At 31.2% G+C, this 72,089-nt stretch overlaps 4 protein-coding genes across 5 annotated transcripts in view; 3 read left to right on the forward strand and 1 right to left on the reverse strand.

Annotated features, from left to right (window-relative positions):
• The first annotated feature begins 11,893 nt into the window (after positions 1-11,893).
• On the forward strand, positions 11,894-16,560 carry LOC124934846 (transcription factor MYB119-like). The gene is made up of 4 exons (XM_047475344.1): positions 11,894-12,165; positions 12,241-12,367; positions 13,203-13,916; positions 16,336-16,560. The coding sequence occupies exons 1-4, from the start codon at positions 11,894-11,896 to the stop codon at positions 16,558-16,560; spliced, it is 1,338 nt and encodes a 445-aa protein (XP_047331300.1).
• Positions 16,561-35,556: 18,996 nt separating this feature from the next.
• On the forward strand, positions 35,557-41,069 carry LOC124936703. Of its 2 annotated transcripts, none has more exons than XM_047477220.1 (8): positions 35,557-35,779; positions 36,241-36,511; positions 36,610-36,825; positions 36,928-39,496; positions 39,626-40,245; positions 40,398-40,567; positions 40,646-40,774; positions 40,875-41,069. In XM_047477220.1, the coding sequence occupies exons 2-7, from the start codon at positions 36,305-36,307 to the stop codon at positions 40,692-40,694; spliced, it is 3,831 nt and encodes a 1,276-aa protein (XP_047333176.1). In that variant the 5' UTR covers positions 35,557-35,779; positions 36,241-36,304; the 3' UTR covers positions 40,695-40,774; positions 40,875-41,069. The 2 variants fall into 2 exon arrangements, with proteins under 2 accessions (XP_047333176.1, XP_047333177.1); XM_047477221.1 differs by having other exon boundaries at positions 36,943-39,496.
• A 12,813-nt stretch (positions 41,070-53,882) lies between these two features.
• LOC124933882 (casein kinase 1-like protein HD16) lies at positions 53,883-60,499 on the reverse strand. The gene is made up of 17 exons (XM_047474323.1): positions 60,177-60,499; positions 59,164-59,611; positions 58,680-58,805; positions 58,510-58,583; positions 58,344-58,413; positions 58,204-58,259; positions 58,032-58,103; positions 57,792-57,886; positions 57,489-57,555; positions 57,290-57,419; positions 56,407-56,625; positions 56,187-56,317; positions 55,422-55,596; positions 55,246-55,336; positions 54,640-54,797; positions 54,370-54,558; positions 53,883-54,269 (listed from the first exon to the last, which is right to left on the reverse strand). The coding sequence occupies exons 2-17, from the start codon at positions 59,554-59,556 to the stop codon at positions 54,210-54,212; spliced, it is 2,106 nt and encodes a 701-aa protein (XP_047330279.1). The 5' UTR covers positions 59,557-59,611; positions 60,177-60,499; the 3' UTR covers positions 53,883-54,209.
• A 10,472-nt stretch (positions 60,500-70,971) lies between these two features.
• LOC124934163 (YTH domain-containing protein ECT2-like) overlaps positions 70,972-72,089 on the forward strand; it is a 3,894-nt gene continuing 2,776 nt past the window's right edge. Inside the window, exons 1-5 of the mRNA XM_047474645.1 lie at positions 70,972-71,060; positions 71,152-71,217; positions 71,591-71,664; positions 71,737-71,863; positions 71,971-72,023. Coding sequence (XP_047330601.1) covers positions 71,190-71,217; positions 71,591-71,664; positions 71,737-71,863; positions 71,971-72,023 — 282 coding nt within the window. The 5' untranslated portion in view covers positions 70,972-71,060; positions 71,152-71,189. The remainder of the gene's footprint in view (positions 71,061-71,151; positions 71,218-71,590; positions 71,665-71,736; positions 71,864-71,970; positions 72,024-72,089) is intronic.

The raw sequence follows: 72,089 nt of genomic DNA on the forward strand, positions 1-72,089 counted from the left end.
CTCCACGATCAGTTCTCAAGCACTTCATTATATGACCACTTTCCTTTTCAGCTAGAGACTTGAATCGTAAGAAAATAGAAAATGCTTCGGACTTTTGATTAAGAAAATAAATCCACATCATTCTTGTATAGTCATCAACAAAGTGAATGAAATACCTCTTATCTCCAGGAGTAGGAGTTTGCATCGGGCCACATATATCAGAATGGACAAGTTCAAGTGGTGCTTTTGCTCGCCATGTAGTTTTGGGAAATGGGAGCTTGTGCATCTTTCCATAAATACAACCTTCACATATATCATTCATCACTTGAATAGAAGGAAGTCCAACCACCATATTTTTCTCTTTTAGCAGCTGAAGTCCCCGTTGATTTAGATGACCATATCGAAGATGCCAAAGCTTAGACAAATCTTCATTTTCCACTTTTAATGCACAATCATTTTTTAATGGAAACGTGAGAGAAAAAGTCTTATCTTTCATTTCGACAGTTGCCATAACCACATTCTTCTTTTTGTCAAATATTTTGCATCTTCCATCATCAAAATATACCGAGAAGTCCTTCTTAATAAGTTGTCCAATACTAAGAAGATTATATGAAATATTAGGGACATAAAGAACATCTGTGATAAGCTTTTTATTACCTCCCGAAGTTGGAACAGCAATGGTTCCTTTTCCTTTCGCATCTTGATAAGACCATCTCCAAGAACAACGGTTGAAGTAATGTCTGAGTTGAGCTCCACAAACATATCTTTATTGCTGGTCATATGGTTGCTGGCACCGCTATCAAGATACCATCGACTTTTTGACTTCTCTTCACCATTTAGAGAAACAAACATAACGTCATAATCTTCTTTCACAAATTTTGCATCATCTTCTTTCTTCTCTTGATTTTGAAATCGACAATCCCTTTGAGAATGATTAGGAATTTTGCATCTTTTGCATTTGAAATAACAATCTTTTGACTCATGATTTGATTTCTTGCAAATGATACAGGAATAAGAATAACCAGATTGTTGTGGTGCTTTGCCTTTCCAACCGAATGCCTTTTCATTTTTCTTACCAAATTTGTTGTGATGACTTCTTGAAAACGCTTCTGGTACTTGATTGGATTTGAAGGCTTGATCAGTTGATGGAGTACAAGAGCGATTAATTCTTTGCTCATGTGCTAGAAGAGATCCAGTCAACTCATATATTGTCATCTTGGACAAATCTTTTGATTCTTCAATCGCAGCAGCAACATGATCGAACTTTTGAGGAAGGCTTCGAAGAACCTTTTCAACAACCTTTTTGTCTTTGATTTCATCTCCGCTGCTTTTTATTTGATTGACAATAGTAGAAACACGAGAAGAAAAATCTTGTACCTTTTCTCGATCTTCCATCTTTAGATTGTCAAAATCTTTCCATAAGGCTTGGAGTTTTAATGCTATCGTTTTCTCCGTACCTTGAAATTCCTGTTTCAATATCACCCAAGCATCTTGAGCCTTTTTTACTCCAAAAATACGAGGGAATATGGTTTTCCCAACTCCTTGTTGAATATAGCGCAAAGCTAATGCATCTCGTGTTTTGAGATCCTTTTCAAATTTTGCGTATCCTTCGTCGTCTTCATCGGGCACATCGAGTTCTTCTTCATCTATCATATCCCAAAGACCTAGGGATATGAAAAATGTTTCCATTTGGCTGCTCCAGAATTCATAGAATTCGCCTTCAAAGATAGGAACTTGACTTGGAGAGTATGAGAATAGAGTAGATGTCATTTCAAGACTGAAACGTAACCTTGCTCTGATACCAAATTTGTTGGTGCGGAAAATATTATAACTAAGAAAATAGGATTTTATTGATAGAATTCTTTAAGTAGCTACAGCTCATTTAATTTTGAGATATTAAAAAACTAATGAGAAACTCTCAATTTAAAGGATAAAATAGAATAATCTAGAACTCAAAGTAAATGCAATTCATGACATTAAATAATGCATCTCTTGAGCTTCATCTTCCTCTCACGATCGATCTTCAACTCTTGAGATTCATCATCACATTTAATGTTTTCCAAGATTATTAGTTATTTATTATTTTTAACAGAAGAGTCACTTAGATATGTTAGGAATTAAGATTTTACTTTATTGATTGTGGGCCTTAATATGGCTTTGAAGAGAGAGGGAAAAATATATTATTTGAATTTTGAGTTTTAATATTAAATAAATAAATAAAAATATATTACACTATTAGGCTCGAAAAAGCTCGACAAGCTATCGAACAAACATTATAGGAGCTCGACTCGAATATTAAACGAGCCGGTTCGAACTCGGTCAAAGTCAAGCTCAAGCCAAACTTTGACCGAACAGCTCGTGAGTGGCTCACGAGTAACTTGACTCATTTACAGCCATAATCAATACAATTTTGGCCTTGCAATACCTATAATACTAAGGTACTTAGTTCATTTATTATTATGTCTTAGTTTGCAATAAATGATATAGATGAATCTTACCCAATAAATCCTCTAATATAGATACTTAAATTTGTCTAGTACTGTAAAATGCGTGCAGGATCTTGATATCAGAAAACCCACTGCTCTGAAAGAGTTCAGAAGGCCCGAGTTCGAGGTGACTACTAAAGAAGTCTTGAAGAAAGTTGATTTCAGAGTTAGCATACATCTATTCTATCTCTGATCATGTCAATACACCTTAATTTCGTCCATTACAAATTTGATCACAATTTGGATACATTAATGTGCAATGCTTTGAGTAATGTTTATAGAGTTGGAGTTTAGTCATATCTAATATGTCTGACCTTACAAAATGTTAGGTTTCTCGCCAAGTTCTTAACCGAATCTGGCATATAATAAAAAGGGTCCAGGTAAACCAAATAATGCACCATATGATTGAAAGATTGAATGGTATTTGAAGGTTGTCTAGGGAAAATCAAGACAGCCACGGCTTTCGTTTGTTGCCATTCACCACAATTGTGACGAAACAATTTGTTGTCGAAAAACTATGGAAGATCGTGATGAGGATTATGAGTATGATACTTATTATAAGAACAATTTTGTGGAAGAGAGAATCCTATTGATTCTTAGGAGGTAGGAGAAGACATGAGAGATTTTGAAAGTTGAAAATTGAAATTTTCAAACCTCTTTTAGTAGTTTGTCAAATAAATTCAAATGTTTGTTTGTTTGGTTATTGTTTAAAGATTTATTCAAAATGACAAATATGATTCATTTTCAAATGTTTGTGGATAAATTTACTTTATTCAAATGAGTTTTAGCACATTCTTCAATTATATTATAAAAATTACAAATTGCTATAAAATTATATTTTACACTGTATTATAAAATTTAAAATGGTAAGTAAAAAAAATTCATATTTTAATAAATTTCTAAAGGAATAAGAATTTCATATTTTCATAAATTAAATTAATTTTGGTCCAATTGTTGATTGGGTTCTAACTCTTCGTTTTGATTAAATAAATGAAGTTTTAACTTTGAGGTTATGTCATAGGAAACTTTAATTATTACTATTCTAATAATTTTGTTCTTACCAACGAATGAATGTGTCTGTTTCTTTCTTTAACATAATATATTTATTTTTTTAATTAATTTATTACTTTTGTAAAAATAAAATATCAATTATCTTTTTTTCTTTAAAATTTTCGATTATTCCCACACATTACACATTTTGTTAATGTATTCCGTATTCAACAATTTTGAACCAATATATTTAAAAAAAAAAATATTTAATTTAAAACACAAACACGTAGAATTTTATATCGTACAAAAAAATTATGTTTTTATTAAATATTTTGAAAGCAAATACAAAATCTATTTATATTAAAATTTTCTCAAATATTTTATTATATTACAATTTTTTAGCTATTCAAACAAATTCGACAAATTAGTATGCGTAAATATCGAAAATAATATTATAATTTTTTTTTAAATAGGTCATAAACGTTTTTAAATTTTATTATATTTAAAAATGTGACAAACAAATTAGAAAAACGAAAATGAGGTTAAAATAAGATGATGGCATTGAAAAATTCTTAAATGGTTAAAATTTTGATAGTTCGAACATTATATGACACAATTTAAATTTCGAATTCCATCCATCCGGTGTCAACAACTTAAGTTCGAGTCTTAAATAACAATTAATCCAATTTACTTTAGACGATAATCCAATTTACTTTAGACGGCATAGTTAACGAAAAGAATGAGCATTTAATATGAATTAACCCTATAATCCTTGAATCGACTAATTATTTTATTTTTATTTTATTAAATAATATTTATCAAATAATCAAGTTCATCGATCACATTAGATATGACTACTTAAATATATTAAAAGAAATAATTAGGGGAGATAGTTTGGAAAGAATTATAATTGTGCAATCTGATTGGCTGAAAAAACTAAATAAATTCACTTTATTCTCTCATTTCTTAAAATAATAAAAAAAAATTCCAACTAATTAAGCTCATTTCGTCCTTCAAATTCCCTCTTATTTAGTTTAAGTCTACTTTATTTTAAATATTATTTTTTAAATATTATTTTTAATGTGAATAACTAAAACACTACTTTCTTAGGTAACTTTTTTAAACCTTTTTCTAATTATTATTATTATATTCAAATTAATTTATCTATATCCCAATCAATCTATCAATTTGAATATTGGACCTATTAAATTGTGGATATTGAGTTTAATATAACTAAATTATTTTTTTAGATACAAGTTTGCTGGAAAAAAAAACTAAACCGAACACATTATGATAATTTTTTTTGACACAATATAGTACAAATTAACTGAAATTTGTCAAAGAACAGTATAGAATTTTTAAATAATTTTCCACCTTAAATTTATTTCTTAAATCTTTTACTATGTGATATCAAATTGAAGTATAAATTTTTTATTATGATAATTTTTTTGACAAACAATATAGTACAAATTAACTGAAATTTGTCAAAGAACAGTATAGAATTTTAAAACAAATTTCCACCATAAATTTATTTCTTAAATCTTTTACTCTTTGATATCAAAATGAAGTATAAATTTGGTCTTGTTCCAAGTTTCAATTAAGATTTAATTCTCATTATTTCACAAGTTTTGTTCATAGTTGATGAGATCACATGCACCTAAAAATGGCACCCTCTTAATTAAATCAAATTGAACTATTTCTTATTTTAATTTTCTTGCAAAGGTCAATATCTATATATAAAATATTAAGAACAAAATTCATAATGACATGTACAAATAATTGTGATTTGCATTTTTTTTTCAAATTAGATGATTCAGGTACAATTTACATTACCTTCAACTATTATTTCTTTATTATTGTTATTTTCTCTCTTATATCAATTATTAAATTCAATTTTGTTATTAAGAAAGTATAAGATAGTCATATTTTTAAATAAAAATATATTTTACTATTCATATAAGAATCGTAATAAAAAAACACATAGTGCACGCTACTCGTTCATCAGGGTTCATTCTTCAATCAATCACTCAATTCGTGTCTGATCCTCCATTCTTTCTCAATTGATGCAGAAAAAAAAGTAAAAAAAAAGTCACTTAAGAAACTTGTCGAAAAAAAAGTCAAAAAAGTCACTTAAGAAACTTGTCGGTGTGATAGTATGAGTATGAGTAGACGATGCTCTCTTTCCTATTATTTTTTAGTTCAATTATTTCTAACTAGTATTTTTTACCTATAGAGAGGAGATATCAGAATAAAAACATATATGCGTGATAAGCGTGGACAAGTTATGCCAAGCGAAATTTATCCAATAGTAATAAATGGTGCCTCCAGAAGTTGACATTTGATCTGGGTGCGACAAAACTAGCATTTTTATGCATAAACTCCAACATTTCATTAATACTTTAAATATTGTCCTTAATATTTTTTTCTAACAAATTAACACTTTATATTATTTAATTTGGTTATATAATTTCCTTATAACAACGTTTTAATTTCAAGTTTTAATATGCTTTTAATTATTAGTTAATCGTTTCCACTTCAATTTTATTTTAGTTTTTTTTAGTGTAAGAGGTTAGTAAAGTCATAAATCAACTCATATTCAACCCAAATTAAATATGGTCAACTCATTCTCCAACTCATATTAATGAATAACATGAGTTAAATTACTTGAGTATGGGTTGGATAACTCAAACAAAATTTTAGTTTGTAACACATTTATTACGTTTTTTACTCGTTTAATATTTAACACGTTTTTGTCCCAATTAACACATTTTGATCTGTTTAACAATTATTTGATTCATTTACCTAATTTAATACGTTTTTGACTTATTCAACACATTTTTAACTCGTTTAACTAATATTTGATTCGTTTGACATATTTTAACTCGCTTAATACATTTTTAGTTTTAACAAGTATGTAACTCGTTTGGACAAAATGAGACAACGAATTAAGTATGTAGTCCGCAAACACACTTAACCATTTAACTAGGCACATAACTTGCCGCATGACGGGCTCAAACATAGGAATTTAGGGTTACTATTCACCTCTTAAAATGGGACAACAAATTAAGTATGTACCCCGAAAACACACTTAACCATTTAACCAGTTGCAGAACTTGTCGTTTGACGGATTCAAATCCAGAAGCTTAGGGTTAGTATTAGGGATGGCAACGGGTACCCTACCCGCCGGTTAGTGATGTACCCATCACCGTACCCGATTTCCATTTTACTACCCGACCCCGACCCCGAACACGATGGGCATTTCTATATCTTTCTCATCCTCGATTTGTCGGGTATCCGATACCCGACGGGTACCCCATTACCCAAATAAAGTCTAAATTTAATTATATATTTTACTATAAAAAACATTGATGAATAACTAAACAATAAATAACTTTAAAGTAGTAATATCAAAATAGAAAAAATAGAAACATTAGTATAATTGAAGAAGAAATATTAAAAAATATTAAGAGACATGACAAAGAAGGATGAGAGAGAAAGATAATTTTTGATACTTGAGGATGAAGAGAAAAGATAAAAGAGTGATTAAGGAGGAAATAAGTTTTTTATAATAAAAAAAGAAGTACGGGAAATGATAAAATATGAGTAAGAGTGGAGTGTAGACAATATCAAATTAAATGATGTAATTATTATAAAAATAATGATGGAGTGTGAAAGGTCACATTAATATTTAGCAATATATATATATATATATATATATAATATATAATATGTATATATTAATATAGTCGGATATCGGGTATCGGGTTTGGGTTTTGTATACTCCCCATACCCGACCCCGTACCCGATCGGGTACATTCTTCCCTCCCCATACCTGACCCCGACCCCGAACTCAATTTAAAATACCTGAACCCGACCATTGGATACCCATGGGTATCGGGCATACGGGTACCCATTGTCATCCCTAGTTAGTATCCACCTCTTAAAAAAATGAGACAACGAATTAATTATGTAGCCCGCAAACACACTTAACCATTTAACTAGGCGCAGAACTTGCCGCATGACGTGCTCAAACCTAGGAACATAGGGTTAATATCCAACTCTTATTGCCGCTAGGCTAGAAGATGAGATAAAATGGGACAACAGATTAAATATGTAGCCCACAAACTCACTTAATCATTTAACCATGTGCAGAACTTGCCGCCTGACGGGCTCGAACCCAGGAACTTAGCGACATTTTTTTTAAAAAAACTATGTAACTCGTTTTAATTTATTTCACACGTTTTTGGCACATTGAACACATTTTTGACACGTTTAGCACGTTTTTGAAATGTTTAACACGTTTTGGCACGTTTAATATGTTTTTGACATGTTTAATATGTTTAACACAATTTTTACACGTTTAACACATTTTTCGCATTTTTAACACGTTTTTGGCACGTTTAACACATTTTTGAAATGTTTAACACGTTTTGGCACGTTTAACACGTTTTTTAGATGTTTAACACATTTTTGACATGTTTAACATGTTTTTAGCACTTTAACATGTTTTGGCACGTTTAACACGTTTTTGACAAGTTTAACACGTTTTTGGTACGTTTAACAAGTTTTGGGCATGTTTAACATATTTTTGGCAACTTTAACACATTTTTGGCACATTTAACACGTTTTGACATGTTTAACACGTTTTTGGTATGTTTAACACATTTGAGCATGTTGACATATTTTGACACGTTTGACATATTTTGGCACGTTTAACATGTTTAACACATTTTGACATGTTTAACACACTTGTGACATAACTAACATTTTGGTTTGTTTAATTTGTTTATTGCTCCGTCTAATATGTCTTTAACATTATTATACATTTTTTGATCCGTTTAACATAATTTTAATTTGTTTGAAATTATTTTAATCTTTTAATTACTAAATTAGTTGAAGAAATAATAAAAAAATTAATATGAATATTTAAATAATATTTGAATCATTCATACTAAATAAGACTTTGAATATGGTAAACTCTATTAATTTTCAAAAACAAATTAATACATTAAAAAGTTTTAGAATAATAGTGATATGTTAGTTCTGTATGGCTGGACTATAATTAATAAATATATTATTAATGAGTTTTAAAATTTTCAATTATTTTTTATTTGACTGTAACGGAGATCAACGTAGTAAAAATTAAGATAATATATTGGAGTTGGAAGATGATTAGTTTATATTGGATTGATAAAAGAGAATTAAATTAAATTTATTTAATTTGGGTAATTTGGGTAACTCTAACCCAACACATACTCAACTCAACCCAAATTAACTTACCCAAATTAATATTTGAGTTTGGGTTTGGGTCAACCCAAAAATGCTCACCCCTACAGTCATGACACACACTTCAACTTAATGTGTTATAAGTGAAAATCGAATATGAGACATTTGTTCGGTTGGACATCAAAATTAAAGGTAAACATTTATACCAGGAAAGTAGGAACCTTTTGTTTATATGGTTAACTATTTATTTTCTCAATATGGATTAACAAAATTAATGTTGACTACAAGAAAAAATTTCTAAAAAAAATATTGATCTTGTTTTCAAAACAAATTAATTTTCCAATAATATTGTACCTTTTTTGAACAATTTTGGTAAATAATTGTTAGGTCATGATTATAAAAGTGTCAAATTGTACCTTTTATTATATGATTTTGGACTATAAATGGTATTATGATGAAGGCACTTGTGCACAACCATCTTATGTGTAATTGGTACCATAATAATTAACTTAATTCTTTATCTGCTTAAGATTTTACATAATTTTATACAATATCTCCTTTTTCTTTTTAGGAAATACTTTTAATAAATTTATAAATATATCTCTGTTTAAATTATATATATCTTCATGTTCTCCATAAATATCTCTTTTTATCCTCATCTTTGTCAATCATGTACTTAATTGATAAAAACAAACTCAACATAATCTTATTAGAACCCTATCCCATTCTATAATTTCTATTGGAAGTCTCAACTCTATGAAGGAGTTGTATGTAATCGATGAACAATTTGGATGACGGAGAAATCAATTTTGAACTCTTCATTTTTTTTTGTGACTTCAATTAGGGTAATTCATGTTTCAAGAGTTTTAAATAAAAGAGAACAAAGATTTTGGGTTCAACGCGACTATGACTAAAAATAATTTAAGTTGAAGTTGAAGAAAAACTACGGATTGGGCTAGCCTAAAAAAAATACCTTAATTGAAATCAACTTAATAATTTATTTCTTTATTGCTTAAGATTTTATTTACAACATATCTTGTTCTTTTATTATGAAATAGTTTTGATAAAGTGTTAATGAAGTTGAGGCTTATTCATTTCCTTCTTGATTTTTCATTTGTAATGTGACTCTAATTTCTCTTGAATAAGTGGTAAATATGATTTCAATTTTTTTTTTCGTAAAGTTGATTGAATTTCTTTCTAAAGAATAATAAGCCTGGTAAAAATATGATTTAAAGAGATTATTTATAAAAAAAAATGTTCATTAAAGGATTTGACTAGATGGATTTAGTTTGAGATAAACCTTAATTATTTAATATAGTAATCTTTATATGAATGATTAGAAGGCACTGTCCTTTCTAATGTTCTAGACTTGTCATTAAGACTTATGATTTCCACTTGGTCATTGTATTTTTGTTTGGATGTCTTTTTTATCCTTAATATTGTTTTTAATATTTCTTTCAAATAAATGTATAGTGAACAATAACTTTCTTTTTAATAAATAATTTTTTATTCTATTCATATTATTTATTTATTATAATCTTAAGGAAGGAGGCTAACATAAATATGATAATCGAATTCGAGACTAAATATGAACCAACATGGCGACTTGAACTACATTAAGGTTAAAAACGACTCTAATCATGAATATTAGACTCTAATACCACTTTTAAAAGCATTTTTTTACATAAACATAAGAACAAGTAATGTATTTTCCAAAAATATATTATAAGTGTAATACAATTACCAATATTATTTTATTAAAAAGATGCAAATTTTTTATGTGAAAATCACAAAAATACTATAAATAATAACTAATAAAATAACAATAAAAATATTAATAAAATAAACATCTAAACCATAAAAAAAAAATCATATTCAATAAAACTTCAATACAATGCATTGATAGTTAACACTTAACCGTACTCTCCACAAGAAAATATCAATTTATTATTTTTTCTCTTTTAAAATAACATTTTTACGACGAATAAATTTTCATAACTAATTATCATTCTTGTATTTATTTTATCTTATATATAAATTTTTTTCTATATAAGAGACATTTACAATAAAAATATAAATTTGTGGAATATGGAGTTACTATAACACCAAAATGATTATATTTACAACACAAACAAAAAATTATGAGATGAGAACACCATTTTATAATTGAGAAATCACAATCATAGTTTTTTAAAGTTTGGGGAACAACTTTAAACACAATACACATTAAGGAGTAAACGAAGAAAATAATCAAAATTTAAGGAGAAAAATATCAATTATTCCAAAATAAAAGTAATTATATATATATAAATATATATATATATATATATTAAAAAAAGATTATGAAAATCTAGTAGTAAAGACATCTATCATGAAATTAAATGAGTTATCTCTGATAAAATTGGCCAAAGTAAAATATTTTAGACCTGAACCAAACAAGTCCTTAACAATTATAACCTAGAACAACCTATTGTTGACTGGTTTAATAAACTAGAATTGAAAACACCATTTTATTAGTGAGGGAGCAAAATGATATATTTTTAATTTTTCAATGAATCAACTTTCAGACACATCAATTATCTCCAAATAAAAATAATTATACTACATTAAAATGTCATTTATTATAAAATTAAAATAATTTATCGATTCGTACTCAGAACACTCTGAATTAACCGAAAGTCATATTAGACACTACGAGAATAAATTTTGGTTGTAAAATATAAGAAAAAAGATTTATCCATAGAACTGAACCAAACAAGCCTTTAAGAATTAGAACCTCTAATGGCCATTTATTTATAATTTCCTTTTACATTATTTGATAACCAAGACCATTAGACCCAACAATTGCCATAAAGAAAAAAGTTATAAATTAATTAAAATTAAGTAATTAAGGCTTAAGAGCCATTTAATAGGGAAAGGCTTTTAGTACTCCCTAATTACCTCTCTCTCCTTTTATTTTTCCCTCTTAAAATTACAATTATGCCATTAAAAATAATTAAGCCACTAATATCTCTTCTCACTCAATAATAAAGTGTGCCAGGGAGTTACATTCACAGACAAATCTCATCCATTGGATCAAACTCCAAGATCAACGGCTATCAGCCCATACAGCCTAGCCATGTCGATGCCTTAGTCTTAATATATGACCATCTCTCCTCTCTCATTTTTACATCTCTCTCCCAATCTCTCTCTCTCTCTCTCTTTTCTAAGAGATGGAATTTGGTGAAAATTTTAGTTCTCATTTTCATTATCCTAAATCCTCATTGACAGCTATAGAGAGGTTTTTGAAGCAAGAAAATAACCATTCTAATGGCTTCACTCTTTCTTTCTCTACTTCTAATTCATCCCTCGATGATCATTCTAACAACATGGAATTATCAGCTTTGATGCATCATGATAAAAGTAAGGTATCAAGAAAGAAGGCATTGAAAAATAGCTCATTTGTTCCTCTTATCAAAGGCCAGTGGACCGAAGAAGAAGATAGGTTAGTCATTTTTTTAATTTGAATATAGTTTGTGAACTTAATTTGTTGATTTTAGTATTTGATTTATCGTTTTAGGGTACTTTTGAAATTGGTGAGACAATATGGAGATAGGAAATGGGCACAAATTGCAGAGAAGGTGGTCGGAAGGGCTGGGAAACAGTGTCGTGAGAGATGGAATAATCATTTGAGGCCTGATATTAAGGTAATGTTTCATGTTTTTATAGTTTAATTGTTTTTCTACTTTTATATCATTTAATTCAGATTTAAGATTTTTAGAATTTGATTTGGTTAAGGCTTTCATTGTTTTGTTTTTTTTACTTTTATGATGATTTTAAGTTCATTTTTTCACAATTTGATTTGCTTAAGGTTTTCGTTGTTTTTTTCGATTATAATTAAGAAAAACAATATCTTTGATAAAATTGTTTCACCTTTTTTATTGTTAAAAGATTGACAGTTTTTTCACCGCATATCATACTATTTTTTAAGACATGTTTTGCGTGTAAAGACACGTAATGATGATGTATACAAAAAAATGTTTGTCGTGTACGATTGTATAAATCTACCTTGAGATTTTACATAATTATATAAAATAAAGATGAGTTTTTAGTTTTATTATACCTATAAGTAATGAAAAGATTGATTTGTTAAATTATATTTAAAAAACAATTCAAGTTTTATATATTTTAATTTATATCCAATAAGAAATATGCATGATCATTAAATATTAGGTATGTTTATATGATTAATTATTATTTTATTTTTTATTTTCTTTAACTTTTGCATGTTTGTGAATTAGTTGTTAATAGTTTATATGTTTTTTATTTTACTTTTTAGATTTACTAGGAATAGAAGCAATCTCACCTTTTTTTTAATGTTTCTTTTTCAATATTTTCTCTTTAAAATAATATCTCATGAGATCATATTAGGACTTTTTTTTCTCAAAAAGCAATAAATGTTGTTACAAAAATGTGTCCATCATTACATGTGTCTAAAAGTTTAGACTAGATTTAACATTTTTTCTAACTTTTCTTTTTTAGAAAGACGGTTGGAGCAAAGAAGAAGAAGTAATGTTGATTGAGGCTCACATGAAGATTGGCAATAGATGGGCAGAGATTGCCAAACAAATTCCGGGAAGAACCGAGAATTCGATAAAGAATCATTGGAACGCGACAAAGAGAAGACAAAATTCAAGAAGGAATGTGAGAAAATCATCGCAAAAAGTTCAAATCAAAGCCCAAAAGCCAACTATTCTTCAAGATTATATAAAAAGAAGCAATCTTGATAATAGTGTGATCGGTTCACAAATTGGCAATGTAAACTCTGTCGATTCATTGGGTATGACCAATATAATATCGACCCATTCGCCAGTTGACGATGAAAACCTGTCAGGGCTAATAATGAAGGAAACATACAATGATGAACTTAATTTCATGATCAAGTTTTTCAGCGATAAAAATGGTCATGATATGAACCGTACGACCCAAAAAGTTCAAGAACTAGAAAACACCACCAATACTCATATGTCATCGGATCAATATATTTCATATCTCTTGGATGGGTCATTGTCGACTAACAATGAAAATTGTTACTCCAATAATAACATGACGACGATGAATAATTTGGATAATTATCTTACGAGTCAACAACAACATTCTTCAAGTTGGGGAAATAATAGAGACATGGATTTGATGGAGATGATCAATAGTTCTAATCATTCTCAATTTACTTTCGGTGGAAGCAATACTTCAAATGTCTTTTTGTGTTAACTATGTTTGTTCATATGGTCTTTAATTTAGTATCTAAAGAGAGGATTTGAGTTTGATATTAAAGGAATTATTATCTATTGGCATGAATTGAAGTGAAATTGCTAATTGCCTATAGCTTGATATGACTATGTAATCTTTGTTAATTTGTTTAATGTTTATGGGCTGTTAAGTGTTTTTTTTTGTTTAAATTTTTTATTTTTAAAAATAGAAGGATAATTGTTTACATAAATGGATGATATACTTCTATATAAGTAAACTTTTCTTTTTTAAATAAGATTTTAGTTTTTTAGAATTTGATTTGGTAGGTTTTCATTGTTTTTCCTTTCATTACATAAATGCCTTCTTTGGCTAAATTAATTAAATTTGATTATTTTAGTTTTGTTTTGTAATTAAGACTTGCTAATGCATATAAATTAAACTTAGTTTTATCTTTTAACAAAAACTTGGAATATCATTAGATAAAATTTGTTTTACTTTTTTTTTCTCGTTAAAAGATTGACAGTTATTTATTTATTTTTATTTTTTTACCGGCAGATCATACTCATACTTGCATGTTTTGCGTGATAATGATGTGTAAAATAATGTTTGTTGTGTACAATTGTGTAAATCTATATTGGGATTTTTTATAATCATATAAAATAAAGTTGAGTTTTTAATTTTATTATACCGTACACGTAATGAAAAGATTGGTCTTTCAAATTATATTTAAAAAGTAATTCAATTTTTATATATTTGAATTTATATCCAATAAGAAAATATGCATGGTCATTAAATATTATGTTTATTATTTTATTTTTTATTTTCAACTTTTTAGTAATTACATATGGTTGTGAGTTAGTGGTTAATAATTTATAATTTTTTTTTCTTTTTAGATTTACCTTTTTTTAATGTTTCATTTTCAATATTTCTCCTTCAAATTATCTCTCATGTGATCATATTAGTCTTTTTCACAAAAATATCTCAATAAATGTTATAAAAAGTTGTCTATCATTACCATGTGTATAAAAGTTTACACCAAAATTTAACTTTTTTATAACTTTTCTTTTAAAAATTAAGATGGTTGAGTAAGAAGAAGAAAAAATGTTGATCGGGATCACATGAAGATTGACAATTGATGGGTGCAGATTGCCAAACAAATACCGGTAAGAACCGAGAACTCGATAAAGAATCATGGAACACAACAAAGTGAAGACAAAATTCAAGAAGGAATGTCAGAAAATCATTGCAAAAAGTTAAAATTGAAACTCAAAAGACAACTATCTTTTAAGATTATATAAAAGAGAAGCCATCCTGATATAGTATGATCAATTCATAAATTGTCAATGTAAACTCGGTCGATTCTTCATGTATGACCAATATAATATCGACCTATTTGTCAATTGACGATAAAAACATGTTAGGACTAATAATGAAAGAAACGTAAAATGACGAACATAATTTCATGATCAAGTTTTTCAGCGGTAATGTGGTCATTATATAAATCGTGCCACCCAAAAAGTTCAAGAACCAGGAAACACTACCAATACTCATTTGTCATAGGATCAATATATTTCATACCTCTTTGATGGATCATTGTCGACTAACAATGAAAATTGTTACTCCAATAGTAACATGACGACGATGAACAATTTGGATAATGATTTTAGGAGTCAACAGCTACATCCTTCAAGTTGGGGAAATAATAGACATGAATTTGATGGAGATGATCAATAATTCTAATAATTCTCAATTTACTTTGGGTGGAGGCAATACTTCAAATGCCTTCTTCTGTTATCTATGTTTGTTCATATGGTCTTTAATTTAGTATCTAAAGAGAGAATTTGAGTTTGGATATTAAGGAATTATTATCTATTGGCATGGATTGAAGTAAAATTGATAATTGCTTTTAGCTTGGTATGAATATGTAATCTTTTTAAATTTGTTTAATGTTTATGGGCTGTTATTATTATTTTTACTTTTTCTTATTTTATTTTGTTTAAACTTCTTATTTTCATTTTTAAAAATATAAGGATAATTGTTTACATGAATGGATGCTATGCATTGTAAGTTTTAAATTATGTTAATATATATATACTAATTTCAACATTTTCACAATAAATAATAAACTATCTATAAATTGTCACAATAGAATATTGTCAAGAATAAACTTTAAATTTAAAATAAATAAAAAAAATCAAGATTAAACTAGAGATTTTTTTTTGTGAAAGACGACGTAACGTCAATAAAATAAAAGTCATAAAAAGACAAAGGAGTTACATGAGTTCAAAGGAAATCAGAGTAAAAACAAACCGAATGAAATACAAAAAAAAGAGATAAAATATGACAAATGAGAATTGAGAATTAAAGTGCAATGAAATCAGTGGTTATGGTGACTTTCTCATAAGCGATGTTCCAATTTTTACAGATTAACCAATTCTTCTTGTCTGTGGGAATACGTCTCCACGTTCGGATGAGGGAGTTTCCGTCAGTGATAATATTGTTCCAGACTGTATTTGCATTGTTGGCGAAAAACAATGTTGGCGAAAAAACACTTGAACGTATTGGAGCTAAAGTCGTTGCCCTTGGTCTTTATGATGACGAAGTCCTTGACGTTGGTCCATTCGTTTGGGAAATTAAGGAGGCTCATTGATGCGGAGAATCTGCGCCAAAGCAAGGAGGCAAACGAGTAGTTCCCAAAGAGGTGTTCAATGGACTCCTCGTTTCCCAAGCAAAGAAGGCAATTAAGATCTGGGATGCTCATGTACTTCTTGATTCGATCATGTGTATTGAGTCTCTCACAGAAGGTGAGCCATAAAATGAATTGGTGTCTGGGGATTACTTTGGTAGACCACACTAAGTGGGACCATGGGACAACGTCCCCATGATGACGAACACAATCCCATGCAGACCCTGAGCTGAACCTACCATTGTTCTCGACACTCCAAACACGAGATCATCATGGTTATTCAGATGATAGGATGAAAGTGCGTCAAGGATTCTCGCACCTTCTAGAATAGTCCTCATAAGGCTGTTCTAATCGCCGCTTTTGACTTGTTGAATTGTGGCCAATTGACATTCTCGCCTGATTTGAGTGATGGATAAGACACTATTATGAAGGATGAGTCTGTTTTCGAACCAGGGGTAATGCTATAATAGAGTGTCATTACCGTTTCCAATTTGAATGTTGATCATCTTGCCCGCGCTGTCTCTAAGCTTTAGAATTTTTTTAAGGGACCACGCCATATCCATTCTGATCTTGCATGTCTAGATGCTGATGTCTTTTCTGATGAACCTCGAGTATACCCATCTGACCAAAGGCGAATCATGGTTCTTTTCCAATGCCCAGAACTTTCTATAGGTGAGAGTTTTGTTCTAAGAGACATTATCCTTGATGTCGATTCCGTCTTCGATTTTGGGCTTGCATGTGTCCGTCCATTTGATCCTTTTCCCAGCACGCCCTTGAGTCCCCTAAATGAAATTCCTCATAAGCTGATCCAATTCTTTCATGACTTTCTTCGGGAGGACGATCTGTTGCGCCTAGTATCCGATAATAGCCATAACAACTCTAGTGACCAGCTCAATGCGACCAACATAAGAAAGTCTTTTAGTAGCCCATTCCAGAATAACATTTTTTACCTTTTCAATTAGAGGTCGACAGTGAGAGATCTGGAGTTGTTTAGAGGACAGTAGGATGCCCGGGTAATGGACGGGGAGCGATCCTTCTTCAATGCCCATGATCCCGAATATGCTAACTTTAGTTTCCTCCTCGACGCCGCCATAGAAGGCAAGGCTTTTGCCCTGATTAATTATGAGACCTGTAACACTAGAAAAAATGGTGAGAGCCTCCTTGATAGTTCTAACAGAGTCAGCGTCAGTATGCGCCAAGATGAAGAGATCATCTGCAAAACAGATATGGGTGATAGATTCTTGCTTGCAATAAGGATGGTGAGTGAAATGTCAATACTTTAGGAGCATTTTAACAATGCACTCAAAAACCTCCATAATAAGGACGAAAATGTAAGAGGAGAGATGATCCCCTTGTCTAATCCATTTGAAAAACCTATCATGGATACCGTTCACGGTCTCAATGAAGTGGGGAATCGAGACACACTGCATAATCCAGTCAATAAAGATACAAGGGAAACCAGAGACGGTTAAGAAATCGTGAATGGCACTCCTATTGATGGAGTCAAAAGCCTTTAGGATGTCCACCTTAAAAGCCACACACGGTGAGATAGACTTCCTACAAACCTTAAGAAGACCCTCATGAGTAAGATATTATGGGAGATAGACCTGCCAGGGATGAAAGTTGATTGTCCAAGACTAATGAGTTTTGATATAACTACTTTAAAACGTTTGGCAATGATTTTTGAAATAATTTTATAAGTGATATTACAGCAAGAAATGAGAAGGAAATCTTGAATCATTTCAGGGGAGATCTTTTTTGGAATAAGGTTGAGGATGGTTGTATTCCATTGCTTAAACACATTGCGGTTCCAAAAGAACTCAGTGACAGCCTCACAAATACTCTTTCCGACAATGTTCCAACTAGCCATGAAGAAAGTGGCGTTGAATCTATTAGACCCAGGGCTTTTGTCACCTTTCATGCTAAAGAGGGCGTCTCTGATCTCATTCACACTAACCATCTCAATGAGAGATTATTATCAAGGATAATATCATTTTTGTGTTCAATCAATCATTTTTTATTTGAACAATGGGTTGAATATTTAAAAATAAAAAATAAATTACAAACCCGATCAATATTTAAAATTGTTTTTTTTGTGTATCATCCCAAATTATAATATTTTAAAATAATTATTAATTTATTATATATATATATATATTATTAATAATAAAATGATATCATTTAGAAAAAAATAATTAAATAATATTTTTATTATTTATTTAATAAATTAAAAATAAATAAAATTTACCATTTTATTATACAATATTTAAAAAGGTTGATGTACAACAGTCACTTAAAAGTTTTTTCTTTAAAACATATTTAATCAACTATCTATTATTAAAATTAATGTCATATTTTGTTATTTTTAATTAATCGTATTTTTTTATAATGCATTAATTATTAAAAATAATACTAACCAATGTTTATTTTTATTTTTTTTAAAGCTCATATAGACGTATATATACTTGTACAACTAGCTCACTTAAACGTATATACTAATAAAATGTCATTTAAAAATTTAAACATGCTATCAAAAATTGACTCATTTAACCTCTTTTAACTCACCATAGTTAATTTTTAATTTTTAGTTATATATTTATTAATTAAATATTAATATATTTTGTCTCTTTTTTTTTTAATTTATTTTATTCTTAAATTTTTATTAGGTTTATATTAGTTTTTTTTATTTCATCTTCATTTTTATATCAGTTTTTTATTTTTTATAATTTTTAAATTCTTTTTTTTTAAAATTAACAATTTATTTATAAAATTTGTGTTTTACTATAATATTTTTTTTTTTGATAAAAGGATAAGTCAGTGTTATATCCAACTATTGGGACTAAACAATTTTAAAATAACTAATAATCAAAATATATAAAAAATATAAAATTAAGATAATTAATGATGAATACTTTTATATATATATATATATAATTAAAATAATCAATAATAAATACTTACAAATAATAACTTTTTTTTATGAAAAAAATAAAAATAGAATATTCATTTATTAATGAAAAAGAATGAGAGAGAAAAATATTAATATTTAATTAATAGATATATAAATAAAAATTAATTATAATTTACTAAAAGACTAAATGAGTCAATTTTTGATAATAAATATATTTAAATGACATTTTATTAGTAGATACGTTTAAGTGAGCTAATTCTACAAATACGTACGTTTAAGTGAGATTTTTTTTTTTTTGAATGTATAGACTTTAAAATAAAATTTTGTTATCAGTTATTAATTTATTTTATAAATACATATAAATAATAACATTGTATCAAGAAAAATAAATCACATTAATTTATATATATTTGTTTTTCAAAAATAAAAAAGAAACAAATTTAACCTATATTATTCTCATTTTGAAAATTCCTAAGAGACTATTTTAAAAGACTAAAAAATTGCACACTAAATGGGTTGTCAAAGTTGCTTAAATTTGTATTTTTTAAAAAAAAAAAAAAATTAAACAATGATTTATTATTAAGGTTAATTTCATGTTTTTTGTGTACTTAATCAACAATTTATTATTTTCATAATGCATTTAAACAAACAGAACCATATTTATAATTTCTTTGTATTGAGCTCAAATTACAAACTTTTAACCAATTATTAGTATATTATAAATAATAACATATTATCCTTTTAAAAAATAATTACTTGAATTATATATTATACTCAGGTTGAATATTTCGAATAATAGGGTGTAAAAAATGAAAAAATTGTTGAATCAAACATTAAATAAGAGTGGCTTAATGGCTTTTGACTTAAAGTTTTTTTTTAAATATGCTTACACAACCATTTATTATTATAGAACATGATATTATATTGTTTGTTTAATAAATCATATATTTATTTTGATTATAATTGATTATTTTAAAAAATGACTGGACTAATATTTATTTATTTACTTTTTATATTGAACTCAAATTACAATTTTTTTTTTTTTTTTTTTTAGCAATTATTAGTTTATTATATATATATATATATATATATATATATATATATATATATATTATAAATAATAACATCTTTAAAAATAAATAATTACATTAATTTTATATGTATACATTTCTTTTAAAATAAATAAATTTTACAACATTGATGCACACAATTTTAATAATTGCAATACTCTATTAAAGCTTAAAATTCTTTGAATGGAACACTAAATGAGTGTGTAATCACCGAGAATTCTCTTTTCGTAGCTTAGCATGTATTTAGACGACACGTGACAATACGGGGATCACAATACGGGATCACGAGATGACTCGAAGTTCGATGTGATTTAATATTGGTTTGCGTACTAGACGTCTTTTAAAAGAATTTTTTTAAAAAAAAATATGAAAATACCTGAGAGCTTTTGAAATTAATCATGTAAAAATAATAATTTTATTCAAATTTTAATAATCTAGGGTCAAATAATAATCTGGCCAAAACCCGGTTTGATTTAATCAAACATAACTAAGTTAAAAGATTGTTTATTTGAAAATAGAGTCGCCAAATGATTTTAGAACATCAGTAAAAGGTACGTGCATAAACGTATTTTATACTAGAGTCTCTATAAAGGGTTCAACTTTTGGTTACGCTCGGGAAAGGACTTTCACGCTATGTTCTCTACGTCCGTCAAATGACAATTTTATTTTATTCAAACAATGTATGGCTATAATGTGATTTATTTATAGCATTTATTTACTTTTATTTAATAGTTTGGGGTCCTAAACAAAGATAAGTTTACATTACGTAAATAATTGTACAAAATTATTTGAAAGGGCGTAGTTACGATTGCGTTGATATAAAACTGAGTAAACCCCGAAAAATATTAGAAAAGTGTTAATTTTTAAAAAATAAATTCCAAATAAGGCATTAGTCAAAATATTTCCTTAAAAATTATCCCAAAAATATATAAATATCATTTTCTGACCTTTCGAGATTATTTGAAAATGGATTGGGGTTTAAATTATAAAAACAATTTTGTATTTTTGGAAAGTGGAACGAAACAGGCCATAAGATCGGAATCCTAAGGTTTGGGTCTGGTTTTACCGATATGGGCTCGGACGGGCTTGGTCTAGACCGGGAAAGATTAGATTAGGGCTCAAGAGCATTGGTCCCTAGATCTAGAGGGCTCGGTCCTGGACTCGGGAGGCTCGGTCCCTCACTCGAACTGCTCGGTCGAGGGACTGGAAAGCTCGGTCTTGGGGTTCAGGAGACTCGGTCTTGAACTCAGGTGGTTCTCGGTCGTGGACTTGGGAGGTTTGGTTCCAGGTATAGGTTTCTCGGTCGAGGACCTGGGAGGCTCGGTCCCAAATCAGACCTCTCGGTCCGAGGTTAGAAACCTCGGTCAGATTCATCGGTCTTGAGTCTCGATTCTAACTCAAGAACATATGTCTTGAGTTTTTTAGTCCTAACTCAAGAATATTGGTCTTGAGTCTCGGTCCTAACTCAAGAACATCAGTCATTGGTCTCGGTACGGATCGAAGATTCTCGGTCCTAACTCAAGAACATCGGTCATTGGTCTCAATCCGGACCAAAGATTCTCAGTCATATTTCTCGGTCTCGGTCCTATGGGAATCGGTTGTCGAGAACCGAGTGTTCTTGAATTTGTCAAGAATTGCATGTGCTATAACTTTTGATATAGATCATGAAATCATGATCTGTAAGTTACAGTCGACTCATATGATTATATGGAATAAAAGCCCTAACCCTAATCACGATCAATCGATCTATATAAAGATCAATTTTTAAAATTGTTTTTAGGTCAAATTTTGAGATATTTTTAATTAGGCCATTTCAAGTTTGATTTTTGTTCCATTAGCTTTGAAATAATGAACATAGTCGAACACAACCAAAACAAGAACGTCATTCAATCTCTGTAACAACTTTTGAAGATGAAATCCAAACTCATTTTTTAAAAAAATTCAGTTTGATCAAATATGATCGGGATGATGTTACAATGATCAAGAAATCATCCCAACATGTTTACAAACATGTTTAGAAACTATTTGAATCAAGAAGTCAAGATTAAAGCTCAAGAACATGAACTTTAAAAAATCCAAGATTTCAATCCAATTTTTCATTTTTTTTTATTTAAGGTTGATTTGATCATATCTATTTCAACAGAAAGATCATATAACATCTAGCTTCTAAACAAATAAATCATACAATTGAACTATAGAACAACTCAAACTGATCAAACTTAGAAAAATCTACTTTTTAATCACAAATCGAATTACAAAGGTTCTGGATGCTTACAAATAGTTGGAGAACACTCCAATGATGTATTAGAAGTTATTCCAAAGCCTTAATCAAAGCTTTGATCACCGGAGATGGTTTTCACAAAAACCAGTTTGACCGGAATCTTTGAATATTTGATTCATTGTGTAATATGTGTTGATTGTTTAATGGATTGGTAGAGGATCACATAAGGACTATTTATACTAAGTTTAGGTTGGTAGAGGAGGATGAATTCAACTCTAATTTGATCACCAGAGTTCTTATCCCTAAAACTAATTCATTCGTGGCAGCCTAGTTTTAGTGGAAGATGTGGTTAATAGGTTTAGGGATAATGATGGCGAAGATAAGGCGAGCACATAGGTGAAAAAATCAGAGGATAAGATCAATTGTAGGAGGAGATAGAGCTTTTGGAAGGATCGATCACGATTCCGCCGAGCTCCCTACATCGGCGAGAAGACGCCTAAAATAACGTCGTTTTGATTTAATGAACGCACTGTTAGGCGTTCCATTGGATCTCCATCTGCGTTTGGGCGATCGGGCTAACGGGGTTAGTGACCCGTTAGTCGATCATGTGTGAACCGGGCGCACATTTGCTTGGCTACAACTAGCAGGCGTAGTTGATTCTTGAGCGCTGGATAAAAATTCAGCGCTAATCCGTTGACTTTGAACCCTGCTGCAAAGTTTAAACATAAATTTTGTCACACTAGATTATCAGTTTATATTTTTAATAAAATGGTTATTTGAATTCTAATTTTAATCATTTTCTTGCGTTTTCTCACCAAAATTTTCACAAAAATTATTTTAGAAACTTAATAAAAATTATGTTCATTATTTGTATTTTTATGTGTTTTTTTGGGTATTTTAAGTATTTATTTATTTTAAACCATAAATTATACATAACCTATGTTTAAAATCATAATTAAATAATTTCAATTCGTTCTTGGGTTTAATTTGTGTAAAATAAATACAGTATTTTAACCTCAACTAATTTTTGAATTTTTATTTAATTTTTTAATTAGAGTTTAATTATCATAATAATTAATCATAATTTGATATTTAATGTCTTTTGGGGTTATTTTAAATCTAAAAAATCAAAATATTATTTTAATATTATTATGAATAATAATATTATTTGTCAATTAGAGTATGTCAATTTTTTATGCTTATAGAGTGTGAAAGGTTTTACAATATTTTTTTTATATTTGATACCAAATTAACAATTATGTTATTTTATATATTTTATAAATAATAACATAATATATTTTTTATAAGTAATTAAATGATATATATATATATATATTAAAAATAAATAAATTTTTCTATATTATTATACAAATTTAAATGTTACACAATACAATACTATGTCAAAAATATAAAAATGATTGTCAATTGAACAAATCTATTCCTTTCTTACTAACTTTTCTCATTTACTTTCCCACTCTACCCATATAATAAGTTTGATTAGAGTTATTTAAAAAAATGGCTCAGAGTGTAAGACTAGGGAAGCAAGAAACCTCGGGTTTGCTATTGTTGAATCTTTTATGCAAATTTAAAGAACTTGAGAAGTTAGTATGTGGGAAAACGTACAATATATGTGCAAATGTTAATAAATTATATAATAAGATAAATGATATAGTTTTAAAAAGCGACGACTTTACATTAGCATTTTTTTAAAAGGTGTGGTTGTTCCTTAAATAATATATCATGAAAGCATTTGAGCATTTTCACTTATTTTATTCCTTCGATAAAGTTGGAACTCAACGTTAATTTGTCTTATCCATAAGGCTCCCACAACCATAGATATAAAGAATTTTAGACCAATTAGTCTTGTGTCGTCGTTTTATAAGATTATATCCAAATAGTTGGCGAACAGGTTGCGCAAAGTTATTGAATTAGTGATTACGGCTAATCAGATGACTTTCATCAAGGGTCGACAAATGTTTTACGCAGCACTTATCACAAATGAATGCATTGACTCGACAAATTACAAGGGGGATATGTGTGCATTTATTAAGTTAAATATTGAAAAAGCATATGAACACGTGAATTAAGAATTTTTATTTGATATAGTTGGTAGAATGAAAATGGGGAATAAATGGATGAGTTGAATTAGATTTTGTGTTTCGACGATTAAATTCTATGTGATTGTGAATGGAAGTCTTAAAGGGTTTTTTGAAAGTTCAAGGGGTATTAGACAAGGTGATCCATTGTCTTCATTCTTGTTCGTCATTGTGATGGAAGTACTTTCTAGAATGATGAAGTTCGCAGAACAAACTGGTCTAATTAGAGCGGATTGTGGGGCAATAACGTCTTCTTTTATCATTTCTCAATTGCTCTTCGTTGACGATCTCAATTACTCTTCGCCAACTATCTCAATTGCTCTTCGCTGACGATACATTGTGAATGTTACAGGACACACGTAAACATGCAAACATATATGAGATATTTTATGGTTGTTCAAAGCATGCTCTAGACTACGAGTCAATATCGGTAAATCTAATATTTTATTCTCGGACTATGTTTCCACTAGGAAGAAAACATACTTGGCAAGTATTTTAGGTTTTACTATTGGTACATTTTTGTCTACTTATCTTGGTATGCCTCTCGGTGCTAGAGCCCGCTCCTAAACATCTTGGGACCCAATTATCTTAAAATGGAGAGGAAGTTACATATTTGGAGAAGAAAGATGATTTTGAAAGGGGTCGATTGGTCCTTATCAAAAGTGCATTGATCTCTATGCATACTTTTATGATGTCTTTGTTTCTTATTCCTAAGACGGTGGTCGTGAAGATGGAATGAATTATGTGCAAATTTTTTTGGAATCTTCTAAGTCCTCCTTTAGTCATTTGGTGAGTTGAGATAAAATGAAAAAAGTCAAGGATCAAAAGGGCTTGGAAATTATAGATTTTGTTTCATTTAACAAATCTCTCTTGTCAAAATGGTGTATTATATTCTTTTCGGAACCTAACTATTTATAAGTTGATATTATTAGATGTAAGTATGGACATGATTGATCTAGATGGTTCACTAAAACTAGATTTCGACCAGGTGGTTGAAGTGTTTGGAGAGACATCTCTACTATATGGAAGTCTTTCTATGGGCAATGTAGGTTTTCGATTGGCAAAAACTAATCGAAGATTATGGGATGATGTTTGGTGTAGTGTCAAAAGTCTTGCCTTGTCATTCTTAACTCTCCCTTCAACATTGGTATGTATAAATGCATTGGTCAAGGACATGTTTGATCAACAATTGAATATTTTTGTGATACTTTACGTTGGCAAGACATGGATTCTTGTAAGGTTGTTCATTCTTACACATTATTTTGTAGAGATTTCTCCATATGACTTCCTATGGGAAAATTTGAGGGATTCTAAATTCTCTTTGAAAATCTCGTTTTTTGGATGGAGTATCATGTATGAAGTGATCTTGATGGACGATAAATGTATTATAGTTAGTCGTTATAGAATGTGTTGTGAAAGGTAAAGATGAAAACTCACTTGCTTTTGTATTACAAATGAGTGGTTGTGATTTGGAGCCTACATTGGAATATGATTGACATTGAATGAGTGGTGTTGAGTCAATCGTCGTTTATTAGGTTATCTAGATAGAAAGTAAGAGCTCGGTCAGGGTTAGTCAATGGGTTCACATCCCGATTATTTTATGGTGGACTATTTAACTTGAAATGAACCATAGTACGTTCAGTGATCGGTTGATCGGCGTGTTTACTCCACAACGCTATTATTATGACGACTAGGGAGATCTTTTCTAGAAAATCGGTGGAGGCAGTCGGTGAACTCATTGATCTTCTTAAATATTTCTAAGCTCGTTAAATATTAATTTTATGTTATTTTTATTCATTGGTAAACATTTTTGGGTTTTCTATTGTTGTTCCAAAATGGTAAATCTTATTGTGTTTTCCCACTCTTGTTTTGATTTTTTTTTCGAACGGTAATATAAATTTATAAATTATTTAATTTTATAAATACATATAATTAATAAAAATTAATTTAAATATTATACATTAAAATAAAAATATTATTTAAACCATTAAATTAACATACATTAAATACTAATTAAAATAAAATGTATTAGGATATAAATCAAACTTTTTATAAAATTTATTAAAATAATTACATATTTTTATCAAAAATAATACATTATATATATTTAAATAAAATATATTATATAAACATGAAAATATATTATATTAAATAAAAATAAAAAACATTCCAAAATAAGTTAAATTTAGCCAAAATTATTAAAATAAAATACATATTTTATTTTACTTTTCTTGTTTAATAAGTTTTATGTAAATTTTATTTTAGTTTTATTTATTGTATTTTATTTTAATGTTTATATAATTTATTTTATTTTAATATATATTATTTTAATTAACTTTTATTTTAATTATATATAATATATTTATAAAATTTAATAATTTAATAAGTTTACACTAAATAAAGTTTTTGAAGTATGTATTTTGAATATCAACTAATTTTGATTTATATTGAAATACATTTTTTTTAATTTGAGTGAATATATTTTATTTTAAAGTATAATATTTAAGTTGATTTTTATTTTATTTTAACTTTTTAAAAAGAAAAAAACTTAGATGGTTTGGGAAAGCCAAAAAAATGTGAATAGTTTGATTGAGTGAACCAAAAATTTGAATATTTTTGGAATATTAAAGGATCCCAAATTTTTTTTCTTTTATTAAATTTTTATTTTGTTTTTGTAAAAGACGGTCAAAAATTAAATTACAGAAAAATGTCAATAAAATCAAAATAACTAAATATAAAAGGTTTAAAATAAATAAAATTCTAATGATCCCAATTGAACATCCAATTAGTATTAGTAGTAAGGAATCACTTAATATACTTAAAAAAAATATATTTAAACAAACATTTATTAATGAATAATATCATGTTTTATTATGCTCAATTAACTAAATTTTTTTTATATAATGTGTTAAATACTTTATAAACAAAATAGACCAACATTTATATGTATGGACCTCAAATTAAAATTTATTATCAATTATTAGTTTATTATATATGTATATATATTATAATAATAACATGATATCACTTTGAAAAGTAATTACATGAATTTTATATATATTTGTTTTCTAGTAGTAAAAATAAATATATGTATTTTTATTGTATTATTATACTCATAAACTATCAGCTATCAGCTTACAATTTTTAAAAAGAAAATAGACTTAAAGAACTATTTAATCCTTTATTTTAATTTTTATATTACTTTAATTGTTTTTAGGTATGACTTCTATAAAGCCTGTATTTTCTGTTTTTCCAAATTAATTTTAAAAAACAAAATTTTCTTTTCCAAAGTTAGAATTAATATATATATATATATAATATATATATATATATATATATATATATATATATATTTGTATGTATGACTTCTATAAAGTCTAAAAACCGTATTTTTTATTTTTCAAAATTGATTTTAAAAAATAAATTTTTTTTTTCAGAGATGGTTCCAAAGTTAGAATTAATATATATATTATAATATATATTTATTATAATTATTATGAAATAAAACAAATATAATATCTATAATTATATATATATATTTGTGTGTATGACTTTTATAAAGCCTAAAAACCGTATTTTCTGTTTTTCGAAATTGATTTTAAAAAATAAAATTTATTTTCAGATAGGGTTCTAAAGTTAGAATTAATATATATATATATATATATATATATATATATATATATATATATATATATATATATATATATATATATATATATATATATATATATATATATATATTTATTTGTGTAAGACTTCTATAAAACCTAAAAACAGTATTTTCTGTTTTTTGAAATTTATTTTAAAAAATATTTTTTTTTTCAGAGAAGATGGTTCCAAAGTTTGATATATATATATATATATATATATATATATATATATATATATATATATATATATATATATATATATATATATATTTATTATAATCATTATGAAATAAAACAAATATAATATTTATAATTATATATATATATATATATTTATATATATATATATATATATATATATATTTGTGTGTTTGACTTCTATAAAGACTAAAAACAGTATTTTCTGTTTTTCGAAATTGATTTTAAAAATAAAATTTTCTTTTCAGAGATCCAAAGTTAGAATTAATATATATATCATAATATATATTTATTATAATTATTATGAAATAAAACAAATATAATATCTATATATATAAGCAAATGGGCCGAGTCAAGTTCAAAATCCATGCTCAAACACAGCCTTCTGAAAAACAAGCCAATTGCAAGTTCTAGGGTCGAATTAAAGGAAGAGGGATTTAGAAGGCCAATTTGAACAAGAAAAAAGAGATGAGACGCCTTCTTGTTGTTCCAGGGGAAAGCTCAAAACGACTTCGTTTTGAAATTATTTTTGCACTTATAAATAAAGTTTAATGACTCAAGTAAAAATGGTGGAGTATATGCCAAAAATAACTGTTGAAGATTTCAAAATAAATCTACATTATATATATATATATATATATATATATGTGAGAAGTGATAAGGGAGGGAATGAGTAACTAGCTAGGAAAATGATAAAATGTGAGGAGAGAAAAAAATGAAAAAATTTGTTATTTTTTCAACAAATCAGTTGCGTGTTACGACGTCATTCCCTATATATATAGGGAGAGAGAATTTAAAAGAGAGAATAAAAAATAGAATGACATAGCATAATCTAATTAATTAAAATAATAAAATAATTTATTTCTCTTCTCACACTTTATACGTCATTAACTTTCTCGTTCCCTCCTCAATTTCCCTATCTATATCACTTATATATATATATATATATATATATATATATATATATATATATATATATATATATATATATATATATATATATATATATATATAGGGACGGACCCATAAATAATTTTTCAGGAGGCTAAATTAGTTATACTTGTACTTAGTGCGACCCTAAGTTTTGGGTTGCCCCAGCCTAAAAAAAAAATCAATTTTGACAGCTAAAAAATGATAAAAATAGTTTTGGTGAGGTTAGAACTCATGACTAGATAAAAATCTTTTGTTTACATCATAAACAACTAGGCTAGATCTAATTACGTTTAAAAAATATTAGAAATGTCTTCTTTATTTTAATAAATGGGCTGCTCTAGGGGTGGGCTGCCCTAGCCCGGGGGCTTGTTGGGCTTACCCCAGGACCGGTCCTGCTTGTTCTAATTCTTTTTCGGATTAAATAAATGTATTTACAATTAAAATTTTACAATGATAATATAAATCGAGAATAAAGTTATTTTTGTCAATGAGTCGGTACAAAATGTTGCATCTTTCGATATGCTATATTCTAACAATGTGTATTTTTTATACTAACTTGTTTGAAAACTTCTTTCGTGATTACCTAAAGTTATTTTTGAATATAAAAGGTCATTTAATTGACATGGTTCTCGAAGAACATGTTCTCTTCGAGCTTGATCTTGAATAACATCAAAATTCTCAATTAATTTTCTTAATTCGGGATCATTGATAATATCACCTAAATTTAATTTTGCAAGGGATTGATTTTCTACTTGTTCAATAACATTATGCTCATTAGTCATTAGTAAGATCATTAGATGATGAAGGAGGCTCATGTTGGGAATGAGATGTAGAAGTACAAATTTGTTTATAAAATCTTTCCATATCCTACGTAAAAGAGTATGAAATAGAATATGAAATTTTAAAAAGTCATTTTGCTCAATTTGTTACATATTATCAACTATCAAACAATTAATCGAACTAAGTTTTGACCATATAGTAGTTAAACTAAAAAAAACTTCAAATTCCTAAGCCCTAAATCACTTTAATTGAAATTGGTTACCACTTACCCAAAAACCAAAATCCTAAATGGCTAAATCCTAATACAATGTTATTGCTCGACTATTTAAATACGAAATATAAGAAGAGAATAAGGCCTCGAATTAAATTCTTCGTCTCAAATTACAGATAGCTGAAGGCTGAAGTGGTGAATAAGATCACTAGCTTGTTGAGTGCTGATCTGGTGAGTGTGAGGAGTATCTGGACTGATAAATTAAAATCTTCACTAAGGATTTGAGAGTAGAAGAATATTCACGCAACTAATATAGTTTAAACTTTTTAGTTTGAAATTTAATTTAAGCTTTTTTTATTAATGAGTTTAAAGATTTTTTTTTAAAATTTATCTAATTAATATATTATATTATATATAGTATCTGTTTGGGATGCGTGGAAAACTGGAGCTCACCTCAACTCATCCTTTTCGTCTGTTCCATATAATATAATATAATATAATATAATATAATATAATATATATATATATATATTTTAAAATAAATCCTAAATTTTTTATAATGAATTTTAAATTTGTTGGACTTTATTTTTTAAAGAGGTTTAACTTCTAATGGAGAAAACTAACATAAACATTACATTATCAATGTAACGAAGTCACATTCAAGACTTCGTTGATTGAACCACGAAGAAACTTATTAGAAAAGTGAATAAAGACTTTAGAGATTAACAAACTTGAATGAATTTTTTTTATTGAACTTATTGAAATAAGAACACGATTACAACATATATAGTTAAACAAAACTTAGACATTAAAATAAGATACTTGAATAGTCTCATTTATAAGAGATAATTTCAAGAGACTAGGACAATTCAAGAGACTCTTGAATAATGAAAAAACACATTTATTATTATTACTTTAATTTCTAACACTCTCCTTTAAAGTGATGTATGAACTAGTCTCAACTTAGATCGTAGATCTTCAAAAAGACCTTTAGGAAGTGTTTCTGTGAAGATATCAACAACATTGTCTTGACTCTTTACTACAACCATCTCAATAATTCTCTCAAGTACTTTTTCACGAATAAAGTGATGCTCCAACTCAATGTGTTTTGTCCTCGCATGAAACACGTGATTTGAAGTCAATTTAATAGTACTCAAATTATCTCCACAGATAGGAACCGACTGATCAAACTTGACATGAAGATCCTCTAAGAGTCTACGAAGCCATATGCACTCCTATGTTGCGTGAGTTGATGTTTTGTATTCCTCTTATGTCGTAGACAAGGATACTAATCCTTGTTTCCTACTACTCCAAGATATGCTAGTGTTTTCACAAAGAAAAACAAACCCAGATGTGGACCTTCAATCGTCTCGATCTCCAGCAAAGTCAACATCCGTAATCCTTGCAAGACAAATTTTGCATCTTTCTCGTAGAGTAGACCTATATCTAATGAGGTGTTAATATACTTCAGAATTTTTTTCGCTTCCTCGATGTGTGGTTTTCTTGGCTCCTGCATGTATTGAATCACCACTCCAACTACATAAGCAATGTCAGGCCTTATTATAGTTAGATAAATTGGACTTTCCACAAGAGCACGATACAAACGAGGATCTAGTAAACATGTTCCTTTGTCTCGACTAAGTCTAGGATTTACGTCGAGAGGAGTATAACTCTTTTTTCTATGTGTCATACTAAATTTATCTACCAACTTATTTACGTAGTTGATCTGCGATACAAACAAACATTTATCGAAATTTTCGATTGGTAGACTAAGGAAAGTTCCAAGTTCACCAAACTTTTTCATTTTAAAACAAAGCGATAGCTCATCTTGTAGTCGGGAAAACTCATCATAGTTATTGCCCGTCAAGATTATGTAATCCACATATAGAAGCACCACCACCATTTGTCCTTGATGCTTATTTATAAATAGACTTGAGCTAGATTCTGAAACTTCGTACCCACAAAACTGAAGATATTCTGCAATCTTTCCATACCAAGCACGTAGGGTTTTCTTTAATTCATATATTCTTTCATTCATATAGTGTCTTCTTAAGTTTACAAACCAACTAATGACCATCATTCTTCTCAAATCCAGGTGGTTATTCCATATGTATTGGACGATCAAGTTCTCCGTAGAGAAATGCATTTTGACGTTCAATAGCCACAACTTGCATAAAGAACTTGTTGTTAAGGCCAACATAGTCCGAATTGACATCATCTTCGCAACTGGACTGAATGTCTCCTTGTAATATTCTCCATACTTTTGCAAGAATCCTCGAACGACCAATCTAGCTTTGTATCGATCTATGTTTCCATTAACATTTCACTTGATTCGATACACCTATTTATATGTGACTGTTTGAGTACCAGGAGGCTTCGGAACGATGTCCTATGTCTCATTCTTCTTAAGAGCGTGCATTTCTTCCTCCATTGTTTCCACCCATTCCTTGACATCATTTGCTTCATTATAAGAAGCGAGTTCATCGTCTATTGCGTTTTCCAAAAAACAAGAGAAGATTGTTATAAAACTATCATCCTTAAATCGATAGGGCCTTACAATGTTCCTTTTTGGTCGAGATTCTCCATTCTGTTGTTTACTAGATTCTTCCTGATGTGGATTTCTTGGTACACTTTCACTTTCATCTCTTTCATCGACTAAAGTATATTGAGCTAAGTTAGGAATCCCTCTGTCACTATTATCATTACTAGAGGAGCTTCCCGTAGATGTGGGTATGAGAATGTTAGTCTGAATAGTTTCCTCAACATCCCTGCTATAGTACGAAGAAATTTCATCGAAAATCACATCTCTCGACACATTGAATTTGTGGGTTGATGGATTCATACACCTCCATCCTTTCCTCCTCTCGTCATAGCCGACGAACACGCACTTGTCTGGAATATGGACATAACAAGTAGATCCAAAAACTCAAAAATACTTAACACTTGTCTTAAAACCATAAAGCATCTTCAATCTAGATTTAAACTTATTTGGGCTAAGTGGAACTCGATTGATGACATTAACAACACAACTCATGTCTTCCACCCATAACTATTTTGGTATATTCTTCATATGCAGCCACAACTTACAAGTCTTTATAAGGTGTCGAATCTTCATTTCGGCAATCACATTCTAATGTGGGCTCTCAGGACAAGAAAATTCTCTTTTTATGTCATTTTGCCTACAAAACAATTCAAACTCTTTTGAGAAAAATTCTCCACCATTGTTTGTCCGCAGTACTTGATTTTTTATATATTGTTCTCTTTTCACCGTCTCCTTGAACTCGAGAAATTTAGAGAACACTTTGGACTTCTCTTACATTAAGTACATTTAAATGAATTGGGGAAAATCATCCACAAACATCAACATATATTTACTTCCCGAGTATGAGGTAGTCCGAGTTGGTCCCATCAAGTCACTATGAACTCGGACCAAATGACCCTTACTTCTTGATCTAGAGTTGTCGAATGGAAGTCGATGAGCCTTTTCATATTTACATCCTTCACACACACTGCCCTCATCAATCCTTAAATCTTCAGGTAGACCTTCGACAAGTTTCTTTCAAGACACAACACTAAGCTTAGTCATATTAGCATGCTCAAGCCTTGCCTACCATATAAATGAGGTGTTTTTGTCGTTCACATTTTCGATGTACGAATTTGATGATGAAAAGGACAAAGAGATCATTTACCCGTGTTCCAATATGAACCACACCTGCCTTGATTTCTTTCACGTTACTTAAAAACTTCACATCATGTGGACTGAACAACACAATATTTTCGACATCTATAACATTTGCTACCGAGAAAAGGTTTTTCCGAATTCCTGGAATGTGGTAGACATTCTTCAGAGTAATAGATTCTCCCTTACCGCTATTAATGACAATCGATCATTCCTTTTTAACTTCATGAACCAAATTATCTGCCGTGACAATGTCACCGCCTCCATTATGAATTTGACTTGATGAGTACAGAATCATCTCTAGTAACGTGATGTCCACACCCTAAATCAACGATTCACCTTTGATCGATCTCATGTGTTACCATAAGACGACTTTGTTTGCTTTTCCTTCGAAATCATCACATCGAAATGCAAAACCTTATCTTAGTCCTCCTCAACAACCTGGTCAGACTTTTCTCCGAGATTTGAACTAGCGAAATTTCCATCCAAATTTACTTGACAATTTCTCTTAAAGTGTCCAGTCTTGCCGCACCTAAAACACTTAAGGGACTTTTTTCAAACTCCTTGAGTGAAGGTTGTTGAGCTCAACCTTGAATCGAGGTGATGAAAGACGTATATACGTGGGTCGAAGCCCTCGAACAATATACCTCTTCGTTCGAGCCTTTGAAATTTTCTCATTTGGGTTTAGTAAAGAAATTTCTAAGCATATGTTTTTACCTTAAGAAAGGATTCCGAGACAGTTCTAATTTGCATTGCGGCTACCAACTCGTTTTCAAGCATTTAGAGACGAGCCCCTTAATAATTCCGCCTCTATTTTTCGGGATGGGCTTAGTTATCATTTGATAGAACTTTTTGGCATTTCTTACCAACTATTTGATACACATAAATTTCACTACCACTTCATTGATTTGCTCGACTTGCTATACTTCATCACTCATTATTATAAAATTTAAATTAGTTCGCCTTTAAAGTTACCCTCAAGAAATTGCACGATTGTTAAATTTTTTTATTATAACTTTAATTTTTGCAAACTTGTATTATTTAACCTTCTTTATTTGATTTAACGAGAATTATTTTTTTATAATAAAAATTAAAATAAATATAGGGTTTCACTCAAACAAATGGAAAATCATATTTAAGATATTAGGTTAAAGTTGATATTAGTGAAGGAATTTGAGGCCTCATTCGCAAGGTCTCATCTTTCTTGCGCAAGATTAAAAGTGTTAAAAGAAGAATCTCATGGCCTCTTAAAACCACCGCCTTGGCCAAAATCTAGCATCGACTGATTCTCTCTATCTATCACTCCCCGTTTTGCATGTACCAGCCGATTGTAACCGATACCCCAATCTCCCTTCTCCATTATCTTACCCTCGTTACTTGCAGCCAAGCCTCGTGTCGATCTGTTTCTGGTCCTGCCGCGTCTTCGATCTACCGGTATCAGTCTCTTTCTCGAACGCACATTTTTTGTTCCTTTTGTGTTTTCTTTCTTGTCATTTTTAAGTTATATTAGTGCTTTCTGTCGAGTCTGGTGCATGCCTTTGACTGATTGTATACTTGATGGTGGTAAACCTGGGCCATGGATGTTATTGATAAGTAAATAAAACTGAGAATGTTGTATTCGTCTTGTTCTTTTAATTTTCTTGAACATGGTTTTTTGATTTTGTGAAACTAGTGAACACTGAATTCTCTGTATGAGATAATCTTGTTAAAAATTAAATGTGGGTTTATATAACATTTGGATACTTGATTGGGTTGTAAGGATACTTTATGCATTTTGATATCCTGGATACAAAGTTAATGTATGTTGTGATTGGTAGGCAAGACTGACACTTTTCTGGCTGTAGAATGTCTTGATTTGAATCTTTCATTTTAGTGATTATTTATTTCTGATGCAGGTTTGGTTAATCCTCTTATGATTTTCTGGATGTTTCTTGGCAATTAAGCTCATCTGCGACCAGAATGGGATTTGATTACGAATGCATTGTAGATGTTAGTCAACTTGCAGGAGAGTATTTCTGTCCAGTATGTAGTCAACTTGTCTATCCAGACGAAGCTCTTAAGACTCAGTGCTCGCATCTGTTTTGCAAGCCATGCTTAACTTATACTGTATCCACGTCACAAGCCTGTCCATACGATGGGTTTCTGGTTACAGAAGCTGACTCGAAGGTTTATTGTTTTTCTTTTATTTTTAATATTTTCCTATTCTTAGTTCAGCATCATTTCTATCATCATTCTCAACCAATCTAAATCTATATATGTTGTAGCCACTTAAGGAGAGTGACAAAGCATTGGCGGAAACTATAGGTAAAATACCTGTCACTTGTTTGTACAACAGGAGTGGATGCCCGTGGAAAGGTAATCTATCTGAGTGTTCTTCTCACTGTGGTACCTGTGCCTTTGGAAGTTCCCCAGTTGTTTGTAATAGATGTGGGGTGCAGATTGTGCATAGGCAAGTCCAAGAGCATGTTCAGAATTGTCCAGTTGAGTGCTTTTATGATTATTGATTTGGAGTATAGTGACGGCAGAGTTATTAGTCATTTCAATTAATAAAACCCTGATTATCTTTTATTTTTTGCTAATAGGGCATACATTCTCAGGTTCAGCAGGCTGCCACTGTTGTATCCACTTCTGCTGTCCAAAGCCAGACAACAAACGCACCTGCAGCAACCACTCAAGTAGCAGGTGGTCCTCCCAGTCAGGATGTTAATCAGCAGGCCATTGCTACTAGTCAGGTGCAAGCAGTTACTAGCACAATTCCACAAAATCAAGGACAGTACTATCAGCAACATCAGCAGTACTATCAGCAACAACCTGGGTATGACCTTTATCAGCAGCAGTATCAATATTACCATGCATATCAACAGCCAACAGTCCAGCAGTTTCAGCAGCACCCGCCTGTTGGGCAAGGGCAGCACCCACCTGTTGGGCAAGGGCAGCACCCACCTGTTGGGCAAGGGCAGCACCAGCCTGTTGGGCAAGGGCAGCACCCGCCTGTTGGGCAAGGGCAACACCCTCCTGTTGGGCAAGGGCAGCACCCTCCTGCCGGCCAAGGGCAGCACCCTCCTGCTGGGCAAGGGCAGCAACCAGTTCAGGTTTATCCTCATCCTCAACAACAGTCTCAGGTTCAGGCCCATCCCCAAATCCAATTACCAACTCAACCTCAACCACAAATCCAGACCCACCATCCACAACCTCAACAGCTACTACATGCTCAAGCTCCTGTAACTGGGCAAAATCAAAACCAGGCTGCAGTTAATCCACCACAACAACAGTACCTTGCTGCTGGGCAACCCCCCTTTCAAATGCAAGCACCAGTACAAGCTCAGTCACATGGACCCTATCCAGGACAGCAGCAAAGGCCACAACAACCCATGCCCCAGTATCATCAACAGTCCCATTCTCAGGTTCAACATCCACCCACACAGATTCAGCCACCTTTCCAACAGCAGCAGCCACTACCACAACCGCCACAACAACCCCAAATTCAGCCTCCTTTCCAGGCTGGTCCTCAGTATGTGAATCCTCCACCACCTTTTCATGCTGTTTCAGGTCATCAGTCCTACGGACAGCCTCAGGCGCATCAGCACATGCAGGTAGCACCTCAGCAGGTCAATCCCCAAAATGCGTTTCCTCAGCATCCTCCTAACCAATATTATGGTCAGTTACAACATCCTCCGCAGATGAAATCTAATGTTCAATTGCCAAGTCAGCTGCCACCAACAGTGTTGCCAGCTCAAGGTCCTGCTCCAAGCTTCCCTCCAACACAACAACTTCCCATGTATGGTCATGCTCAGCAACTTGGTTATCCAAGTAATCATCGTCCTGCATTGCAGCCCCCACATCAATCAATGCCGCCACACTCCATTCAATCTCAACAAACTTTCCAAGGGCAACCAGCCGTGCCTGTACAAAATCAGTTATATCCATCTGCTCCTTTTGTGCAGCAGCAGCAGCAGATGCGCCCACCTCACTCTTTGCCTACTGCTCCTCACCAGTCTGTTGCACCTCAAAATATGACGCAGCAGTCTCAGAATTACAATGCACGGCCTACTGTGCCTAGTCATGGAGTTCAACCTCAACCTTCTGCACAGTCACCTGCTGTGTTTACTAGTGCTGGTCAGGACAGGCCAATGCAGCCCTTCATGAACCAGGCCCCTCTTAATCAAAATGATACTCTTAGAAGGCACAACCAACTACTAAAGTCATCTGAGCAACAGATTGCACAATCAGTTGATGTCATTTCAAATTCGGGTCCTTCAGTTGAGACAACAGTGATTTCCAACCAAGGAACATATGGTTTATCCAGTGATGGAAGACACCAAAACAAAGATATGGACACAGATTCAAATCCCAAAGCTAAAGGAACAGGTACTCTGTTGCCTGAAAATGGGAGTACTTTGCCAGACTCTTCTATTAAGAGTGTATCTGCAAAGAAGGTAGATGGTGTAATTGAGACTTCAGGGGATGGTGGAGCTGTTGACACTTCGCTCGAAGTGAAGACAAAAAATATGGTCAATTCTGAGGTTTCTCGCAGTGAGTTTGAAGATGGTTCAAAGGCTGTTTCTCAAGATCAGGGTCAAGGACATGTAGGGGAAGATGTCAAGATCTTCCCTGCTCCAAATGAGAAGCAGGGAAAGACTTTTCCTAATCCTACCAATCAAATTCCTGTAACAGAACAAGGAAGAGACCCAAGTTATCCTTTGCATCTCTCAAATTCTGGCCAGCATCAGAGGCATCCTGGAAGTTCTATGTTCCCCCTTGTGCAATCTCAAAATGTTACTAAGCCTCAAGGACCAGAACAAATGCATCTGAAAGGAATGCAGCTAGTCCCACCAGAGCGTTTTCCTGCTGGTCTTCCTGAAGGAAGTTTTGAGTTGACTGCTATAGGCATGGGAAAGGGAAGTTACATAAGTCAGCCACATCCAAATCATCCAGGGGAAGCAGGACATTTCAACAATTTGAAGTCGAGCACTTTGGATGGAAGGAAACCAGATTCACATCCTTTTGCCACTTCAAACATGGGTCCATATGGGGAGCCGTCAGAGTTAATGTCAGCGAGAGGAAAGAGGGAACAAGGTAGTGACCCCCCTTTTAATATTGAAGATGGGTTGAATCGTTTCCCAGTGGATCCTGCTCGTCAACATGACCGAGGTAAATTTAGGAGTATGAATTTCCTTTGATTTTGGTCCATTGTCTAAAGTTATATTCTAATCCACCTCATATCTCTTTCTTGCAAAGGCTACTTTTAATAATCTCTTTGGTTTATTTTCTTTATTGCAGTATCCAGGCCTCCCTACAAACTTGATGCTCCACGTGAAGCTCATGATAGAGTAAGGCCTCTTGGTCCTGATGGTAATACAGGGAGATTGGATCCTGCTTTTCTTGCACCCACTTCTGAATATCCACGGCATCATATGGATAGGCTGGATCCGAGAAGCCCAGGTCGTGAATATCTTGATTTCCATTCCCGTAATCCTCACCTTCATCGTAACCAGCCAAGATTGGATGACATTAATGGATGGGAATCACATCATTTTAATGACGCATCAAGGGGCTTAAACTTCTCATCAGATCCTATTCGCCATCCATTTAGTCAAGATAGGCTCCCACAGAGAGGTGAAGTTGATGTACCTGGGAACTTTCGAGGTGGTGATTTAACTAGGCCTGAAATGCTCCCTCCCCATTTGAGGAAAGGCGATCCTTTCAGTTCAGGGAACTTTCATGGCCATTTTCCCTTGCCTGAACCTGGTTTTGGTTCTTATGGTGATCCACGCATGGGTGATTTTTCTGGGCCAGGAAATTTGCATCATCGTCCGCGAATTGGTGAGTCATTAGGTGAAAATCTATTTGGCCAGCCTCGTATTGGTGAACCTGGATTCAGGAGCAGCTACTCATCTTCTGTAAGTGCTTAAAGCCTTATTACTTTCTCTTCTCTTAATTTTCTTGCAGATTCTTTACTTAGTTAGACAGTTTCTTAAACATGTAGACCACATGTTTTAATTGTAAGGCACATGTTCTTCTTGATTTATATTATTTGTTTGAATCAATTTAGGCTAGCTTGGATTCAATCGAGAGGCGGAGGCCTCCAGGCATATACTGCCGCATTTGTGATGTTGTCTGTGAATCATTGGAAGCATTGGACATGCATGCCCACACCAAGGACCACCAGAAGATGTCTCTAAATGTTGTTGCGAACATTAAAAGAAATGCAAAAAAGAGGAAGTAAGTTCATTTTGAGACCAACGGTCTGTTGCCAAGTTTCGGAAACTTATTCATGACGTTGGTTGATTTGATTTGTAGAGCAACCAACCTCTCTTCACTTGGAGCTCGATCTCATAGAGACATATAGAATTATGTGCAAGTCTAGAGGATCAGGTTATGAAGCTCATGGAACCAAGCATTGAGGATTTATATAGTGCTGTTATGAAGGTTAGCTTGTTGAGTCTTAGATTTTTTCATGTTTTAGGTGATTTTTCCTTCTGTGGCCTATACCTGCAGGCAGGGTGTTTATTTTTGTTGTATGTTTCAGGTTGTTTTAGTGGAGATGGCTTTTGAACTTGTCCTTCTGCTGCAGGTCAAGTTTACTTTTGAGTATAATATCAGAATGCATTTTATTAGACAAGATGTTTTTTTGAAACTCAGAATTCCTATTTCAGTTAAGTTTGTTTTGCTTATAATTTGGCATATTTACTTTGTCTTGTGCCAGTGCGAAGTTCTTTTTATATCCTCTTTTTTTTGAGGTAATGGTTTACTGCTACTTGATGTTATCTTTTACGGTGTTGATGATCACATAATAGTCTGGTCATCATATGCTTTTCCCTTCAAAAGGGAATAACTTGCAATTTGATTCAACACAATATAATTTTGTTAGCAGGGATGAGTTAGGTGGTTGAAGACATGGATTAAGAAATAATCTTTCCTATGACTATTGCTTTATACTTATGGTATTGGAAATAAGATGAAGCATCTTCCTTGGGATGTTCACATACCATTTCTTGTATGCTCTTGCCTTTTATTATCTTGCTTAAACCAGACTATAGTTTTTGTTGATCTTCCCCCACTTCAACTGTAGTGTTTATATAAGACAAGGTCCAGTTGAGTTGCCTGTCCAATTGAGTTGCCCACTGCATCTCTTCCTTAAATGTTTGGTTGATCTTGTTATGCCCATGAAACTCTTTAGAATTTCTTCTCAAATAATTAAGGGTGTAAAGCACATAGGGTTGTAAAAGAGCTGAGCCAAGCTGAAAAGTTCCAAGCTCGAGCTCAGCTCATATATATTTAGTTGGGTTCACGAGCTCGGCTCATTTAGAGCTCGTTTACAACTTAGAAGAAGGTTTCACGTTAGGTGAAGAGCTTCACCTTTTTTGGGGGTTATTAAATATTCATTTCTTAATAAATATTAAACGAGGTTTTAAACGAGCCTCTAAACGAACATTTTGCGAGCTGACGAGCCGAATATCTAAAATCTCTAGTTTGGCTCGTTTAAATTTTCAAGCTTTTAAACAAGTTCGAGCTCGGCTCGTTAAGACTATCGAACGAGCTTTTTACTGAGCCGAGATTCAAATAGCTCACGAGCAGCTCTGCTCATTTACATCTCTAAAAGCACATATTACCTTAATAAATTTAGCCTAAGTAATGAAACACTCTTTTACAAAATGTAACAAGCTAAATTAGAGTTGCTTTTTCCTATTGAGTTGTTCCATTGCATCCATGGTTTATGGTAAGTTACCAATTGAAAATGACACTTTCACCATTTAACCAAAATTTGCTTGTTCAGACTTGTTTGTGTCCAACAAAATGTTTGAGCATCTTCTAAAGTCAAGACACTAAGAAAAATAAATTGAAACTCCTATTGATGCCTGCCTGTCATCTATTTTCATATTCTTATGATTGGACTAAAAAAGTAGATGAGAGATGAAAATTTTGAGCAGAAGATTTGTTTTGGACCATTTACAAATAGGAAATTGGATTCGCTTGTTTGAATAGATATTTTGGCAGTTATTAAACTGTTGTATCTTTTGACATAGTTTTGTTTATGGAGATAATTTGCATCTAAAGAAAATTTTGTCCTATGATGGAGGTAAAAAGTTTGTATCAATTGGTTTTCATATGAGAATTGTGCTTGAATAGATATGATAGATGTAACTCATGCTATCTAAAATCTTATAGCCCTTGTAAAATTCCAATAACTTAACTTCTTGTCTCTGTGAATAAGGTTTTAGAAAAAAACTAAATTAACCAGTGCTGCCTTCACAAATTGAACAGAAATTGTTGTCCCAAGGAGACACTCAAAGAATATTTGGATTGGTTGGTACCTAAAAGCTTGTATAGCCTTTGTGAAATACAAAGACATCAGAAACCAAATGTTGTGATTTTAGGTTGCTATAGCCTTTGTGAAATACAAAGACATCACTGATGGTATCTAAAATCTTGTGCCTTTTTGTAAAATCTCAGGTACCTAACATCTTCTCTATTTTTAAAGGTCATAGTAAATATAATGTTTTTAGTGTTGTACTTCACAATCTAATGTCTGAACTTGCTTGTTAAATCCAACTTTTGTTGAAAGAATGAAATGAGAATCCCTATAGTTTTTGTAAATGCCTGTAACGAATGGAAATTGAAACCCGGTCTTATTGGCCCTAAATGATACTTCTATAAAAATGATGCAAAGTTTTAGCTGTCTCGCTTAGTGCTGGTCTCCCTATATTGTTAAAACAAATAAATTATCTTCAGAATCATGGTTAGGATTCAAAATGTTTGATCTTAGGCTTATAATCTGGTACTGGTTTCTAATTTGGTACTGGTTTCTGATGAAAGGTTGAACTATTATTAGGTTAAATATCTAGAAATTGAAGAGTATAATTGATGAAATGAGTACATAGAATGAAAGAGAATTGAGTTTGAGATGAGAAAAGAATGTAGGATCACATAACAATCTAAGAGCTATTTATAAATGGAGATGAGAATATAGAACCCTAGAGAGAATTATCTAGAGATGAGAAGTGAGAAATCCTAGAAGAGAAATAGAAATTCCAAATAACCATTCAACTGTTATTTATACTTACTAATTGCACTAACAAACCTGAACCGTCTAACTGACAAGTTGAAGCCCTTCTCGGAACACCTGTCGTATTAGTTTCTAGCTTATTATGGATGGAAAGATTTCAAGTGTAATACTTGCTAATAGCCTCATATCTCATTTAACATAAATATCACACGAAGCCCTTATTTAGTCTAGGACCACTAGACTGAATAGTTCAACAGATAGGTTCTTGTATATCCAAACTTTTATTTTCAGAATCTTGAGCTTTCAATTTAACTAATTATGCCAGTAACGTTGGTGGTTTTCCATACCCAAGGTAAATTGATCATTTATAGGACGAATTCATCGAAAAACTACTAGACATTGTTAATAAAACAAGATAACCATAGGAATAGATGGAATTGTCAATATTGGAGTACTAGCAAACAATAAAATAGTTCGTCTCTTTTGGGAAAATGATCCCCTAATTGGAAGTTATTGCTTCAGAAGTTGATGTTGCCTTAGATTTCCATATGCTATAAGGAAGAATGCGGTGTACCCAATAACAATAGAAACTGTTGTGCCTACTTAAGCCTGTTATCTAGTTTTATATCCTCAACTACACATAGAGAGATGTTTAAGGCTAACAAATGGCTCTTCTTTTATAGATAAGCCCGTTCCAAAAAAGCACTTTTTTCTTGTTAAGAGTAAGTTTTGGCTAGAGGGCTTTTACTCTCTATATAGCGGTTGGCATTTGTTAAGCTTCGGCAAGAAAGAAGGGACTAGTCGCCTCCTCCGTGCCTCATTAGCTCATAGGTGGACTTGAATATGGGTTAGCATTTGAGCTGGATTCAAGGCTAATCTAGAGTTGGTCTTCCACGCTAAAATCTAACTTGTGAAAGTGTTCCCCTAAGCTTTCAATTCATCAGAAATTAGTTTGCAGTATACTGGGTAGCTGAAACAGATTGTTAATGTTATTGGCTAATCTAACTTATTAAATGGCCTCCCAAGTATTACAATTGCTGCTTTGGAATCTTCCCACCACTTAAATTCTAGCAAGGGTTTACAAAATGAAACCTTTTTCATCCTGACTAAATGAAACAGACTGTCAGTGTTTTCTTTCAGCTAATCTAACATTTACATTAACTAGACAATACTTCACATTGTTGCTATAGAATCATTTTCCTTCTTGAAAAAGACAATAGTAGTTTGAAGACAGTAGTCTATATTCTTTTTTGTATCAGTATAGGTCAGTTAAGAAATTTGGTTTGGATATCCTTCAATTCTAGAAGAATAAACTGGAAAAATAAGATTTAGACTCTATCTGGATCAAAATCACAAGTTTCTTATCATTTCTTTAAAATGTAGAATGACTTGGTTAATTTGACAGGGGGTGGTTGGTTAGTATACATCTCGGCCCTAATTGTCATTGCTCCTATTTCTTTTTTGTCAGAACCCCAAACAAATATGACCAAAATTGGAATTGAGGCAATAGAAGGGTCTTTTCTCCTTGTTTTGTTTATCACTTTAGGTTTCTTCCTCTGTTAAGAGGTCTGGCTCCTATATATTCCTTTGGCATTTTCTCCCTGATCAAATATTTTGGTGATTATTTGAAATCAGTTTAGCCTATTTTGGTGAGTCTCCAATAACTGGAAATACTAGAGTTCGGTTTCTAACAGGTTACTTGAGATCTACAATGACTTGGCTAACATAAAATTTCTATTTTTCGTAGGGTTAGTACATGAGTTATATGAATTTGATAATTGGTATTCTTTTGGAAACTCTCAAAACCTAGGTGTGTCAAAACCTTGGTCTCATTTGGAAAATGTGATTCTTTTTCCAAATATATTTGTTTGCTAAAAAGAGTGTGGACGATGAGTGGTGAGATCACATTTTCATTTGGCAAATATAATTTGGAATTTGGTTATAACTGTTCTGGGCGTGTTAGCTTCTTAAATTCAAATAAAATTAAATTATCGCTATAGTATGTATAACTCCAAAAAATTGATAAATGAATACACATTTTGTTGGGAAGATAAGAGAATTTTTTTTAAGCAAGTCAGTCATCTGTATATTTTTACTGTCACTTTAGGTTCTTCATTTTCATTGATACAAAATAACTCGATATTACGCTTTACTTCATTTCGCCGTCACTCTCAAATACATACTCAAAGACATGGAGTTTATTTATGCCTTCAAACTTGATAATTGGAAGTATAAAATTTAGTTTCAGTTCTATAAATAAATTAGGTGTTAATTATTCTGTTTAAATAATATGAAAATAAGGGATGTGGTTGTAGATAAAAATTTTAATGATCTTAGTGTTGGATTGTTGCATTAAATAAATAACATTATGGAAGCAAGTTTTTAGAGATTATTTTACTTCTAAGCTACCCTTTCTCACTTTTTTATTTAGGCGGTGGGGTTTTGTTAACTTTTAAAATTTAAAAAAAAAGAAGTAAAATAATAGTATACAAAATTAAAATGTAATAAAATTAAAAATAAACATAGATGATTTTAAGATCCCTTTGATTTTTTAGTATATAATGTGGTTCTATTTTAACACTAATTCATGAGGCAGGCTGTTTTCTTTTTCTCTTTTTTTTTTTTTTCTAATTTTGACACAAAAAGAGAGAATTAAAGAGGGTCAGAGATGAAGCAAAAGATGAGGGAAAATGGAAGCAAAGGATGATGATTGAACTAAGTTGTGTTTGCTGAAGATTGGGTGAGATTCTTGAATTTTTTTGGTTCATCATATATAGAAGAATTATAGTGTAATGTTTTCTTAGATATTTGTTGGTTTGGTGTAAACATTTTACTCAATAAAATGATTAATAATTGTATTAATATATTTTCTTTGTTTTATTCACTTTCTCTATTTATGGTACTCTCCATTTTAATATGATTATTTCCATTAATAGTCAAAAAAAGAAGGAGATGATTCTTGGAAAGAGAACATCACAAAATCTATTTTGGGGATTAAAATAGGGAAAAAATGATGATTTTGAAGAAGTGATGATTATTTTTGATAAAAAGACTTAAAGAGTATTGATTCATATAAATAAAATAAAAAATAATAATTTTAAATAAAAGGTATTTTAGTATTTTTTTTATTAATGAAATGAGTGATGTGATTGGTGAAATTGATTGATTGAAAAATTGATTTTGTATAGGTTATTTAAAAAATATAAGAAGAATCAGGCCTATTATTATATGAGCTTGTTGGATTTTTTATTTTTTTATTGATTAAATTATTAAAATATTTATTGATTAAACAAATCAACTAATTCAACTCAATTAATATTATCTCTATTAGTTGATTTGATACTAATTGATTACAGACGAAAACATGAAACCGAACAAGCATATTATAAAATTCGGACTTAGTACGCAAATGATATATCCATGAAAAACGAGAGAAATCATCCATAAAAACCACATAATATTTGAACCCATCAGAAGTGGAAATAGGTGCGGGTCGTCACAAATCACAATGAATTAAGTCAAGAACAGTAGTAGCACGTTTGTCATTTAGTGAAAATGGTCAACGCTTGCTTTTGGTCAACTGACAAGAAGAGCAAATGCTAGGGTTTGGTAAAACTGAAGTAACAGATAAATAACTCTACTTATTTAACAATGAAATAACAGAAACTAGGACATGCCCCATGCGTAAATGCCACAAATCAAAGCTCGTTTTCAACCTCTTGACCCTAATAGCTGCAACCAAAGCTGAAATACCCCGATCAAGTAGATAAGGTCCCTGATTACGCCTTCCATGAGCCATGATTTTCTTTGTGAGTCGGTTCAAAATCATGAAAAACTTGTCAGAGAAAAGAACATCCACAGGGTAATCCTTAGTTAATTTACTTATAAATAGAAGGTTCTTTGTCATATGCGGGACGACAAGTACATCTAGTAATTTAATATCCCCAGAAATTTTAGTATTGCTAATATGGGAGATATTTAAAACATTGTCATTACCAACTATAACCGATCCATTACCAGAATAGGGCTCATGAGTGTTAAGAGATGAAAGTTGGTTTGTCATATGAGCTGAGGCACCCGAATCAAGATACCAATCAGGGTTTTGATCCGAGACATTGCAAGAGGACGTGAACGCATGAGCAAGGTGGGTAGATGAGTTGGAGTTGAGAGCATTCAAGTATTTGGAGCACTTATCAGCGTAGTGCTCCCACGGCATAATTGGCATCTAGGCGTGCGACGAAACCCACCTCCACCAGAATTGTTACGACTACAAAAATTAAATGAAGCACTAGAACCTGAACCATTGTTTAAAGTTTTCTCCTGAGCGAAAAGAGTACTGTTGTTGGGAGGTGCGAGACGATGGTTGAGACGGCAACTTAGGGGCAACCGCCTGAAAATTCTAGCGAACAGCTGAGAAAGTAGGAGAGGGAGACGAACCATCCATGGATTTAAGCATCATATCAAATTGTACAGCCTGGTGGAGAAGATCACGTAGAGACGGAACTGGAGAGATGGTTAACTTAGTGTCGGCAAAACCTGTAAATTGCACCCCAAACCCGCGGAGAAACTAGTGCCTTTTATCGTTGGCATCAATGGGACGGCCGATGGTCTGCAGCTAATCACAGAGATGTTTAAACTTCTTTCCATAGTCTTCAACGGACAGATCTCCTCGGCGAAGTGATAGCAACTCCTCCCGTAGTTGATGAGAACGGGACGTAGAGGCATAGACACTCTCAAGCGCCTCCCACACTTGTTTGGCGGATGTACAATCGATGACCTCCGAGGCCGCGTCGGCAGAGAGAGGTATATATGACACTGAGGAGGCGTGTATCTTTCAGCCATCACGTCTTGTAAACGAGTTTGTAGTGGAAGCACCGTTATCTGCCGTGATCGTGGGAGACGGCGCCGGAGTCGTACCATCGAGGTGGCCCAAAATGTCAAAACACTCGGCCATTTGTGTTGTTTGGCGGCGCCACATCAAGTATGTGGAGGCTTCAAGTTTAAGTGACATCATATTTATCATTGTGGTAACAGGGAGAGAATCATTAGCAGAAAATGACATGATGATGACGAAAGTGACCAATGTCACCAAGACAGAGAAAGAGGAGAACAGAATGTAAAGACAAGTGAGGTAGAATTTAGGGTTTAAGAACAAACTCGCTCTGATACAATGACAAAATATGTAAACTTGAGAGAAGATTGAAGTATATTCATATATATATATATATATATATATATATATATATATATATATATATATATATATATATATATATATATATATATATATATATATATATATATATATATATATATATATATATCCGTAGGATATTGTATTATCTCTATTACCTAAAATACAGGATATTATCTCTATTACCTAAAATACATGATCAAATCAATTAGTATCAAGATATTATCTCTATTACCTAAAATACATGATCAAATCAATTAATATCAAATCAACTAATTCAACTCAATTAGTATTATCTCTAATATTTTCAAATTTTGAAAAGGGAAATAATGTTAGAAATTTTGTCTTGAAAAATATCAAAAATATATATATATATATATATATATATATATATATATATATATATATATATATATATATATATATATATATATATAAATGATGTTACAAACAAATTAAATAAATACGATATTACAAAGAATGAAATCACCAGATAAAATGTTGATTTGAAGCATGTGTTAGACAAATTTCCCTTAAAACAGTTTTATCGTCTCTCGTTTGTACTAGAGCTTATCGTAGATGGCTGTCTCCCAGGGTACAAAGAATCCAGTAGTAATTCTGTACTGAAATCACTACTCGTCGAACTTGATCAGCGTACCTGAACTATCACTGGGTTTCAACGGAAATATCGAGCAAAGAACTCGAAGAACACTCACAAAACAAGAAGAAGACTTTTGGAATTCTAGAGTGAGAAAGAATTAAATGATGAAGTGAGTTTTAGATTAGAGACGAGAGATTTTATATTATTGAAAAGTTAAACCATTAAATAAAATCATCATTTGATCCAACGGTTGGCATTGTTTGCTTCTTCATTACCTTAACGTTTTTCTCTTCATTATAGAGTAATTTTTTGCCAAAATAATTAAGGCATTTACAATTCAATACTAACGTTACATGATTTTCCAATTTGTTAATAATAATATTAATTATCATAACAAATAATAATAATAACAAACTCATGTAAGTTACACTACAAATTAACAACATTTTGTTAATTGGTCATTAAGGCATTTTAGATCAATTAATTTAAATTAATTGATTTAAATTATACATTTGGATCAAATTTCACCTTTTAATTCATGTTTGAATTTCATGTAAATTTGATTTAATTTTATTACCCACATTCTAATTTCCATTCACTAATGGAATTTATAGAATTAGTTTTAAAATTCCAACAAATAAATGATCATAACTACAATGGGATCATTTTTTCAATCTTTTGCTCGTCGGGAATCAGATAGAGAGAATTGGTCCAATTAACCTTCGCGAGTATGTATTTAAGATGTTCAAGACTTGATTTAGAGCGGAATATGGTGATTCGAGGGAAGGACTAGCGGAAAAACAAAAATCACAATTGTTCGAACTTTGGAGATGTTTTTGCCTTTTTAAGTTAGGGGTCTCCATTCGGGTTAAGGTCGATTGGAGCTTGTTCTTATACCCATTTGCAACATGTGTAAGCATCCAAAGCATTTGGATTCATAAAGTAATGTTATCATCTTGTAAAAATTTGATAATTAAGAAAAATGTCATTTTCATATTCTAATTGCTTATTGTTCGATCTTACAACATGGTTTAGTTATAAATGTAATGTGTAATGACTGTAGAATAATAAAATTTGTGTATGTTTGGTTTTGATGTATCTAGTGTTCTAAGTAGGGGTGATCATATTATGAGCTGACCAAAATCCTAACCCTAACTTAAAATATTAATTTGAGTTAGTTAATTTAGTTTAGGCTAAATTTGAGTTAGTTGAGTTTGAGTTGGGTTAGAGTTATCCAAATTACCCAAATTAATTATTTTCTCTTTCATCCTTATTAAGTCAAGCTCTTCACACACGATACACAGTGTGACCAAGAGGACATAAAAAAATTACAAATTTTAAAATTTATTAATAATATATTTATTGCATATATTTCGGTCATAGAAAAATCAAAGTTAAAGCAGACAATAAATAATACATCTCTTTAATATTTAGTTTGATTTTAAAAATAAATAAAGTTTACCATAATTAAGGTCTTTTTATTCATTCCACCTATTATTTTCATCAAATAATTTATTAATTAAAATATCAAAATATTTTTAAACGAATTAAAAATATGTTAAACGGATAAAATAAACGCACTAAACATTCATAAACGTGTTAAACAAACCAAAACGTGATAAATGTGTCAAAAATGTGTTAAACGAATTAAAAACGTATTAAACAGATCAAAACAAGTTAAATAATTGTTAAACGGGTCAAACATTGGTTAAACGGTCTTACAAAAGTGTTGATCGAGTTAAAAGCGTATTAAACGTGACAAAATAAATCAAATAATTGTTTAATGATAAAAAAAATTGTTTAACGGGTCAAAAATGTCTTAAATGAGTCAAAAATTACTTAAGTCATTCTCAACACCTATACTCAACCCATATTAATAAATAATATGGGTTGAATAATGGGTTGAATAAATTTAATTTAGGTTATTATGAGTTGGATAATACAGGTTAGATATTTTGAGTACATTGTAAATGTGTTTTAAAAAATGGCTAATGCACTTGAAAAACAACTAAGACCTTTAGGTTAGAAAATGGCATTTTAGCTTGTGGTGAAAATCTTGTCTTTAGTGTTCATGGTTCCAGTGGCGGATTCAAGGGGTGTAAGAAGGGGCTTAACACCCTGACTTTAGTGAAAAATTTGGGTATAATTTATACAAATTAATTATGAATTATATATTTTTCTCTATATATATAATTATAAATGACAAGTTTTACAAAGGGGTGGTGGCGCAGTTGGCTAGCGCGTAGGTCTCATAGCTTCTACGAGTAATCCTGAGGTCGAGTCTGGTGAAATGAATATATTCATTTATAATTGAATATTGTTACATGAAAATTTGTATTATATTGTTTAAGTGTATAGGATTATGTTTAATATATCTATAAACATATTAAACTACATCTATATGTAAAAAGAAGACGCATGAATATTATCAAATGATATCATAAAAAAAGCAAGGAACGATGTCGGATAAAATCATTTATAATTACATATTGCTGCAAGAAAATTTTTATACTGTATAGTGTACAAGCTTTTTATATATATATGTATGAACATATTAAACTAATTAATGTATCAAAATTGATGATGGAAGGATGTAATATCATCGATCTCCTAGTAGTAAGAATGTTAAGGAAAAAAACTCTAGTACTGATGATAATATTCTTATGAAAAAATTATACTTTCATAAATTTTGGAGCACTTATTCAAATCTGACTTTAAATTCGTCACTGTTTGGTTAGTATTGTAGAGATGCATTTTGTGTTGTGTATTTGGTATCGAACTAGGATCAAAAAAAGAAAAAAATAGTTTATGAAATTTTCGTTTAGGGTGAACGAACGATAATGCAACGGTCCGACCGAATTTGACATGAGCGAACCGAGAAAATAAAAAGACATTCGATCGTATTTTCTTAGCTAGATGACTAAATAAATGGTAAAAAGAGAGCATACCCCAAGTTTCAAACAGGAACCTCCCCGCATCCAGGGGCGGAGCCAGGTACAAGTCGGCCCGGGCTACAGCCCGGGTAGCCCTAAATAGCTTGTATGCAGTCATCAGTAACGACGGTAAATTACCGTCGTTATTGATTATTTCCTATCGCTAAAAAGCACTAGTTAGTTTATTTTGTTTGTTTATTTGATATTATTATAAAACTAGCCCGGATAAATTTTTTTGATAAAAAATTAGCCCGGGTAGGTTTTAAATCCTGGCTCCGCCCCTGCCCGCATCGCTTATGTCCACGCCTCAGACCACTTAACCAACACGCATTTCTTTCTAATATTCACTCTTCCTAATATTTAACCCTGTCCTATCGGATCGGGAACGTGGGACCATGTTCACTTTTAGCATCCGAGCTCCAGGCCAACTGAGCCGAGGCTCCACATGTGGCCAGACCCGGTTTCCATGTTCATGCACGTACGCCTATGTATCCAGTCAGGATTGCCTGCCCAAACCGGCCCACCAGCTGACCAATTGCCGTTTTTCTTTCTAATTTTAGCATTTACTTTAGTTTGCTTATTTAAATATCTTAATTATTTTTTAAAATTCCTAAAAAAAATATAAAACACCAAAATATATTAGTTCTTTTAGAAAAAAAATTGGATAAAGGGTTTGTTTGGATTTTATTTTACTTTTAAACTAACATTTTTTTTCTAGGTACCATTTTTGAACATCGCACACGTCCATGGGTATTTATAATTTTCTTAATATTTTAAGATTAAGACCATGACAATAACATAGATGCATGCTTTGAAACGAATTAATACTAGAGCATTTGACTTGAATTCATCATCATAACAATGTTTTAAGATTAAATAAATAAGATGTAAAACAATTTTCTTTTAAATTGTCAAAAAATTAAAGTTGAGACCGTGTTTGATGGTCACGTGAGACATATCGTTGATGCTTTTTCTCATGTATAACCAAACACGAAACTAAGACCAAAATCTATAAAATATATTTAAACACGTAAAATAATTTTCTTTTCTAATTTTTTTAGGAATAATTTATGTGAACTCTAAAAAAGTCAAATCTAGTATGAAATTATTTCTTTTCATTTATTATAGTTGGAACGCTAAAAATTAATCATGATAGTCACCTTCCTTTCGAGTGAGACGAGGAACAAAAATGATATGTATACTCTAATCACGCTACCATTTTGGTTTCTCGTCTCACTCGAGAGCAAGGTGACTATCGAGTTAGAAAAATTATTTTCGAAAAGAGTCAATTTTTAGCGTTACAACTATAATAAATGAAAAAAAAAATAAAAAATTGTGTTAAAAAAATAACTTTTCATTAAAAAAATAAAAAAGTGCTACATGAAAAGAATAGATGATATAATAAAAAATAATTAGTATAAATGAATTCCATTGATTAATAATTGTACTTGGTTTAAGATTGATTTCCCACTTAAATTAAATAATGAGAGCATTATTAGTGAAAGCTTTGACCTAATGAGATTGGGATGTGAAAGCTATGACCTAATGAGAAGAATATAAGGAATTGACCAAAAACAAGTTATGATTGAACACATAATAACATTATGCTTTTTTGTAGCATGCATATTATGCTTTGATCTTTGACAAATGTAATAGAAGAAAGGTAAATGAACATTCTTAATAGATACTAATATGCATTATTAGGTCAATAGATGCTATTCCTTTAAAACCACATATTAGAGAGTTTTAATTAGGTATATGTCCTTGAATATTGTTTAAATCTAATCAAACAAACATAAGAAAGACAAAAACAGCATACATGAAATAGAATCAATCCTTGAATTGTGTTGTAAGTATCACAGAAATATCTTTCTCCCTAACCCAAATTTCTAAATTACAACACCAGCATTTTAACTGTGAACTCAGTGAGCAATTTGCTAGCAAAGTCACAGCACAAATTTAAATCACCTGACCACTGTTACTGGCTCAAGGATATAATGCTCCATCTACTATTATATGGCTTAGCAGCAGTTGACCTCTTTTTATTCGCTCCTCCTCTTCCTCCTCCTTTTCTTTTCAGCAAATTTTACTTCATAACACAACAGTTTGTATTTTCGTCTCGTCACGCATCAGCAAACCGTCCTACCATAACATATCGATGCAATGTAGAGATTCTTTGACCATTTTTCCTGCATTAGCCAAATTATTACAGAAATTTATTTTAGACCAGGGGGAGACTTTTTATTCCATTCAATTACATTTCTTTATACAACATTATGCTAATTATACCTTCACATGTGTGCTTGGGAAAGCAGATGTACGGAGTGTTTCTTGTGTTTCGTCTGGGACTTTCCGTTTGGGTACACTTAAAATGAAAGCTGATTGGTCATTAGTAGCAGCCATGGAAGTTATCCTGTAACCACTTTCCCACCTTCGGTGTATACCCTCACTAGGGTACAGAAAATCAAGCTCCACAACCTTTATCCAACCCACCAATAAATGTCATGAGGCAATCGGGAAGTAAAAGGGAATTTAAAAAACAAAAGAACAAAAACAAACCTGGTCAGAGTATCCAGAGTTTCTAGACATCACTACCCCCCAACGATCCCCAGCCGTAGTCATCAAAGTGACATGAAAACCTTCTTTCCACTTTTTATTGATCCACTTGAATGGAAATGATTCACTCACTTTGTAAGATTGTTGTGTGTATGGAGTACCTAAAAGTATTAGTAGAAAACAACATCACTACGGAAAGTAGAGATCAATAAAGTAATAAAGCATTAGGTTGAATCATTCAAAATATTAGAAAGTTTGTGGATTTAATTATAATATCTTACCTTTATATTCATCTCAGCAAGAACTTTCATAATTAATTATGTCACTTGTATGTAGTTAGATAGTTAGTATAGTTGGTTAGAATAGAAGTATAAATAGAATGCAATATAAACAACTAGGATATAAAATAATGATGATGAATAACAGTTGTAGTCTTTCTATCTAGTTCTTCTAAAGTATCTCATCTCAATTCTTGAGCTGATTACCGTCTCTTTCATTCGGGTACCCTAATAGATTACCAATCACCAAACCCTTTCCCAGCCCCAAAAAGAATAAAAAAAATAGAGATGACAGAGGAAAAGATTATGAAACTGTAAAACTTTAACCAACCTTTAGACATGACAACCAAGGAACTCCCATTAGTTGCACCAGCTATGGAGCTAATATAATAATTTTTTTCCCATTGCTCCATTATCCAGTCCTGACATATAGCAATAAGAATAAATTAAGAAGTGTGCAAAACTTAACAAATAATAGGATATGATTAAAGCACTTATAGAACTAACCTTATGCAGGAACACAGCTGAGAGGTCATATACTTGAAAAGAGAAACCTGTACCGGCATCCATGATCAAGGCCCACAGGTTTTGTGCAGAAGCAACACAGCTGATATGTAAACCGTCTTCATTACCCTTATCTACATGCTGACGCAGCCTTGAATCAGTAACATTATAGTGATACCTGCAGTTGTCACAACATTGCATCCAATGGTAACTTAGAGGAAAAACAGCGATTGGATGCATTTTAGTCTGAAAATTAAGTGTTAAAGGTTAAATGTTATTTACTTAATTTAAGTGCCAAGAGACAAGTCTCAAAATTAAATGTTGAATAAACCAAAATGAAAATATCTAAGTTTTAAGTACTTGGTCAGTTGATTTGATCAAATGTGGAACTTATGTTGGGAAAGTATTTATGACTATTTTACCCTTTAAATGACAAAATTTGATTCATTTTCAGGGGTTAAAGTTGTCTTTTGGACGCTCTTACTAGATTGCCCAGTTAAGTCATTCATAACTTACCGAACTGAGTAAAGGTTATTTGACTCAATTTGAGTTGAATCTAAATAATTAAGTTATTTCAAATAACAGATATCGAATGAGCTTAAATTAAATAAGTACATAATTAGATTAAGTGATAAGTTATGTTATCAAAGACATTGACATAACCATGCACATCATTACTTTAGAGTTACTGAGTTAGTAATGATCTCCCAAAAAACCTGATGGGATATTTTTTTTTTAAAACAAAGGGATATTTATGAGCAGGTTTACCTTTGTTTCATAGGACGGCGTGCATTATAAACCGATATCCACTGAGTAGCAGGACTACCAAGTCGCAGTTTTTTCTTTGGTTGGTCGTCTTCTTCCAAATTCATAGGCATTCTTCCCCTCTTCTGCCCAACCTGTATATCGAAATATAAAATAAGACTTCAGATATTAAATCTCTTTTCAAGAACCATAAGCACTAAGGGAATGCAAAAGCAACAGCAACCTTAAGGGCGCCGTCAATTCTTAACGGTCTTTGTGATGTGCATGGATCAATCAGACTATCAAAGAGGGATATCAGTTTAGAATAATTTGGCTCCTCGTCAAATTTTATATTTGTTACAGCTTCAAGGAAATGTTTGAAAGGTGCTGGGCAAAAGCAACACATCAGTTCTGACGAAGTAGTCATTTTCTTTTTGCAAACAAGAAAGCTTTTGTTGTCTCCCTGCAAAGACAACCAGAATAATCCTTATTAAGTTACCCTTTTCAACTCAATATATATTGCTTTAAAGTGCATTTGATAAATCTGAAAATTAAGTGTTAAATTATTGAATGCTGAATTTTAAGTGTTGAATTAATTAATCTGAATAAAGCAAGAGCTTGATTGATCTTGGGTTATTTGATTATTTCAAAAAATCCTTTACTGAGTCATCTATATTTTCAACCATCAAATCACTCAATTCATCAATAAAAAACCCTTACTTTATATTTTATAAATTTTAAAAACAAAAAGACATTTAGTCGTTTTTATTCAAATAATCCACTTTTTCATCAAACAAGATTCTGAATATATAACCCAGAATTTTTTTTAAATAACACAAGATCAAACGCTCCAAATGAAAATATCTGAAATTTTAAGTTTCTTACAAAAGTTGATTTGATAAAATGTAGAATTGTTGTTGGGAAGGTACTTAAAAGAATATCTAACTCCTATAATAACATAATTTAACTAATTTACAAGGGTTAAATATGGAGTGAAGTCATTCAAATGAATTTAATTCAAATAAACACTTAATTATTCAGATTAAGCGATAAGTTGTGTTATCAAACACTGACTTAGTATTCATTTGGAACTGGGAATGTTGATGTCAATGATCATTCTAGTTTACCTGATAGCCTTGCCATGGCAGTCTTCCCTTGACTAGAAATATAAGGGTATATGCCAATGACTCAAGATCGTCCCTTCTACTTCCTGTCCGGCCCAAATGTGCATGAGCACTTGCATATCTTACTGTGCCCCTGATGAAGAAAGGTCATTAATACTAGCCCAACAAGTGTAGTTCCACAAAAACATAATGTTCTACTCACCTAAATATATCAGGGCGCTGATCATATTCAACATGCTTCCCAGTTGAGGCATCTTTCCATCTAGATGCTGTATCACAAAATGTTGATATAATCATGAATAATTAGAAAGGTCAAATTTCATACACAATGTGCATCTTCAGTAGGCCACATTTGGAAGCACTTATTATTTTTGTATACAAAAACGATTAGAAGCTAAATTTAGTTTTAAAAAAAATGTTTTTGTATCTGAAAAAGGATACAGATGCAAAAATAAGTGTTTCCAAATGGTAAGATACAATTTGTTTTGGAGGAAAAACAGCCTACCCAAACCAAGATCAATAAGATAGAGTTTCTTCTCCTCAGGTGTTCCAGGTTGGCCAAGTAAGAAGTTCTCAGGCTTCACATCACCATGCACAAACCTTTTGTAATACATAGAAGCAAAAATATTTGAATAACATGACTACACAAAATGGTAATAATGTAACAAAATGAAAGGAAGTTTTTCCGTTGGAGCTCTAAAGCACACAAAGTCATAGAAAACACATGGATGTGATAAAGGCCTACCCTTTCAAGTGAAGTTTTTCAAGAATTGATATTGCCTCCACTGCAATACAAGCCGCCATATTTGGTGACATCCTGTTGCAAGCAAAAGGGCACAAGATACACATACTGGTAACTGGGTGTAACAGTAATAAATGACAAGTACATATGTTAAAAGAGAGAATTTGTGACTTACAATTGGCCTGAAGAATTCCAAACATCCCAAAGACTGGGTCCAAGTATGTCCATTACCTGGAACATTATTGAAATCATTTTTCAAACACAATGATCAACGTAGACTCTTCTTGATTGAGAAGTTCCAATATTGACACTCACCAAGATATAAAAATCCCCTTGTTTACCCTTGTAGTGCGCCCTTGGTATCCCATAACACCCATTCAACGTGCTTTCCATAAAGAAAAATTAAGAACAAAAGACATAGTTAGGATAACAACATGTTTTCTTCTTATTAAAATGACAAAGGTCTTCAAGAAGAGCTCACCTATACACTTGCCACTCATAAGGCGGACCATAATTACATCCTTTACTATTCCGGTGCTCAAGCTTCAATGCTACCTGTGGGAACAAAAACGTTGATATTAAAAGAAAACTATTAGGACTTAGTTTGGAAACCATAATTCAAAACACACACAAAAATAAAAAAGAAATTACCTCAAGTGCATCAGGTCCTGTTCTTTCGGTGCCACCACTTACCCTTCTTCCAACATAAACTTGACCAAAACCACCCTTACCAAGTTTCCTTTCTGTCTTGTATACAGGAGAATCACCAACTTGCACCTGCAACAGCAACAAAAGTCATGTTAGATCCCTGAAAATTTAGTTTGTCCTCGCTAGTTTGGAAGCACATGGATCCGGAGCTGAGTTTGGACGAGAAAATGTTGACAAATTTGTTGGAAAGACTCTTTTTGTAAAGTAACTCAGATGGATGTTGATTCAGATGACATAATATCCTGGAATATATATACATATATTCGTAAATTTGTTGACGTTTTCTTGTGCAAACCCAGCTCCAGTTCCATGTGTTACCAAACAAGTACATAAAGCTAGGCCCCGAAAAAAATCCAAGATCCCACTGACAGACTTTGTAGTAGAAATACAACTGGAAAATAATACACGAGTAAAAACAGGCAGATACCCTATCAGGAACGGGGGTAGTACTTGATTCTTCTTCAACTGCCAAAACCTTGTCCCCATTTCCCCCCTCCATCGCAATGGCTTTATCCGCAACCCCCTGAACTCTATTCAATACTGGTTCTACTGGAAGGACCTCACAAGGTGGCTCAGGGTCTAGATCTATAAACCTAACCCCTCTTCCTCTGCCAGCAGTAGGTGGCCTAGCAGGTATAGCCGCTGAAGGCCCTTTTGCTATAGGTAAAGCATTTGAACCTCTTCCTCGTCCACCAACTCTTCTTCTCCCTCTATTAGGAGCAGTTGCAAGCACGTTCTCTTCTTTATCAACTGGTTGAAGGGCAGCCTGATGATCAACAAGGCGTTTTGATCTCCGAGCTCCACTTCTCAGCTCAGGCATCGTAACCCATGCAAATTATAAATCACTCCGTTTCCACATTAACTACTTGTATATCCTGTAAACCACAATAAAAGTTATCAAGTTAAGAAAGTGAAAGCACTTGAATAATCAAATAGCCATATATTTTTAAGTTTCTCATGCAGAATAGTTCCTCACAAAGAAAAGAGATGGGGTAGCTACAGAAATTATTAGAAACATATTTACATCGACTATTTTCAATGGAGTTGTGTCTTTCATCCTTCCAATTCCTATTTCCGTCAAGATGAAGTAACAAGAAAGCCAATGTGGCTGTCAAAGCACATATATAAACACACCTTCTTCATTCTATCCCACACCTCATAAAGCAAGAGAAACTAAAGGATCAACAAAACAACATGCAGATTGACACAGATACAAGCATCAACAACCATAGCTTCCAAGAGAGAAAAAAAATAGCTTTTTACAGTAAAAGATTGCAATAAGTCGACAAGTTCAAACAAAATCCAGTATATTTAAACAATCGCAAGTTACCACAGTTTATCTGATCCTACAAGCATCTTAAATGAATGTAAAAACAATTACCGATCATCAATTCTAATGATATTTCTTGTTGATTAAATATAAAAGCAGATAGATCGTACCTCGAATAAACTAAACCTGAAAGGATCGGTGACAAGAAACTCAATCTGAAGAGACTCACAAAGATGAACCGATCGGTATCAGATCCTCAGTGGACGCTATATTTTCCAGCTCTCCGTTCACCAAGAAGCTTGATAGAGTTTGCTAAAGTTCAAAAGAGTTATTGAAGATGAACTCCTACTCAAACATGCTGAAATAGATTAATCCAGGCACAGATTTTGGGGGAAAAGCTGTAATGTGTTCATCGATGGGTTGTCTCCGCTCTCTATCTGCGCCTCTCTCTCTATATTTTTCTCTCTCTTTTATATAACTACGTATCCAACTCTTGAACAAGAACCGCTTGCACTTTTACACGCAAAAACATCGGATTAAGGGCTTTTTTTTGGGTTAGGTTGGGTTAAATTCAACTAAACTATAATTGATTTCAAATATATAGGCTACTTTGATTCATCTTCTTCATTCACCATTTTATTCTTTGTGTTAAACACAATTTATTACATAATTACAACTTGTTTTAGACAATATCTATTATAAGAGGAAAAATATTTGTATTGAAATTGGAAAAGTAAAAACATTATTTACATAAATAGTTTACATATATAAAACGAGGTTGTTCGTCCATTTCGTTTTGAGCGCGAAACGGTTGAGCTATATGAATCGGCACATACGGACACTCGTGCCGGTTGATATAGTCTTTAAACATTATTAAAATGGGCAATGGAACCGTTTAACCGTTATGTGGGCGGATCAACGGTTGACATGACTCGAATTTAAAAATAATAATATAGATACACTTTTAAATCGAAAGGTCACTTACTACACATTTCGTATTGAGCGCGAAACGGTTGGCCTCTATCAACGGACATGTGTCCGTTGGTGTATTGCGTTAACATTATTAAAATAGGTAATGTTAATCATTTAACCGTTACGATAAACAAAATGGGCAATGTGAATCATTTGACCGTTACGACAAACAAAATGGACAATGTGAATCATTTAACCGTTATGATAAACAAAGGTTCAAATGTTGGCATGACTCGAATTTAAAAATAATAATTTAAACTTTTTTAAACCGAAAGATCACTTACTACATTTTATAATACAAACTTTCGTCTAACAGTCCTACGATAAAACTTAAAATTTAAATTTAAATATTAAACACTAAATTTTAAGTAATTAATGACTTAAATACAAAGATAAAAAATTGAATTAACCAAATAAAAATATATAATATTTGAATTATTTTGATAACAAAAATACATCAAAACTATTATACTTTGTATTTTAATTTTTTATTTTAGCATTTTTTTACTTAAATTTGTAAAATATTGTAGCATAGTAATTCAAAATAAAACTAACATTTTAACCCACTAATATAGTCTAGTAATAAGAGACGACTTAAAAATCAAGAAGTCACGAGTTCGATTACATCTTGAAGCGGATGCATAACTATGGAGTGTCATGTTATATATTAAGGAAAATTTGACGAAATAACTCTGATAATAGAGTTATTTCCAAAATAAACATAGCTAGACTAATTTTTGCAAATAAAACATTTTGTCTATGGCAAAATACACTTATATCCCTCAAATAAAAATTCTCTTTTTCCCCTCTTTCCTTCTCTTCTTTCCCTTTCTCTCTTCCTTCCCCACTGCATTCCTCTCTTCTCTACGGCCACTAAGTCGCCACTAAGTCACCCCTCTCTTCCTTCATTCTTCGACTCCGAGCCCCCGACATCGAGACATCCAAGCAAACGCCGTCGAGGCATCCCCTTCTTCTGCCTCAACTGTAGCATCTCGTCGATGGGTAAGTTTATATTATTATAGCTATAATACTTCGCGTCTGTTTCGACATTGTTCATATTGATCATGTTATATTGTGTTTATTGTTAGCGCTTGATCATGTACTGTGTTTATTGTTAGCGCTTGTTAATCTACTGTGTTTATTGTTAGCCTAGCAAGCGAAAATGCATTTTTCGTAGGCGACAATTACATTTTTCGTCTGCGAAAAAATCAATTTAAAGCTTTGAAGACTAACTAGACTTATTTCATTATTTGCAAATTGGATTGATGAGAGTTTTAAACTTTGTAAATTTGAAGACCTTGATTTTAGTTAGATGTGAGGGATTCACAACTGATGGTCTTGCTGCCATTGCTTCCAATTGCAGGTATATGGTTCTATAAACTTGATTTGTTTCTCTTTTTGCTGTTTTGTATAAATTGTGATGTAATTGGTGTTTCAGATTTCTGAGAGAGTTAGAGAAATAGAGATGTGAAATATAATTGTTGTTTCAGATTTCTAAGAGAGTAAGAGAAAAAAATGTATCTTTGTATGTAAAATGTGAATAGATTTAGTTTGGAAACAGAGATGGTTTCATGGCTCCATTTTATTATAATCTTTGTTTTAGTTCGGAAAATATGGTTGTTTTAAATTTGATTAGTTCAATTGATTAAGTTATTTTTACATTAACCATTACATAAGTTAATTTGAAAACAACACCATTTCAAACCAAATTGTCCTAAGAAATATACATTTGATGGTTTATTAAACGATTTAGGGTTGGTTGCTCAATCAATAATTGCTCAAAGCACCTCAATCCATTTGGTTGTACAATTGTGCTAGAAATAAAACTCTCATGACGAAAAAAAGTAATCATAATCATGTAAGTTATAACAACCCAAAATGAGTAAAATTGTGTTTCTTTAGTAAATAGTTGTAACAAAAACTTTAACCAAAACACATACAAAATGTTTAAACACAACACAAACAGAAAAAAAGATCTAAAAGAGTGATCGCGCTTTAACTTATCAGAAAAATGGATTTCATCTCAAAGTCCTAAGCAAAGGAGAACAACTGATTTCCTAGCACTTCTTTTTGCATCTTTTAGCACCACCAGACTTTGATGGGGTCACAATCAGGTATATAAATAAACCCACAAAATAAATCAACGAAATCAAAGACTTATACTTAACCAACAATCATTGCAAGATTAGCCAATTGAAACAATGTTAAGAAAGTTAAATGGCCTCACAGACGAAAATGCATTTTTCGTAGGCGAAATTGCATTTTTGCTTACTGCGCTAACAATAAGCACAGTACATGATCAAGTGCTAACAATAAACTCAGTATAACATGATAAATATGAACAATATGAACAATGTCGAAGCAGACGTTGAAGTATTATAGCTATAACAATATAAACTTACCCATCGACGGGATGCTACAATCGAGGCAGAAGAAGGGGACGCCTCGACGGCGTTTGCTTGGACATCTCGACGTCGGGGGCTCGGAGTTCGGAGAATGAAGGAAAAGAGGGGTGGTTTAATGGCCGTAGAGAAGAGAGGAATGAAGGGGAAGGAAGAGAAAGGAGAAAGAGAGAATTTTTATTTGAGGGGTATAAGTGTCTTTTGCCATGGGCAAAATGTTATGTTTGCAAAAATTAGTATACCTATGTTAATTTTGGAAATAACCCTATTATCAGGGTTATTTCGTCAAATTTCCCTATTAAAAGGGTAATATGTATAATATTGTACATTTAACTAAGTTTTAAATTATCTCTTTATACACGATTTTGTTTGAAATTACTCTTTATACATTTACTTTTGTTTGAAATTTCTCCTTATACACATTTTTTTAAATAGTTAGGCTCTTTCAAGTAATACAAAATGAATAACTTAACTTCAAGTATGAACAATTTTTCTTCTATGGTCAAAATTTGAACTACTTGATAAATAATTTAAAATGATCAGTTGCCTAAAGTTCCAACTATGTTGTGTTTTTCAGATTTGGATTAGAGATTATTTTGACATAACTGCATTTTTGGTGTAAGTCTTGTCTAGTTGGCCGATACAAGCATATGACAATTTTTGTATTACGATATCATATTTTATAATTTATAATCTCTATCATATTATTTACATTTTAATTATATGACTATCACATATAGTTTTCTCTCCTTCAACATTAATATTCTTTATTGTTTAGAGATGATTTTGAGGGCAAAACACAAACACACAATTTATAAATATGGAGGTGATGAATGAGTAACCACATCATCATTGTCTTAGTTTATAACCTTGTTGTCTTAAAATGGAACAGAGAATATGCATTTTCGTTTGAAAATAGATTTGAATAAGTCATTTCAAGATGAATGTGAAAGTTATGCTCCCATTAAGACTTAGAAAAAAAATTAAAAAATGAATATACCACGTATAAGAGGAATTTGTACATATTTTCAACACAAATTAAAGTTTTATAACATTTTAAATAGTTTTAAATATTTGTGATGTAAATTCAAACAAAAATAAATGTATAAATAACAATTACAAACAAATAAGGAGCAATTAAAAAAAAGTATAATGAGCAATTTAAAACAAGATAAATAGATATTTCAAACTTATTATATAATTTGTTAGTATATTAAATTAAGTGACAAGTCATCTATATATATTCTGATGCTTAATTTCAAAGTGTTCGAATTGTCAGGTTTAGAGTTGTGGTTAATTTAGATATATATGTGAGAGTAAATGAATATTTGGGTCGGATTGTGGGTTGACTCGTCCATAAACTTAAAACGGTTAAAAATAAAATTAAAACTGTTATATGTATGTTTCAAATTTGCAACCTAACTAAACAAGTACAACATTTAACCAACTAGGCTAATAAGACTTTATATTTTAAATTTAACACCAAATTTGATGAACGCGAGACATTTTAACAATATAAGTTCAACTTTTTAACTAACTAATATATATAATAATAATAATGCTTAATTTCAAAATGTCTGAATTGTCGGGTCGAGAACTATGTTTAATTTGGATATATATGTGAGAGTAAACGGATACTTGAGTCGGATTGTAGACTTAAAACGGTTAAAAATAAAATTAAAAATGATAAATGAATGTTTCAAATTTGCAACCTAACAAAACAGGTACAACCCTTTAACAAACTAGGCTATAAGATTTTATATTTTAAATTTAATACCAAATTTGATGAATGCGGGACATTTTAACAATATAAGTTCATTTTTTTAACTGATTAATCTATATATATATTAATCTATATATATATATATAATGATGCTTAATTTCAAAGTGTTCGGATTGTCAGGTCGAGAGTTGTGGTTAATTTGGATATATATGTGAGAGTAAATTGATACTTGAGTCGGATTGTAGGTTGACCCACCTATAAACTTAAAACGGTTAAAAATAATATTAAAAATACTATATATATGTTTCATATTTGCAACATAACAAAATATGTACAACCATTTAACCAAGTGTGATTGAGATGTGATTTGTCGATGGATAATAGGCAGATATCAATTGAAATTGGTTAAAAATCTGAATCAAATATTTAATTTACCAAAGTGTGAGGTCACGATGCTAAATGTTAGAAAAATATGAATCAAATATTTGATTGACCAAAGTGAAGTGTAAAGTCACGAAATGAGAGGTTCATTCGGAAAAAAATATGTGAGAAGATAAGTTGTTTTACCAAAATGAATAAAATGTGGAATGAGAGTGTTTTATTTTTTTATTTTTTATTTTAATATATTATTCGTAATTTATTAAGAATTTTAAATTTTGAATACATAATATTATTATTTTTATTTTTATTAAATTTATTTATAATTTTATCTGTGTGCATCGCATGAGAATCTTCCTAGTTTTATTAAACATTCTCAACATTATTACTCAACTTTTATTATTTAGAAATAATAATATATTGCTTTAACCCTTGCCCTAATAATAATAAATAACAAAACAAAATCTTAATAAAAATAGCTCCATCTTCTTAACAAGACACAAAATCAACATCAAAATTATAACTTGGAATTAAAAACTTCTTATCAAAGTCACTATAATACATTTTTAAAGTATTTAACTAACGCTTAAATAATCATCTGCTCATCCTATAAACATTAAATTTTATCACTCAAATTTATAAATTTTAAATAATTATTTTGAATCAATATTGTAATCATAAATTCAAAATAATTAAAATCAAAATAAAATAAAATAAAATAATTATTTTGAATAATTATTAATTAATCCAAAATAAAAATCAAATCAAAATTAAATAATTATTTAGAATAATTATTATATTAATTAATCTCAAATTAACTAAAATAAAGGCAAAAAAAAATATAAAAAAATGAATAAAATGTTATTTTTATTTCAATCCCAAAATAATTATTTAGGTAACCTTAAATACAAAAATAAAAAAATAAAAAAATAAATTTTATATTTATTAATTAATTTGGTGTATTTTTACATATTAAAATAAAGACCAAAGGATGAAGGAAGAATCAAATTCAAACAAGTAATTAAAGCTTAAACTTAATTGTGGTATAGTACAACCAAAATAATGAAAAGGGTTGTAGTATGCCAGACAATTGAATGAGCATAGTCATCATCCAACATACGCTAGCCATAACGCACTTTCGCGTTTTAATAGAGCGACAAACAGAAAAGCTAATGCCTAGAAAAATGGACGCTCATTGCTAACAGAATGCGCGTCCGCAACTAGAGGTCGTCTTCTTCCTCACGTCGATCAGATAAGAACAACATCCTTCTTTGATTTTTCAAAGAATAGAACTCGCTCGTTTCTTGACTAATTTGGATGATTCACGTCTTAATAGAGCGACAAACAGAAAAGCTAATGCCTAGACAAATGGACGCTCATTGCTAACCGAATGCGCGTCCGCGACTAGAGGTCGTCTTCTTCCTCACGTTGATCGGATAAGAACAACATCCTTCTTTGATTTTTCAAAGAATAGAACTCGCTCGTTTCTTGACTAATTTGGATGATTCAATGACTAAAATGATCACCCTAGAATGAGCATTTTGCCTGTTAACCTAGGTCGAATTATGACCTAAATGGATATAAATTAGTCGAGCAAGACAAAAGACATAAATGGCTTTGTCTGAATTTGATCCACTTGATCGACAACCGACATTGACAACTTATAAATATGACCTCTCGACCAAGACAAATAGAAGAATTCAGTCCTAAATCATCAATCAAATTGTTGGGATACCATGAGATGAAGTATCCCTTAATGCAAGAACAATAACAACATCGTACAATTGCGAAAACAAAAGAAAGCAACTAAAGAATGCATACACAAGATTTATAGTGGTTCAGCCAAAATAGGTCATCCACTTTCGAAGCACTTGAGACTCTCAATTCTATTATCAAAAAAATTATAGGAGTATTATAATGATTCTCTCATAATGTAAGCTCACGAACAACTCATAAGGAAACAATGCTCTCAAGGCAAAGACTTGGTTTTCTAAAGTGCCTGACTACACCTTTAAATAAGCCTCAATTATGTCAATATCAATATCTTTTCCAAAACTCTCAACAAGACTTTCCAAAATATTCTTACCATATTTTCTAATTGTATTTCCATAACAAAATATTTAAGATACTTGTATTTCCTAATATCAAGATTATACACCAAAAGATATAGTTTTCTTTTGTTGAATATACTATTTTCTTGTACTAAGATTGTGTACCATGAATATACCATATTTGTAATATTGTAAATCCATTCTCAACACTCCACCTTGTTTTATAAGTTATCTCCCTCTTGTCTTCCATCATTTGCTTTGTCAACAAGCAAAGTCTTCATAGCTCCTAAATCCAGATACTGCCATTATATCAACAACATTATCACCTTCTTGATAAAACTTCTTTTTGCTCGATTATGCTCCTCTTGATGTACAACCCTGCATCGAATTTTAGCGTAAAAAATACTTCGACAAGAGTAAAACCACGGGACCCTTAGGCCGCTTAAATCATCCACTATATCACATATAATTGGTTATACAATATTTTTACAAATTAAGATTTATAATCCAATGGATTACATAAACCTTCAAAAACATCATCATCGTAATCAAAGATGGTACATACATATAAAATGTATCTTCACCAATGGTAGAAATACCTAAACATAGGTATTTAGGGAATGAAGAGAAAGTAGTTGAAGCAATATATATTTTCTTCTTAACACCTACCATCGTCTTGATTCTCCTCCTTCTATCTTTTTCCTTTTTAAAATTAGATATCTGTCAAAAACTGAGGACACCCAAAACAAACTTCCATCGTCTGCTTCCTTAAAATAAGATACTAATTGAAAGTCGAGAAGACCTAAGACGAACTTTTATCGTCTACTTTTTAAAATCAGATATCTATCGAAACCGAGGACACCTAAGATGAACATTCATCGTCTATTTCCTCAAATAAGATATTGATTGAAACCGAGAAAATCTAGGATGAACTTTCATCATTTACATTTTCAAAATCAGATATCTATCGAAAATCAAGGACACCTTAAATGAACATTCATCGTCTACTTCCTCAAAGTTAGGTACTGATCGAAAGTCGAGAAGACCCAAGACAAACTTTCATCATATACTTTTTCAAAATAAGATATCTGTCTAAAACTGAGGACACCCTAGACGAACATTCATCGTCTACTTTCTCAAAGTTAGATATTGATTGGAAGTTGAGAAGATCCAAGACAAACTTTTATCGTCTAAATAATTAGGCATTCAACGACATCTTTTTACTCAAGATCAAGATCTAGCAAAACATTTGCCACCCATCTTGTCTTGAACTTTGCACACTCAACAAACTTGAACTGCATATTTCTCTAATTGTCTTCAATTATTTTCACCATGCTTCATAGTTTCTCCGAAAGAAATCGCAAATGTCATTTCATTTAAATTGATCGAGCCTCTCATCTAACCCATTTTTCATGACTAAGAATCATATTAAAGGTCTCATTCATCTTCTCACATCAAATGACAATTCAATGATCTCATTTGCCTTCGAATTGATCGGGCCTCTCATCTAGCTCATTTTTCATGACTAAGAATCTCATTCAATGTCTCAATTTTTCTCAATAAGATAGCAAATCAATCATCTCATTAATCTTAACTATGATACACAATGCATGAACAATTAAGATAAAATAAAAGAAGTACCTAAATCATTACTTTTAAATTGATCAAGCCTCTCATCTAGCCTATTTTTCATGACTATGAATATCACTCAAGGTCTTATTCATCTTCTTACATTGAAAAATAATACAATGATTTCTTCTTGGTTTGTTTGAGAGTTGCGTAATGATGTCTCTACCTAAATTTATAAGTGTCTTCCATTAGTCTTCATCTTTTTGGTCTTTTATTCATATTGTGTGTTAACTAGTAATGTGACAATCCTTAATCACTACTTGTGTCATCATTGTGTGTGCTTCAAATTTGTCAAACTTCATATTTTGACTTAGCATAACATTATCTCCACATTCTTCTAGCTAAACTCTATACTCTTTGACATTCTCTGGAAATCTAATAAAGAAACTTTTCTTTGCCGTTGGATTCAACTTCCCTTACATTACTATGAGTTAAAGTTTTTGCACCAAAAACTTCTTTCTAATCTACTTGATCAACAACTGACATTGACAACTTATAAATAAAACCTCTCGACCAAAAAAAATAGAAGAATATAGTCCTAAATCATCAATCAAACACTAACTACATCCACCATTAAAATTTCTATGTAAGCTTTCCAATATTAGTTATAATTCATCCAAATTTTTTAGCAAGGGTCTAGGAGTGTTCTCCAACTCACTATAAACTTCCATTCACGTTGCAGTTCATGTCATGAATCGAAATTAAAGTTTTCAATTTGGATGTTCCTTAATATGGTTCAATTACTTAATTTCTCGATTTAAATTTGATCCTAAGAACTTTTCTCAAATCATTCTTACTTGAACTCAATGTCTCGCATTCACATGATATTGAAGTATTATTGTATTCGATATATTTTTAATGTCGTATTGTGTTTCGTGTTTTTCATACTAAAATTCAAGATTGTTTTGTATTTTTGATAGTTGTGGCGTCTTTTTAATCGATTTTTTTCTTAATTCAAATGACACTTCCAACTTTTTTAGGTAGTTTGTTACTTATATTTTTTAATTGTGTTGGTAATTATTCTTTAAATTTGTACTCATTCCATTCTTAATAACAAAGAGATGAAGAGTCAAATTTGAAATTGTTTTTTTATTTGTAAATAAAGAGTCATTATATTAACTAGGAAGATCCCCGTGCGATGCACACAGATAAAAATATATTGTTACAACGTCCCACGTTCATTAAATTTGTTGTTGAATTTAAAATATAAAGTGATATTAGTCTAGTTGGTTAAAAAGTTGTACTTATTTTTTTTTTGTTAGGTTGCAAATTCAAAACATACCTATATCATTTTTAATTTTATTTTTAACCATTTTAAGTTTAATCTGAACACTTTCAAAATTAAACATCGTTATAGATTTTTGTTATATTGTGTGTTATCATTTAATACAATTTTTAGCATCTCTCAAAATAGTTTGTAATGATTACACATGGTTATTAAAATTAAAGTGAGTTTGTTTTTAAAAAATTACTTAATTGTTAATATTTTTTATTTAGATTTTAATTTTTATAAATTTATCGTAGTTTAATATATATATATATATATTTTCTAATTTAAAATTTAATAAGAATGAAATATTTATAAAATAAATAAGAAAGAGTATCATTTTATATTTATTTACTATTATTATTATTATCATTATTTCAAAAGAAAATTATATTTATTTAAAATCTGAATTTTACAACTAATTCCAAAAAAACTAAAAAAGCCCACCACAGGATAAAGCCCATAAAATGAGTCCAATTGTGATTAGGGTTTCGAATTGTGAAGTAAAATGAAAAAACCAAAAATTACTACTAGTACAACTACCGCCATGAATTCCCGGTGTTGAACTGGTGCTATTTGAATCGCCGCTTTCATATTTCAGAAATTTCCTTCCCTCTCTCTCTCTCTACACAGTAATCTTTACACTCCTTTTCACAAAGCTCCCTTCTTTGGCGGCGGCTGTTTCATTCTCCATCTGAAATCTTCTTCCTGCTTGTGTTTCAGGCGTTTCTGAGTTCATCTTCGTCTTCAATCGATCTGTCATGGCCTCCGTGGCTCCTCCTGCTGATCGTATCCTTTACTGTTCATCTATTGTTCTTAGCTTGTTCTTTTATTTGTTTTTCATTTCTCTTATCGATTGTTCATGCAGTTCTTCAGACCCGCTTATTGTTTTGTTATGGGTGTGTAGATAGATCCGTCTTTTGCTTAAAAGTATTCGTCTTTAAGGGTTTTGTTAGGGTTTATGTTTATGTATCAGGAGGTTCTAACGAAAGAACAGTTTTTTACATTCGGATTTCAGATCGGTCGATTTCATGCATTGTAATGTTAATTAATTGCTAGACTACATAGTGTTATATGGTTTGTTAAGTGGTTATATGGGTTTTGATATCATTTTATTTGTATCTGGATCTATGGGTTTTTGGCTACCTTTACTTGTGCATAGAAGCTGCAGAGTATATGCAGAAGTTGAACCTGAACCCTGAAGCAAAAACAGAAGTTGCAGACAAGGGGAAGAAGGTAAAATTTCTTTTGCTTATGGGATGGTTAACTATTTCAGATTTATCTGACCTTATATTTCATGGGTTTCAGTACAATTCTGGTGTTCTGGCAAATGGCTTGAACAAGCCTTATGAACGATCTGTTACTCCATTACTCCATGATTACGTTGATCCTAACATGTTATACCTTCCTAATGCTTACCCATACTATTATGGAGGTAGTTAAATGTTTCAATTACGAATAACAACATATATATTTTTGGTTAGGTACTGCTGTCTCTTTTTTGTAGATTAATATTATTGTTCATTTGTTATCATGTTTCAGGTAATGAGTGGGATTACAGGTTCCCCAACAAAGATGGATTCGAGATGCCTCATGTAAGTTACAGTTGTTTAGCATTTCTTTCAAAGAATCTGAATATGGTCTGCATTTTAAATAGCAGA

This window comes from Impatiens glandulifera, chromosome 4 (assembly GCF_907164915.1).
Source record: "Impatiens glandulifera chromosome 4, dImpGla2.1, whole genome shotgun sequence".
NCBI lineage: Eukaryota > Viridiplantae > Streptophyta > Magnoliopsida > Ericales > Balsaminaceae > Impatiens > Impatiens glandulifera.

Coding starts and splice junctions, on each gene's coding strand:
- LOC124934846 (XM_047475344.1), top strand. CDS start 11,894: ATGGAATTTGGTGAAAATTTTAGTTCTCATTTTCATTATCCTAAATCC. Junction 12,166..12,240: donor TGGACCGAAGAAGAAGATAG/GTTAGTCATTTT, acceptor TTATCGTTTTAG/GGTACTTTTGAAATTGGTGA. Junction 12,368..13,202: donor ATTTGAGGCCTGATATTAAG/GTAATGTTTCAT, acceptor TTTCTTTTTTAG/AAAGACGGTTGGAGCAAAGA.
- LOC124936703 (XM_047477220.1), top strand. CDS start 36,305: ATGGGATTTGATTACGAATGCATTGTAGATGTTAGTCAACTTGCAGGA. Junction 39,497..39,625: donor TGCTCGTCAACATGACCGAG/GTAAATTTAGGA, acceptor TCTTTATTGCAG/TATCCAGGCCTCCCTACAAA. Junction 40,568..40,645: donor AGAAATGCAAAAAAGAGGAA/GTAAGTTCATTT, acceptor TTTGATTTGTAG/AGCAACCAACCTCTCTTCAC.
- LOC124933882 (XM_047474323.1), bottom strand. CDS start 59,556: ATGCCTGAGCTGAGAAGTGGAGCTCGGAGATCAAAACGCCTTGTTGAT. Junction 58,584..58,679: donor CAGGACCTGATGCACTTGAG/GTAATTTCTTTT, acceptor TTGTTCCCACAG/GTAGCATTGAAGCTTGAGCA. Junction 54,270..54,369: donor TCCCAAGCACACATGTGAAG/GTATAATTAGCA, acceptor TGGCTAATGCAG/GAAAAATGGTCAAAGAATCT.